Raw genomic sequence first — 72,089 nt, forward strand, 5'->3', positions numbered from 1 at the left:
TGGGTGTCTCAAACAAAGACAGCATGGGGATTAGCCTAGCTGCCCACCATAATGCCAGTGAAGTTTACATTCATTCATTAGCACCAGCCTCTCTCTCTCAATACTTAAACCCCCATCAGTCAGGGCCTTGAACATGGCCAGTTCACAATTCAACACTGATGTGTGTCTCAGCTCCTGGATCTGGAGGAACACAAGGCATTCCAAAACCCAGCGAATCCCTCAGGCATTCTCAACACAACCCCCCCCCAACCAGGCTGAAAATCCACATCAAATGCTGCAGGGACACCTGTGTCCTCTGCCTGACAGGAGGCATCTTTCAGCAGAGTCCAAGGTGCCAAGAGAACAACACCAAACCTCTGGGTGGTTGGTGTGGGTTCCAACCAACACACAATCAACCCCTCCTCTGAGCCTCCACCTGAAGTTTTGGAGCTGCACCTGGGTCCATTACAGACTCTGGCACTGTCTTCTGGACCTCTGGCGTAACAGCCACACTCTGGTATTCCTCCTCTCTCTCTCTGGCTTAGCAGCCCCCATGGCTGTATTGGCCATGGGCCGTATGCGGGTTGGGTCACATTTCCCCTCTTTCTGGAGGAAGTGCCCTTCCAAATGTCTATTTCTCCCTCAAAGACTTCCAGAGCCCTGAGGCCATCCTACCCCATACCACTCCATTAAAAACACTCAGCTCCTGAACCATCAGGCCACGACAGACTTCTTCCATTTTTGCTAGTTTCTGTTCTTACGAGGAAAATTGGGTACATATGGAACTCTTGATTTTTTATTCATTTCCCACCTCTTACTACTTCATTCATACAATAGTCTTGCTGCTTCTTTCTTTTTTTCTCTCTTTTTCACATTTCCTCATTCTTTCTTAATTTATGGACCTCACCTGTATTGTGTGTGATTTGTATGCCCTTTGATGGTTTTCAAGCCACAGTTTTTACCAAAGCCACCACAGCAACAAAGACTGATCTATGCCCCAGGGTTCCAGGAGGGATCCCCATGACAGCTTTCTTTATACCAGTTTATCAGCCTTCACTCAGCCAAACTTGCTTTAAGTCATGTCTTCCTACGAGGTGTAGAGAAGGAAAAAAAGAGGCTCAAATGGAAAGAAAAGGACAGAATTTCAGGAGACCTCTGGAGAAAAAAAGCACATGGATAAGTGCAGCGGCTCACTAAACTATCACCCTTTGACCACTTTCCAAGCACAACCCTCAGGCACTTGGTGCATATCCCAAAGCCAGGTCAGACTGGAGTTTCAAAATGACTAGATTGACCCCTGATACCACCCAACAGCAAAACAAAAACTGTAGCCCAATGGAAAAATGGGCCAAAGCCCTGAATGGACATTGCCCTCAAACCAGTTATGCAGAGGGCCACAAGCATGGGAAAAATTGATCCCCATCACTCAGGAGGAGAGAAATGCCAATCCAATCTAATCAGCAGTACCACCTCACACCTGTCTGAATGGCAATGATTAGGAAGTCTACAAGGAACAAATCCTGGAGAGGGTGTTGAGAAAATGTTGCCCTCCTACCTTGTGGGTGTTTAGGTACATTGGTACAACCACTATGGACCACATGATAGAGGTAAATCCAAATAATCTATAAAGAGCTCCTGCGTTACCCAGCAATCCCACTCTTGGGCACATATATGGAGAAATATTACTTTAAAAAAGTTAAAGGCCCCTCTATGTTCATTTCAGCACTATTCACAATAGCCAAAACATGGACATCGACAGATGAATGGATTAGGTAGATGTTGTACACAGACAACAATAGAATACTCCTCCGCCATAAAATAAGAACCCAGAGAGTGCCATTCACAGCCACAGGGATGGGACTGGACACTCACAGACTATGTGAAATAAGGGCAACAGTGAAAGGCAAACACCATAGGGTACCCCCCTCTCTGGAATCTCACAAAGTCGCAAATGAAACCTCTACAGAAAAGAAACTCATGGAATCCAAAACCGGCTGCTGATTGCCACATTTGTGGGTGGGCAGGTGTGAGGGTAGGACTGGGATTTTCACGGGAACCGATGCAAACTCTTTCACTTGGAGCAGGGAAGTGATGAGATCCTGCTCTATAGCACAGGGAAGTATATCCAGTCTCTTATTTTGGAACAAGATGGAGGAAATCGTGGGGAAAAAAACATGTACATACATAGAGGTCTGGTTCTCTTTGCTGTTAAAGAGAAATGGAGCACTCTAAATCATTACAATGTGAAAAAAATGATTAAAAAATACCCAACAACTACAGGCTCGGCATTCACCAGAGAAGGTGTCTGGCTCCAGACTCCCGAATCTCAAGAATGAAAATAGGCACAGACTCCAGTGAACCTGTCAAGGTTTCTTGGGCATGTGACATCCAACAAGATGTAATTACCAGTGGTGTATGAATTTATATCCATATTGACATCCTTAGATATTTTTTTTTCTTACCACTGGATATTTTTCTGCACCCATTTGTGGAATGAATACTCTCTGGCCAGGAACAGCATCCACGCCCTGGATGCACAACCACAGGCTCATACTTCATACCCTTAGCCACCAGAGTTATTGTGTCAGGAGAAACTTTATTATTGCCTTATCTATCACTTTCCTTAGCTGCACTGTAGAAATATATGTATGTATTTATGGATTCGTCTATCACTTTAGCTCATTCATTTCACTATCTCTTTGTATTTATAAATTAATATGTGTTCCATTGTGTATATATACCACGTCCTCCGAATCCAATCATCTTTATGTGGGCCACTTGTGACATTGGACAGTGCCACTGGCCAGGGTTTGATTTCCCAAAGCAGCACTTGCCACCACCACAGCACTGAGAGACTCTTAAGCGAGGCAGCCATGAGGGAACATTCAGAGAGCAAGCCACCCTGCTTAATTCGTCACACCTGATTTTGGTGATCCCTCCATAAATTGGGGCCATAGAGGAAAGAGAAGCTCAACTTGAAAGGCAAAAAGGAAATATCCCTGGGTGTCTTGAAGAGAGTACAGGGATTAGCCCCGCTGCCCACCATAATGCCAGAGATGTCCAAAACTCATTCATCAGCACCAGCTTCTCTTTCCACATACGTAAAACCCTGACAGTCAGGGGCTTGAAAATGGCCAGCTTACAATTCAAACCCAATGCAGTGTGGGTCTCAGCCTCTGGTTCTGGAGGAATACAGGGCATTCCAAAACCCAGGGAATCCCTCAAGCATTCTCAACAGACCACCCCCAACCAGGCTGCCAATCCTCATCACATGCTGAAGGGACACATTTGTCCTCTGCCTAACATGAGTCATCCTGCAGCACAGAGGCCCAAGTGCACAGAAAACAACCCCAAAACCCTTGGTGCTTGGTGTGGCCTCCACCCAACACACCATTAACCACACCTCAAAGCCTGCGCCTCTAGGTTTGGAGCTGCACCTGCATGCAGAAAAGATTCTGGTCATCTTGTTGACATTTGCACTGGCAGACACTCTCAGGTTTTCCTCATCTCTCTCTCTCTGGTTCAGCAGCCCCCAGGGATGCATTGGCCACGGGCCATATGCGGGTCTTGTCTCCTTCCTCCACCTTCTGGAAATACCAACATGTGCCCTTCCAAGGGGGCTTTTCTCTCTCAATGTCTTTAGGAGCCCTGAGGCCAACCTACCTTATGCCCCTCCATTACAAACACTCGGCTCCTGACCCATAAGATCATAACAGCCTTCTTCCTTTTTCACTAGCGTCTTGCACTTTTGTATTTATGATGAGATGAGTGTACATATACAATCTTGATATTTTTCTTAATTTTCTACCTGTTATTTCTTCCTTCGTACAACAAAGTCTTACTTCTCTTCTTTTTCCCTCTCTTTCTCTCACTCCCTCATTCTTTCTTACTTTATCCACCCACCTGAAGCCTGTGTGAGTCATACGACCACCAAGGTTTTTCAAACCACAGAGGTTACCAGAGCTGCCACAGTGACAAAGACAGATTTTGATGCAGGGAGCCAGGAGGGATCTCCCTGAGAGCTTTCTTTATATCGATCTCCCAGAATTTATTCAGCTGACCTGGCTTTAGATCAGGTCTTCCTACCACATGTTGAGAGGGAAAAAAGAGGCTCACATGGAAAGAAACAGACAAAGATTCAGGAGACCTCTTGAGAGAAAAGCACGGAGATAAGCATAGCTGCTCATCAAAATATTTCCCTTTGACCAATTTTCCAAGCACAACCTGCAGGCACTTGATCTGGTTCCCAAAGCCAGGTCAGGGTGGGGTTTCGAAATAACCAGCTCAACACCTGATACCCCCCAAAAGCAAAACAAAACCAGTAGCCCAATTGAAAAATTGGCAAAAGCCCTGAAGAGGCATTGCCCTAAACCACACAGTCAGAGGCAAACAAGCCCCCAAATAATTGAATACCGTCGATCACTAGGAGAGAAATTCAAATCCAAACTGTTTGGAGGTACCACTTCACACCTGTCTGAATGGCCATGATTTGGAAGTCTACAAACAACCTGTCCTGGGGAGGGTGTTGAAAAGAGGGTGCCTTCATACATTGTGGGTGTGTACGTACATTGGTACAAACACTATGGACTGCAGGATTGATGTAAATCCAAAAAAAATCAACAAAGATCCCCTTCATTACCCAGTAATCCCACTCTTGGGTATATATATCCAGGAAAATACTCCTTCCACAAAGTTAAAGGCCCTGCTCTGTTCATTTCAGCACTATTCACAATAGCCAAGACATGAAGACAAACACAATGTCCATCAACAGATGAATGGATTAGGTAGAGGCTGTACATACACACAATGGAATTCTCCTCAGCCTTAAAGTAAGAACTCAAAAAATGCCCTTTGCATACACACAGATGGAACTAGATACTCCCAGACTATGTGAAATGATGTGACAGAGAAAGACAAACACCATAGGATACCCCTTCTCTCTGGAATCTCACAAATGGCATAAATGAATGCCCCTACAGAAAAGAACCTCATGGACTGGAAAACAGGTGGCTGGTTTCCGGATTGGAGGCTAGGTTTGTGGGAAGGACTGGGATTTGGGTGGTAATTGATGCAAACCCATGAACTTGGAGTCGGTTAGTGATGAGACCCTGCTCTACAGCACAGGGAATTATGTTCAGTCTCCTCTTTTGTTCCAAAGTAGGAGATAATGTGAGAAAAATAACATGCATATACAATGAGGCCTGGTTCACTTTGCTGTTAAAGAGCAATGGAGCCCTGCATATCATTTCTAATTGAAATAAAAAAATGATAAAGGAATACCCCACAACTACCAGCTCAGTATTCACCAGAGAAGGTGTCTGGGTCCAGAATCTTGCCTCTTGAGAAAAAAGAAAAAAAAAAAAAAAGCCAGGCTGACTCCGTTGACCCTGTCAAGATTTCTTAGTCATGTGACATCTGACCGGATGTAATTACATGGGTGTATGCATTTATTTTGATAATAACCTCTTTAGTTATTCAATAATTTTTACATACCAATGGATTTTTAGTGCACCTATTTGTGGTATGCAGACACTGCCTAGCCAGGAATGGCATCCATGCAGTGGCTACATAACACAAGGAGCAAACTTCAAATAATCTTCCACCAGAAGTATTGTGTCAGGAGAACCTTTATTATTGCCTTATCTATCAATTCCCTTAGCTGCTCTGAAGGAATGTACGCATGTATTTATGGACTTCTTTACCACTAGCGCTCATTCATTTCAAAATCTCTTTTTATTTATAAATTAATTTGGGGGGCACACACAACATAGGGGTGTGGTCTGGCCAGGGTTTGCTTTCCCAAAGAAGCTCTTACCACAGCCACAGCACTGAGAGGGAGAGAGGACTCTTAAGGTGGGCAGCCATGAGGGAACACCCAGAGAGCTTTCTTGATGATTCCAACCAACCCTGCTTAATTCATCAGACCGGGTTTTGGTGTGGCCTCAATACTAGGACTGTTCTGAAAAGAGAAGCTGAACTTGAAAAGCAAGAAGGAGGAGTTCCCATCGTGGCGCAGTGGTTAACGAATCCGACTAGGAACCATGAGGTTGCGGGCTCAGTCCCTGCCCTTGCTCAGTGGGTTAACAATCCAGCGTTGCCATGAGCTGTGGTGTAGGTTGCAGACTCGGCTCGGATCCTGCATTGCTGTGGCTCTGGCGTAGGCTGGCAGCTACAGCTCCGATTCGACCCCTAGCCTGGGAATCTCCATATGCTGCAGGAGCGGCCCAAAGAAATAGCAAAAAAAAAAAAAGAAAAGCAAGAAGGAAATTTCCCTGGGTGTCTCAAACAAAGAGAGCACTGAGATTAGCCCAGCTGGCCACCATAATGCCAGCGACGTTCCTCATTCATTCATCAGCACCAGCCTCTGTGTCCACACACACAAACTCCCAGCAGTCAGGACCATGAAAAATGGCTAGCTCATGATTCGACTCTGATGCAGTGTGGTTCGTGGCTCCTGCCTCTGTAGGAACACAAGTCATTCTGAATCCCAGTGAATCCTTCCAGCATTCTCAACACACCACCCCCCAACCAGGCTGCCAATCCACATCAAATGCTGAAGGGATACATTTGTCTTCTGCCTCCTTCCTTTTTTTCTAGTGTCCTGATCTTAACTATTTATGATGAGAGGTACATACATTTGGAACTATTGCTCTTTTGTTATTAATTTTCCAACTCTGATTCCTTCACTAGTGCAGTGCTTCTTTCTCTTTTTCTCTCTTTCCGTCTTTCTTACCTTGAGTACCCCACCTGAAGCACGTGTGAGTTGTACGCTCATCAATGGTTTTCAAGTCACAGAGGTTACCAAAGCCACCAGAGCGGTAAAGACAGAACTTTGACCCAGGGCGCCAGAAGGGATCTCTGTGAGAGCTTTCTTTATATCAATCTACCAGCCTTCATTCAGCTCACCTGCCTTTACATCAGATCTTCCTACCACGTGTAGAGAGAGAACAAACGAGGCTCACATGGAAAGAAAAGGACAGCTTCAGGAGACCTCTTGAGAGAAAATGCACATGGACGAACACAGCAGCTCACCAAGATATCACCTTTTGTTCACCTTCCAAGTAAACCCCCGCAGTCACTTGACCAGATCCCAAAGCCAGGTCAGCCTGTGGTTTCAAAATGACCAGCCAACACCTGATACCCCCCAGCAGCAAAAGGAAAACACCAGCCCAAATGAAAAATGGGCAAAAGACCTGAATAGACATTGCCCTAGCCCAGACAGGGAGGGCTCTCAGCACATGAAAAATTGATCACCACCACTAATGAGGAGAGAAACGCCAATCCAAAATACTTGGAGGTACCACCTCACACCTCTCCAAATGGCCATGATTAGGAAGTCTACAAATAACCAAGCCTGGAGAGGGTGTCACATAGAAGTTGCGCTCATACGGTGTGGTTGGATATGTACATTGGTACAACCACTATGGACCATAGGATTGGGGTAAATCAGAAATGTAAATAAAGCACCACTCTATTACCCAGCAATCCCACCCTTGGAGATATGTCTGGAAAAATATTCTTTTTACAATGTTAATGGCATCGCTATATTGATTTCAGCAATATTCAAATAGCCAAGACATGGAAATATACACAAAGTCCATCAACAGATGGATTGATTAGGTATATGTTAATAGATACACAATATACTACTACTCAGCCATAAAATAAGAACCCCACAAATACCATCAGCAGCCACAGATATGGGACTGGAAACCTCCAGGCTATGAGAAAGAAGGGTGACAGAGAAAGACAAATACCATAGAATACCCCTTCTCTCTGGAATCTCAAAAATGGCACAAATGAACACCTCTATAGGAAAAAAACTCATGGAGTGGAAACAGGTGGCCGGTTTCCAGATTGGAGGGACTGTGTGTGGGAAGGATTGGGATTTGGGGTTAATCAATGCAACTGCTTGCACTTGGTGTGGGGAAGTGAGGAGATCCTGCCCTATAGCACAGGGAACTCTATCCAGAAGGGGGATATTGTGGGGAAAAGAACATGTATATATATAGAGGTCTGGTTCACTTTGCCGTCAAAGAGCAATGGAGCACTCTAAATCAGCTATAATGAAATTTTTAAAAATGGTAAACTATCCCACAATTACGGGCTCGGCATTCAGCAGAGAAGGTTTCTGGGTCCAGACTCCTGGATCACAGGGAAAGAAAAAACAAAACAGGTAGACTGCCTGGGTGAACCTGTCAAGAATTCCGACCAGATGTTATTACCTGGGGTGTATGAATTTATTTCTATATAAACAGATTTACGTATTTATTTTTACTTGCTAATGGATTATTTTTCTGCACCCATTTGTGGCATGCAGACACTCTCTGGCCAGGAAATGCATCCATGCCATGGCTGCACAACCCCAGGCTCATACTCTGAAGTCTCTGCCACCAGAGGTCTTTTGTCATGAGAACCTTTATTATTTCCTTACCTATCAATTACCTTGGCTGATCCGTAGGAATGTATGTGTGTATTTATGGACTTCTTTACCACCAGAGCTCATTTATTTCAAAATCTCTTTTTATTTATAAATTAAATTGGGGGCCACCTGTGACATTGGGTTGTGGTCTGGCCAGGGTTTGCTTTCCCAAAGAAGCTCTTGCCACAGCCACAGCACTGAGAGAGAGAGAGGACTCTTAAGGTGGGCAGCCACGAGGGAACTCTCAGAGAGTTTTCTTGATGATACCAATCAACCCTGCTTAATTCATCAGACCTTAATTCATCAGTCAGACCTCCATAACACTGGGGCCATACTGAAAAGAGAGGCTCATCTCAAAAGGTAAGAAGAAAATTTCCCCAGGTGTCTCGAGTGAAAAGAGCACTGGGATTAGCCCATCTGCCCCACATAATGCCAATGAAGCCCCTCATTCATTCTTCTGCACCACCCTCTCTCTCCTCATACATAAACCCCTGGCAGGGAGGGCTTGAAAATGGCCAGCTCACTCCTCATTCAAACCCGACCTGTTGTGGGTCTTGGCTTATGGCTCTGGAGGAACACAAGGCATTCTGAAACCCAGTGAATCCCTCAAGCATTCGCAACACACCGCTCCCCAACAAGGCTGCCAATCCACATCAAATTCTAAAGCAACAACTTGGTCCTCTGCCGGACAGGAGGCATCTTGCAGCAGAGAGTACCAGGTGCCCAGAAAACAACCAAAAACCTCTGGGTGCTTGGTGTGGGTTCTGCCCAACATACCATCAACCCCTCCTCTGAGCCTGCACCTGCAGCCTTGGAGCTGCACCTGTGTCCAGAAGGGACTCTGGATCCATCCTGTGGACATCTGCTCTAACAGCCACTCTCAGATTTTCCTTTTCTCTGGCTCAGCAGCACCCAAAGATATATTGGCCATGGGCCATATGAGGGTTGGGTCTCCTTCAACCACCTTCTGGAAATACTAATCAGGGCCCTTCCAAGTGGGTAATTTCTCTTTCAAAGGCTTTCAGAGTCCTGAGGCCAACCTACCCCATGCCACTCCATTACCAGTATTCATCTCCCAACCCATCAGGTCAAGGCAGCCTTCTTTCTGTCTTTTGGTTCTAGTGTCCTTCACATATGCATTTATGATGAGAGCTCTGTATATATGGAACTCTTGATTTTTCCTTAATTTCCTAACTCTTGGTCCTTCATTCATACAATAAAGTCTTGCTTTACTTTCTTTCTTTTTTTTCCTCTTTCTCTCAGTCCCTCTTTCTTTCTTACTTCCTGGACCCACCCTGAATCATGTGTGACTTGTGTGCCCATCAATGGTTTTCAAGCCACAGAGGTTACCAAAGCCACCCCAGTGACAATGACAGACCTTTGACCCAGGGAGCAAAGAGGGATCTCCGTGAGAGCATTCTTTATATCAATATACCATCCTTTATTCAGCCAACCTTGCTTTATATCTGATCTTCCTACCATGTATAGAGGGAGAGAGCAAAAGAGGCTCACATGGTAGGAAAAGGATGCAGGTTCAGGAGACCTCTTAAGAGAAAACGCACATGGATAATCACAGCTGCTCACAAAAGATGACCCTTTGAATACCTTCCAAGCTCAACCCACAGGCACTTGATCTGTTTGCCAAAGCCAGGTCATGCTCTGGTTTCAAAATGACCAGCCCGACACCAGATGCAACCCAAGAGCACAACAAACATGCAGCCCAATTGAAAAATGGGCAAAAGACCTGAATAGACATTGCCCTAAGCCAGATAGACAGAGGGCAACAAGCACCAGAAAAATTCATCATCATCACTCACTAGGAGAGAATTGCCAATCCAAACTATTGGAGGATCCACCTCACACCTGTCTGAATGGCCAATTCCCAAAAACAACCAGTCCTGGAGAGGGTGTCAAGAAGAGGATGTCCTCCTACAACAAGGATGGTTGTGTACATTGGTAAAACAATCATGGACAACAGGATCGAGGTAAATCCAAAAACCAAAGAACAAACGTATTACCCAGCCATCCCACTCTTGGGCATATATCCAGAAAAATACTCTTTACAAAAATTTAAAGGTCTGAATGTGTTCATTTCAGCACAATTCACAATAGCCAAGACATGGAAACAAGCACAATGTCCATTGACAGATGAATGGATGAGGTAGATGTTGTATATATATACAATGGTATAATCTTCAGCCATAAATAAAAAAAAGTAAAGGCCATACGCAGCCACAGAGATGGACCTAGAAACTCCCAGATTACATGAAATAATATGATGTAGAAAGAAAAACACCATGGGATGTGCCTTTTATCTTAAATCTCACAAAAGTCACACAAGAACCCCTCTACAGAAAAGAAACTCATGGACAGGAAAACAGGTGGCTTGTTGCCAGATTGGAGGGGGAGTGTGTGAGGGACTGGGATTTTGGGTATAATTGATGCCAACTCTTGCACTTGGAGTGGGTAAGCATGGAGATCCTCCTGTATAGCACTGGGACCTACAGCTAGTCTCTTATTTTGGAATGGGCAATTTGGATTTCCTTCTTCCTCTTTTTTGAAATACCAAGAAGTGCCTGTCCAAGTGGGCTCTTTATGATTCAAAGGCTTTCAGAGCCCTGCCACCAACCTGCCCCATGCAACTCCCATCCAACCCTCAGTTCCCAACCCATCAGCTCATTACAGCCTTCTTCCCTGTTGAGATATCACTGCACTTCTGTACAGATGAAGGTAGGTGTGTATATATATCTAGATCTCTTGATTTGTTTCTTCAGTTTCCTACTCTTCTGCCTTCATTTGCATAGTCCTGCTTTTTTCTTTATTTTTGTTTCTCTCTCTCTTAATCCCTGTTTCATGTTTACTTTATTGAGCCGGCCTGAAGCAGGCTTGCGGTGCCAGCCCACTAACACATTTCAAGCCACAGAGGTTACCAAACCGCCTGCCAGTGCAAAAACAGAACTTCTCCCGAGAGAGCCAGGTGGCATCTCCATGAGACCTTGCTTTGTATCCATCTTCTCGTCTTAATTCACCTGAATTTGGCTACACATCCAGTCTTCAGACCACGTGTATAGAGAGAAAAAAGGAGACTCCCATGGGAACGAAAGGACAGAGTTTCAGCAGACCTCTTAGAAAACCCACAGAGATGAGCACAGCTGCTCACTAAAATATCTCATTTTACCACCTTCCATGCACCACCCGAGGGCACTTGATCTGGATCCCAAAGCTGAGTCAGGCCAGGGTTTCAGAATTACCAGCTCAACAACTGACACCACCCAACAGCAAGACAAAACCAACAACCCAAGTGAAAGAAGGGAAAAAGTCCTGAATAGACATTCCCTGAAACCTTCTATACAGAGGGCAATAAGCAATGGGGGAAAAAAAAAGATCACCATCTCTCATGAGGGGAGAAATGCATATACAGACTACTCTTGGGTACCACCAGACACCTGCCCAAACGTCCATGATTTGTAAGCCAACACATAACAAATCCTCATGAGGCTTCCCTGAAGAGGGTGCCCTCCAACAGTGTTGGTGGTGGATGTAATTTGGTACCATCGCTCTGGACAACAGGATCGAGGTAAATGCAAAACGTGATAAAGAACCACTGTAGGACACAGAAATCCATCTCTTGGGCATATATCTGGACCAAAAATGCTCTTTGTCCAAAAACGAAAGGCCCCACTATGTTCATTTCAGCACTCTTCACTAGAGCTAATCAGGGATACCAACAGAATGTCCATGGACAGATGATTGCATTAGGTAGGTAGTGCACAGGTACAAAATGGAACATGACTCTGCCATAAAGGAAGAACCAAAGAAAGCCATTCCCAGCCACATAGCTGCAAATAGAAACTCCCACACGAAGTGAGATAAGTGCGATAGAGAAAGACAAAGAGCCTTTGATACCCCTTCTCTCTGGAATCGAACAAATGGCACAAATGAACCCCTCTGCAGAAAAGAAACTCATGGACTTGAAAACAGATGTGCGGTTTCCAGATGAGGTTGTGAGTGTGTGGGAAGGACTGGGACTTGAGGTGTAATTGAATCCAGTTGATTCCCTCAAGCATGATGCAGTGGATCCCGATTGAATCCAGTTGATTCCCTCATGCGTGATGCAGTGGATCCCGATTGAATCCAGTTGATTCACTAGAGGGTGATGCACTGGATCTCGATTGAATCCAGTTGATTCCCTCGAGCCTGATGCAGTGGATCCCGACGGATTCCCGTTGATTCCCTCGTGCTTGATGCAGTGGATCCCAATGGAATGCAGTTAATTCACTCGTGAGTGATGCAGTGTATCCCGATGGAATCCAGTTGATTTCTTCGTGTGTGATGCAATGGATCCTGATGAAATCCAGTTGATTCCCTCGTGCATGATGCAGTGGATCCCAATGGAATCCAGTGGATCCCCTCGTGTGTGATGCAGTGGATACCGATGGAATCCAGTGGATGCTCATGTGCGTGATGCAGTGGATCCTGAAGGAATCCAGTGGATACCCTCGTGCATGATTCAGTGGATCCCGAGGGAATTCAGTTGATCCCCTCATGCGTGATGCAGTGGATCCCGAGGGAATCCAGTGGATGCCCTCCTGCGTGATGCAGTGGATCCCTATGGAATCCAGTGGATTACAACGAGCGTGATGCCTTGGATCCCGATGGAATCAAGTGGATACACTGTGTGATGCAGTGTATCCCGAGGGAATCCAGCCAATCCCCTCGTGCAGGATTCAGTGGATCCTGATGGAATCCAGTGGATCCCCTCGTGCTTGATGCAGTGGATCCAGATGGAATCTAGTGGATTACCTCATGTGTGATGTAGTGGATCCCAAAGGAATCCAGTGGATTTCCTCATCTGTGATGAAGTGGATCCCGAAGGCATCCAGTGGATCCCCTCATGCGGGATGCAGAGGATCCCGAGTAAATATAGTGGATCCACTCATGAATGATGGAGTGGATCACGATCGAATCCAGAGGATCCCCTCGTACGTGATGCAGTGGATCACGAAGGAATCCAGTGGATCCACTCGAGCGTGATGACTTGGATCCCGATGGAATTAAGTGGATACCCTAGTGTAAATCCCGAGGGAATCCAGTCAAAGCACTCTTGCGTGATGCTGTGGATCCCGAGGGAATCCAGTGGATCCCCTCGTGTGTGATGCAGTGGATCCCGATGGGATGCAGTGGATCCCTTCGTGCGTGTCGAGGTGCATCCAGATGGAATCCTGTCGATTCGCTCATGCAGATCCTGATGGTATCCAGTAGATCCAATGATGCATGATGCAGTGGATGCCGATGGAATCCAATGGATCCCCGCTTGCGTGATGCAGGGGATCCCTTGGAATCCAGTGGATCCCGTCATGCATGATGCAGTGGATCCAGATGGAATCCAGTGGATCCCGTCCAGCGTGATGCAGTGGATCCGGATGGAATCCAGTGGATCCAATCATGTGTGATGCAGTGGATCCGGATGGAATCCAGTGGATCCCCTCGTTGGTGATGCAGTGGATCCGGATGGAATCCACTGGATCCCCTCGTTTGTGATGCAGTGGATAACAATGGAATCCAGTGGATCCCTTCGTGCATGCTGCAGTGAATACCAATGGAATCCAGTCAATCTCCTCATGCAGATCCTGATGGTATCGAGTAGTTCCACTAATGCGTGATGCAGTGGATGCTGATGGAATCCAATGGTTCCCCTCTAGCGTGATGCTGTGGATCCCAATTGAATCCAGTGGATCCCGTCATGCGTGATGCAGTGGATTCCAATGGAATCCAGTGGATCCCCCTGTGCATGATGCAGTGGATCCTGATGGAATCCAGTGGATCCAACTGTGAGTGATGCTGTGGATCCCGATAGCATCCAGTTGATCCCCTCGTGCATGATGCACTGGATCCTGATGTAATCCAGAGGATCCTCTCATGCGTGATGCAGAGGATCCACACTGAATCCAGTGGATCACCACGTCTGTGATGCAGTGGGTCCGGATGGAATACAGTGGATTCTCTCGTGCATGATGCAGTGGATCCCAATGGAATCCAGTGGATCCCCTCGTGCGTGATGAAGTGTATCCCCTCGTTGGTGATGCAGTGGATCCAAATGGAATCCAGTGGATCACCTCGTGCGTGATGCAGTGGATCCTGATGGAATCCAGTTGATCCACTCATGCGAGATGTAGTGGATCCCAATGTAATCCAGTGGATTCCCTTGTGCATGACGTAATGGTTCCCAATGGAATCCAGTGGATCACCAATGGCGTGATGCACTGGATCCAGATGGAATCCAGTTGATCCTCTGGTGCGTTATGCACTGGATCCTGATGGAATCCAGTGGATACCCTCCTGCTTGATGCAGTGGCTCCTGATGGAATCTAGTTGATCCCCTCATGTGAGATGTAGTGGGCCCCAGTGGAATCCAGTGGATGCCCTTGTGCGTGATGCAATCGTTCCCAATGTAATCCTGTAGATCCTCATGCGTGATGCAGTGGACCTCAATGGAATCCAGTGGATCCCCAGTTGCGTGATGCAGTGGACCCCGATGGAATCCAGTGGATCCCCAGGTGCGTGATGCAGTGGATCCTGATGGAAACCAGTGGATCCCCTCGTTTGTGATGCAGTGGATCCTGATGGAATCCAGTGGATGCCTTCGTGTGTGTCGCAGTGCATCCCGATGGAATCCAGTCGATCCCCTCATGCAGATCCTGATGGTATGCAGTGATCCACTGATGCGTGATGCAATGGATTCCAATGGAATCTAATGGATCCCTCTTGCGTGATGCAGTGGATGCCGATGGAAACCAGTGGATCCCCTCGTGCATGATGCAGTGGATCCCGATGGATTCCAGTGGATCCACTTGTGCATGATGCAGTGGATCCGGATGGAATCCACTGGAACCACTCGTGTGTGATGCAGTGGATCCCTAGGAATCCAGTGGATTCCCTCGTGCGTGATGCCGTGGATCCCAATGGAATCCAGTGGATTCCCTTGTGTGTGATGTAGTGGATCCCAATGGAATCTACTGGAACCCTCATGCAGGTCAGTCATGTTGGTATCCAGTAGATCCACTCAGGCATGATGGAGTGGATCCCAATGGAATCCAGTGGATCCCCTAGTGTGTGATGAAATGGATCCCAATTGAATCCAGTGGATCCCCTCCTGCGTGATGCAGTGGATCCCGATGGAATCTAGTGGATCCCCTCCTGCGTGATGCAGTGGATCCCGATGGAATCTAGTGGATCCCCTCCTGCGTTCTGCAGTGGATCCCGATGGAATCCACTGGATCCCAACCTACTTAATGCAGTGGATCCCGATGGAATCCACTAGAACCCCTTGAGCATGATGCAGTGGATCCCGAGTAGATCCAGTGGATCCCCTCATGCGTGATGAGGTGGATTCCAATGGAAAACAGTGGGTCACATGTTTGGTGATGCAGTAGATCCCGATGGAACCAAGTGCATCCCATTGTGCGTGATGCAGTGGATCCCGATGGAATCCAGGGAATCCCCTCGGGCATGATGCAGTGGAGCCCATTGGAATCCAGTGGATCCCCTGCTCCTTGATGAAATTGATCCCGATGGAATCCAGTGGATCCCCCCTGTGCGTTATGCACTGGATTCCGATGGAATCCAGTGGATCCCCTGTGCCTGATGCAGAGGCTCCCGAAGGAACCCAGAGGATCCTCATGCGTGATGCGGTGGATCTCAATGGAATCCGTGGATCCCCAGGTGCGTGATGCAGTGGATCCCGATGGAATACAGTGGATCCCTTCGTGTGTGATGCAGTGGATCCTGATGGAATCCACTGGATCAACTCGTTTGTGATGCAGTGGATCCCGATGGAATCCAGTGGATCCCCTCGATGGTGATGCAGTGGATCCCGATGGAATCTACTGGAACCCCTCGTGCAGGCCATGATGGTATCCGGTAGATTCACTCAGGCATGATGCAGTGGATCCGAATGGAATCCAGTGGAAACCCTCATGCGTGATGCGGTGGAACTCAATGGAATTCAGTGGATCCGCAGGTGTGTGATGCAGTGGATCCTGATGATATCCAGTGGATCCCCTAGTGCGTGATGGAGTGGATCCTGTTGGAATCCAGTTGATCCCTTCGAGCGAGATGTACTGGATCCAGATGGAATCAATTGGATTCCGCAGAGCGTGATGCAGAGGATCCGGATGGTATAGAGTGTATCCCCTCATGTGTGATGCTTTGGATTCCGATGGAATCCAGTAGATCCCAGCGTGAATTATGAAGTGGATCTCAATGGAATCCAGGGGATCCCCTCGTTGGTGATGCACTGGATCCTGATGGACTCCAGTGGATATCCTCAATTGTGATGCAGTGGATCCTGATGGAATTCAGTTGACCATTTAATCGGGATGTTTTGGGCCATGCTGCATAAAATCCACTGCATTCAATCGGGATGCATTGGGCCTCGCTGCATGGACTCCACTGCATACAATCGGGATCCATTGCGCCACAATGCATGGAATCCTCTGCATTCAATCACGCTGCATGGAATCCACTGCATTCAATCGGGATGCTTTGGGCCATGCTGCATAAAATCCACTGCATTCAATCATGCTGCATGGAATCCACTGCATTCAATCATGCTGCATAAAATTCACTGCATTCAATAGGGTTTCATTTTTTCATGCTGCATGGAATCCACTGCATTCAATCATGCTGCATGGAATCCAATGCATTCCATCGGGATGCATTTTACCAGGCTGCATGGAATTCACTGCATTCAATCAACATGCACGGAATCCACTGCATTCAATCGGGATGCATTTTACTAGGCTGCATGGAATCCTCTGCATTCAATGATGCTGCATGGAATCCACTGCATTCAATCGGGATGTATTTTAACACGCTGCGTGGTATCCACCGCAATGAATAACGCTGCATGGAATCCAATGCATTCAATCGGGATGAATTTTAAAAGGCCGCATGGAATCCAGTGCATTCAATCAGGAACCATTGCGCCTTGATGCATGGAATTAGTGCATTCAATGAGAATCAATTGCACCACACTGCATGAAAACCACTGACTCAATCGGGATGTTTTGGGCCATGCTGCATAAAATCCACTGCATTCAACGGGATGCATTGGGCCTCGCTGAATGGACTCCACTGCATACAATCGGGATCCATTGCGCCAAAATGCAAGGAATCCTCTGCATTCAATGACGCTGCATGGAATCCACTGCATTCAATCGGGATGCATTTTACCACGCTGCATGGATTACACTGCATTCAATCACAATGCATGGACTCCACCGCATAAAATCGGGATCCATTGCGCCACAATGCATGGAATCCTCTGCATTCAATGACGCTGCATGGAATCCACTGCATTCAAAAGGGATGGTTTGGGCCATGCTGCATAAAATCCACTGCATTCAATCGGGATGCATTGGGCCTCTCTGCATGGACTCCACAGCATTACATCTGGCTGCATGGACTCCACTGCATTATATCTCGCTGCATGGAATCCTCTGCATTCAATGACGCTGCATGGAATCCACTGCATTCAATCGGGATGCATTTTACCAGGCTGCATGGAATCCACTGCATTCAATCGGGATGCATTGGGCCTCACTGCATGGACTCCACTGCATTCAATCGGGATCCATTGCACCACAATGAATGGAATCCTCTGCATTGAATGACGCTACATGTAATCCACTGCATTCCATTGGGATCCATTGCGCCACAATGCATGGAATCCTCTGCATTCAATGAAGCTGCATGGAATCCACTGCATTCAATCGGGATGCTTTGGGCCAGGCTGAATAAAATACACCACATTCAATCGGGATGCATGGGCCTCGCTGCATGGACTCCACTGCATTAAATCTCGCTGCATGGAATCGTCTGCATTCAATAACGCTACATGGAATCCACTGCGCTCAATCAGGATGCATTTTACAACGCTGCATGTATTACAATGCATTCAATCACAATGCATGGAATCCACTGCATTCAATCGGGATGCTTTCAGCCATGCTGCATAAAATCCACTACATTCAATTGGGATGCATTGGGTCTCACTGCATGGACTCCACCGCATAAAATCGGGATCCATTGCGCAACAATGCATGGAATCCTCTGCATTCAATGACGCTGCATTGAATCCACTGCATTCAATCGGGATGCTTTGGGCCATTCTGCATAAACTCCACTGCATTCAATAGGGTTCCCTTTCTTCATGCTGCATGGAATACACTGATATCAATCACGCTGCATGGAATCCACTGCATTCAATCAGGAGGCATTTTACCAAGCTGCATGGAATCCACTGCATTTAATCACGCTGCATGGAATCCACTGCATTCAATCAGGATGCATTTTTCCAGGGTGCATGGAATCCACTGCATTCAATAATGCTGCAGGAAACCACTGCATTCTATCATGCTGCATGGAATCCACTGCATTAAATAGGGTTCCATTTCTTCACCCTGCATGGAATCCACTGCATTCAATCACGCTGCATGTAAACCACTGCATTCAATCGGGATGCATTTAACCAGGCTGCATGGAATCCATGCATTCATCACGCTGCATGGACTCCACTGCACACAATCGGGATCCATTGCGCCACAAGGCATGGAATACTCTGCATTCAATCGGGATGCTTTGGGCCATGCTGCATAAAATCTACTGCATTCAATCATGCTGCATGAAATCCACTGCATTGAATGACGCTGCATAAAATCCACTGCATTCAATAGGGTTCCATTTCTTCACACTTCATGGAATACTGCATTCAATCACGCTGAATGGAATCCACTGCATTCAATCGGGATGAATTTTACAACCCTGAATGGAGTACACTGCATTCAATCACGCTGCATGGAATCCACTGCATTCAATCGGGATGCTTTGGGCCATGCTGCATAAAATCCACTGAATTCAATCGGGATGCATTGGGCCTCGCTCTATGGATTCCACTGCATACAATCAGGATCCATTGCGCCACAATGCATGGAATCCTCGCATTCATTGACGCTGCATGTAATCCACTGTATTCAATCGGGATGCTTTGGGCCATGCTGCATAAAATCCACTGCATTCAATCATGCTTCATGGAATCCAATGCACTCAATCATGCTGCATAAAATCCACTGCATACAATAGGGTTCCATAACTTCACACTGTATGGAATAAACTTCATTCCATCACACTGCATGGAATCCACTGCATTCAATCGGGATGCATTTAACCACACTGCATGGATTACACTGCATTCAATCGCAATGCATAGAATCCACTGCATTCAATTGGAATGCATTTTACCATATTGCATGGAGTTCACTGCATTCAATCATGCTACACGTAATCCACTGCATTCAATCAGGATGCTTTGGGCCATGCTGCATAAAATCCACTGCATTCAATCATGCTGCACGTAATCCACTGCATTCAATCGGGATGCATTTTACCAGGCTGCCTGGAATCCATGCATTCATCACACTGCATGGACTCCACTGCATACAATCGGGATCCATTGCGCCACAATGCATGGAATACTCTGCATTCAATGATGCTCCATGGACTCCACTGCATTCAATCAGGATGCTTTGGGCCATGCTGCATAAAATCCACTGCATTCAATCATGCTGCATGGAATCCACTGCATTCAATGATGCTGCATAATATCCACTGCATTCAAAATGTTCCATTTCTTCACGCTGCATGGAATCCACTGCATTCAATCGGGATGCATTTTACCTCGCTGCATGGAGTACACTGCATTCAATCTCAATGCATGGAATCCACTGCATTCAATCGGGATGCTTTGGGCCATGCTGCAAAAAATCCACTGCAATCAATCAGGATGCATTGGGCCTCGCTGCATGGACTCCACTGCATACAATCGGGATCCATTGCGCCACAATGCATGGAATCCTCTGCATTCAATGACGCTGCATGGAATCCACTGCATTCAATCGGTATGCTTTGGGCCATGCTGTATAAAATCCACTGCATCAATCATGCTGCATGGAATCTACTGCATTCAATCATTCTGCATAATATTCACTGCATTCAATAGTGTACCTTTTCTTCACACTGCATGGAATACACTGCATTCAATCACGCTGTATGGAATAAACTGCATTCAATCGGGATGCATTTAACCACGCTGCATGGATTACACTGCATTCAATGACGCTGCATGGAATCCACTGCATTCAATCGGGATGCTTTGGGGCATGCTTCATGAAATCCACTGCATTCAATCATGCTGCATGGAATCCACTGCATTCAATAGGGTTCCATTTCTTCACGCTGAATGGAATACAGTGCATGCAATCACGCTCCATGGACTCCACTGCATACAATCTGGATCCATTGAGCCACAATGAATGGAATCCTCTGTATTCAATGACGCTGCATGGAATCAACTGTGGTGAATCAGGATGCTTTGGGCCATGCCGCATATAATCTACTGCATTCAATTGGGAAGCATTTGGCCTCGCTGCATTGACTCCACTTGATAAAATCGGGATCCATTGCGCCACAATGCATGGAATCCTCTGAATTCAATGACGCTGCATGGAATCCACTGCAATCAATCGGGATGCTTTGGGCCATGCTGCATAAAATCCACTGCATGCAATCATGCTGCATGGAATCCACTGCATTCAATAGGGTTCCATTGCTTCATGGTGCATGGAATCCACTGCATTCAATCACGCTGCATGGAATCCACTGCATTCAATCGGGATGCATTTTACCACGCTGAATGGAGTACACTGCATTCAATCACAATGCATGGAATACTCTGCATTCAATCGGGATGCTTTGGGCCATGCTGCATAAAATCTACTGCATTCAATCATGCTGCATGAAATCCACTGCATTGAATGACGCTGCATAAAATCCACTGCATTCAATAGGGTTCCATTTCTTCACACTTCATGGAATACTGCATTCAATCACGCTTCATGGAATCCACTGCATTCAATCGGGATGAATTTTACAACCCTGAATGGAGTACACTGCATTCAATCACAATGCATGGAATCCACTGCATTCCATCGGGATGCTTTGGGCCATGCCTCATAAAATCCACTGAATTCAATCGGGATGCCTTGGGCCTCGCTGCATGGACTCCACTGCATACAATCAGGATCCATTGCGCCACAATGCATGGAATCCTCGCATTCATTGACGCTGCATGTAATCCAATGTATTCAATCGGGATGCTTTGGGCCATGCTGCATAAAATCCACTACATTCAATCATGCTTCATGGAATCCACTGCACTCAATCATGCTGCATAAAATCCACTGCATACAATAGGGTTCCATAACTTCACACTGTATGGAATACACTTCATTCCATCACGCTGCATGGAATCCACTGCATTTAATCGGGATGCATTTTACCACGCTGCATGGAGTACACTGCATTCAATCATGCTGCAGGGAATCCACTGTATTCAATCGGGATGTTTTGAGCCATGCTGCTTAAAATCCACTGCATTCAATCAGGATGCATTTGGCCTCGCTGCATGGACTCCACTGCATAAAATCTGGATCCATTGCGCAACAATGCATGGAATCCTCTGCATTCAATGACGCTGCATGGAATCCACTGCATTCAATCGGGATGTTTTGGGCCATGCTGCATATAATCCACTGCATTCAATCGGGATGCCTTGGGCCTCACTGCATGGACTCCACTGCATACAATCGGGATCCATTGCGCCACAATGCATGGAATCCTCTGCATTCAATGACGCTGCATGGAATCCACTGCATTCAATCGGGATGCTTTGGGCCATGCTGTATAAAATCCACTGCATCAATCATGCTGCATAATATTCACTGCATTCAATAGTGTACCTTTTCTTCACACTGCATGAAATACACTGCATTCAATCACGCTGTATGGAATAAACTGCATTCAATCGGGATGCATTTAACCACGCTGCATGGATTACACTGCATTCAATGACGCTGCATGGAATCCACTGCATTCAATCGGGATGCTTTGGGGCATGCTTCATGAAATCCACTGCATTCAATCATGCTGCATGGAATCCACTGCATTCAATAGGGTTCCATTTCTTCACGCTGAATGGAATACAGTGCATGCAATCACGCTGCATTGACTCCACTTGATAAAATCGGGATCCATTGCGCCACAATGCATGGAATCCTCTGAATTCAATGACGCTGCATGGAATCCACTGCAATCAATCGGGATGCTTTGGGCCATGGTGCATAAAATCCACTGCATGCAATCATGCTGCATGGAATCCACTGCATTCAATAGGGTTCCATTGCTTCACGCTTCATGGAATCCACTGCATTCAATCACGCTGCATGGAATCCACTGCATTCAATCGGGATGCATTTTACCACGCTGCATGGAGTACACTGCATTCAATCACAATGCATGTAATCCACTGCATTCAATCTGGATGCATTGGGCCATGCTGCATAAAATCCACTGCATTCAATCGTGCTGCATAAAATCCACTGCATTCAATTGGGTTCCATTTCGTAACACTACATGGAATACACTGCATTCAATCACGCTGTATGGAATAAACTGCATTCAATCGGGATACATTTAACCACGCTGCATGGATTACACTTCATTCAATCACAATGCATGGAATCCACTGCATTCTATCAGGATGCTTTGGGCCATGCTGCATAAAATCCACTGCATTCAATAGGGTTCCATTTCTTCACGCTGCATGGAATCCACTGCATTCAATAGGGTTCCATTCCTTCACGCTGCATGGAATCCACCTCATTCAATAGGGATGCATTTTACCACGCTGCATGGATTACACTGCATTCAATCGCAATGCATAGAATCCACTGCATTCAATCGGGGTGCATTTTACACCGCTGAATGAAATCCACTGCATTTAATCACGCTGCATGTAATCCATGGAATTTAATCGGGATTCATTTTACTAAGCTGTATGGAATCGACTGTATTTAATCACGCTGCATGGAATCAACTGCATTCAATCGGGATTCATTTTACAAGGCTGCATGGAGTTCACTGCATTCAATCACAATGCATGGAATCCACTGCATTCAATCAGGATAATTTGGGCCATGCTGCATGGAATCCACTGCATTCAATCATGCTGCATGGAATCCACTGCATTCGACCATGCTGAATAAAATCCCATGCATTAAATATAGTTCAATTTCTTCACGCTGCATGGAATCCACTGCATTCAATCAGAATCCATTTTACAACGCTGCATGTATTACACTGTTTCAATCACGCTGCATGGAATCCACTGCATTCAATCGGGATGCTTTCGGCCATGCTACATAAAATACACTGCATTCAATCATGCTGCATAATATCCGCTCCATAGTATCCCCTGCAGTCATTCATGCTGTAAAAAAACCACTGCATTCAATAAGGTTCCATTTCTTCACGATGCATGTTATACACTGCATTCAATCATGCTGCATTTAATTCACTGCATTCAATCGGGATGCATTTTACCACGCTGCATGGATTAAACCGCATTCAATCACAATGCATGGAATCCACTGCATTCAATCGGGGTGATTTTGGCCATGCTGCATAAAATCCACTGCATTAGTTCGGGATGCATTGGGCCTCACTGCATGGACTCCACTGCATACAATCGGGATCCATTGCGCCAAAATGCATTGAATCTTCTGCATTCAATGACGCTGCATGGAATCCACTGCATTCAATCGGGATGCTTTGGGCCATGCTGCATAAAATCCACTGCATTCAATCATGCTGCATGGAATCCACTGCATTCAATCATGCTGCATAAAATTCACTGCATTCAATAGGGTTTCATTTTTTCATGCTGCATGGAATCCACTGCATTCAATCATGCTGCATGGAATCCAATGCATTCCATCGGGATGCATTTTACCAGGCTGCATGGAATTCACTGCATTCAATCAACATGCACGGAATCCACTGCATTCAATCGGGATGCATTTTACTAGGCTGCATGGAATCCTCTGCATTCAATGATGCTGCATGGAATCCACTGCATTCAATCGGGATGTATTTTAACACGCTGCGTGGTATCCACCGCAATGAATAACGCTGCATGGAATCCAATGCATTCAATCGGGATGTATTTTAACACGCTGCGTGGTATCCACCGCAATGAATAACGCTGCATGGAATCCAATGCATTCATCGGGATGAATTTTAAAAGGCCGCATGGAATCCAGTGCATTCAATCAGGAACCATTGCGCCTTGATGCATGGAATTAGTGCATTCAATGAGAATCAATTGCACCACACTGCATGAAATCCACTGACTCAATCGGGATGTTTTGGGCCATGCTGCATAAAATCCACTGCATTCAACGGGATGCATTGGGCCTCGCTGAATGGACTCCACTGCATACAATCGGGATCCATTGCGCCAAAATGCAAGGAATCCTCTGCATTCAATGACGCTGCATGGAATCCACTGCATTCCATCGGGATGCATTTTACCACGCTGCATGGATTACACTGCATTCAATCACAATGCATGGACTCCACCGCATAAAATCGGGATCCATTGCGCCACAATGCATGGAATCCTCTGCATTCAATGACGCTGCATGGAATCCACTGCATTCAAAAGGGATGGTTTGGGCCATGCTGCATAAAATCCACTGCATTCAATCGGGATGCATTGGGCCTCTCTGCATGGACTCCACAGCATTACATCTGGCTGCATGGACTCCACTGCATTATATCTCGCTGCATGGAATCCTCTGCATTCAATGACGCTGCATGGAATCCACTGCATTCAATCGGTATGCTTTGGGCCATGCTGTATAAAATCCACTGCATCAATCATGCTGCATGGAATCTACTGCATTCAATCATTCTGCATAATATTCACTGCATTCAATAGTGTACCTTTTCTTCACACTGCATGGAATACACTGCATTCAATCACGCTGTATGGAATAAACTGCATTCAATCGGGATGCATTTAACCACGCTGCATGGATTACACTGCATTCAATGACGCTGCATGGAATCCACTGCATTCAATCGGGATGCTTTGGGGCATGCTTCATGAAATCCACTGCATTCAATCATGCTGCATGGAATCCACTGCATTCAATAGGGTTCCATTTCTTCACGCTGAATGGAATACAGTGCATGCAATCACGCTCCATGGACTCCACTGCATACAATCTGGATCCATTGAGCCACAATGAATGGAATCCTCTGTATTCAATGACGCTGCATGGAATCAACTGCGGTGAATCAGGATGCTTTGGGCCATGCCGCATATAATCTACTGCATTCAATTGGGAAGCATTTGGCCTCGCTGCATTGACTCCACTTGATAAAATCGGGATCCATTGCGCCACAATGCATGGAATCCTCTGAATTCAATGACGCTGCATGGAATCCACTGCAATCAATCGGGATGCTTTGGGCCATGCTGCATAAAATCCACTGCATGCAATCATGCTGCATGGAATCCACTGCATTCAATAGGGTTCCATTGCTTCATGCTGCATGGAATCCACTGCATTCAATCACGCTGCATGGAATCCACTGCATTCAATCGGGATGCATTTTACCACGCTGAATGGAGTACACTGCATTCAATCACAATGCATGGAATACTCTGCATTCAATCGGGATGCTTTGGGCCATGCTGCATAAAATCTACTGCATTCAATCATGCTGCATGAAATCCACTGCATTGAATGACGCTGCATAAAATCCACTGCATTCAATAGGGTTCCATTTCTTCACACTTCATGGAATACTGCATTCAATCACGCTTCATGGAATCCACTGCATTCAATCGGGATGAATTTTACAACCCTGAATGGAGTACACTGCATTCAATCACAATGCATGGAATCCACTGCATTCCATCGGGATGCTTTGGGCCATGCCTCATAAAATCCACTGAATTCAATCGGGATGCCTTGGGCCTCGCTGCATGGACTCCACTGCATACAATCAGGATCCATTGCGCCACAATGCATGGAATCCTCGCATTCATTGACGCTGCATGTAATCCAATGTATTCAATCGGGATGCTTTGGGCCATGCTGCATAAAATCCACTACATTCAATCATGCTTCATGGAATCCACTGCACTCAATCATGCTGCATAAAATCCACTGCATACAATAGGGTTCCATAACTTCACACTGTATGGAATACACTTCATTCCATCACGCTGCATGGAATCCACTGCATTTAATCGGGATGCATTTTACCACGCTGCATGGAGTACACTGCATTCAATCATGCTGCAGGGAATCCACTGTATTCAATCGGGATGTTTTGAGCCATGCTGCTTAAAATCCACTGCATTCAATCAGGATGCATTTGGCCTCGCTGCATGGACTCCACTGCATAAAATCTGGATCCATTGCGCAACAATGCATGGAATCCTCTGCATTCAATGACGCTGCATGGAATCCACTGCATTCAATCGGGATGTTTTGGGCCATGCTGCATATAATCCACTGCATTCAATCGGGATGCCTTGGGCCTCACTGCATGGACTCCACTGCATGCAATCGGGATCCATTGCGCCACAATGCATGGAATCCTCTGCATTCAATGACGCTGCATGGAATCCACTGCATTCAATCGGGATGCTTTGGGCCATGCTGTATAAAATCCACTGCATCAATCATGCTGCATAATATTCACTGCATTCAATAGTGTACCTTTTCTTCACACTGCATGAAATACACTGCATTCAATCACGCTGTATGGAATAAACTGCATTCAATCGGGATGCATTTAACCACGCTGCATGGATTACACTGCATTCAATGACGCTGCATGGAATCCACTGCATTCAATCGGGATGCTTTGGGGCATGCTTCATGAAATCCACTGCATTCAATCATGCTGCATGGAATCCACTGCATTCAATAGGGTTCCATTTCTTCACGCTGAATGGAATACAGTGCATGCAATCACGCTGCATTGACTCCACTTGATAAAATCGGGATCCATTGCGCCACAATGCATGGAATCCTCTGAATTCAATGACGCTGCATGGAATCCACTGCAATCAATCGGGATGCTTTGGGCCATGGTGCATAAAATCCACTGCATGCAATCATGCTGCATGGAATCCACTGCATTCAATAGGGTTCCATTGCTTCACGCTGCATGGAATCCACTGCATTCAATCACGCTGCATGGAATCCACTGCATTCAATCACGCTGCATGGAATCCACTGCATTCAATCGGGATGCATTTTACCACGCTGCATGGAGTACACTGCATTCAATCACAATGCATGTAATCCACTGCATTCAATCTGGATGCATTGGGCCATGCTGCATAAAATCCACTGCATTCAATCGTGCTGCATAAAATCCACTGCATTCAATTGGGTTCCATTTCGTAACACTACATGGAATACACTGCATTCAATCACGCTGTATGGAATAAACTGCATTCAATCGGGATACATTTAACCACGCTGCATGTATCACAATGCATGGAATCCACTGCATTCTATCAGGATGCTTTGGGCCATGCTGCATAAAATCCACTGCATTCAATAGGGTTCCATTTCTTCACGCTGCATGGAATCCACTGCATTCAATAGGGTTCCATTCCTTCACGCTGCATGGAATCCACCTCATTCAATCGGGATGCATTTTACCACGCTGCATGGATTACACTGCATTCAATCGCAATGCATAGAATCCACTGCATTCAATCGGGGTGCATTTTACACCGCTGAATGAAATCCACTGCATTTAATCACGCTGCATGTAATCCATGGAATTTAATCGGGATTCATTTTACTAAGCTGTATGGAATCGACTGTATTTAATCACGCTGCATGGAATCAACTGCATTCAATCGGGATTCATTTTACAAGGCTGCATGGAGTTCACTGCATTCAATCACAATGCATGGAATCCACTGCATTCAATCAGGATAATTTGGGCCATGCTGCATGGAATCCACTGCATTCAATCATGCTGCATGGAATCCACTGCATTCGACCATGCTGAATAAAATCCCATGCATTAAATATAGTTCAATTTCTTCACGCTGCATGGAATCCACTGCATTCAATCAGAATCCATTTTACAACGCTGCATGTATTACACTGTTTCAATCACGCTGCATGGAATCCACTGCATTCAATCGGGATGCTTTCGGCCATGCTACATAAAATACACTGCATTCAATCATGCTGCATAATATCCGCTCCATAGTATCCCCTGCATTCATTCATGCTGTAAAAAAACCACTGCATTCAATAAGGTTCCATTTCTTCACGATGCATGTTATACACTGCATTCAATCATGCTGCATTTAATTCACTGCATTCAATCGGGATGCATTTTACCACGCTGCATGGATTAAACCGCATTCAATCACAATGCATGGAATCCACTGCATTCAATCGGGGTGATTTTGGCCATGCTGCATAAAATCCACTGCATTAGTTCGGGATGCATTGGGCCTCACTGCATGGACTCCACTGCATACAATCGGGATCCATTGCGCCAAAATGCATTGAATCTTCTGCATTCAATGACGCTGCATGGAATCCACTGCATTCAATCGGGATGCTTTGGGCCATGCTGCATAAAATCCACTGCATTCAATCATGCTGCATGGAATCCACTGCATTCAATCATGCTGCATAAAATTCACTGCATTCAATAGGGTTTCATTTTTTCATGCTGCATGGAATCCACTGCATTCAATCATGCTGCATGGAATCCAATGCATTCCATCGGGATGCATTTTACCAGGCTGCATGGAATTCACTGCATTCAATCAACATGCACGGAATCCACTGCATTCAATCGGGATGCATTTTACTAGGCTGCATGGAATCCTCTGCATTCAATCATGCTGCATGGAATCCACTGCATTCAATCGGGATGTATTTTAACACGCTGCGTGGTATCCACCGCAATGAATAACGCTGCATGGAATCCAATGCATTCAATCGGGATGAATTTTAAAAGGCCGCATGGAATCCAGTGCATTCAATCAGGAACCATTGCGCCTTGATGCATGGAATTAGTGCATTCAATGAGAATCAATTGCACCACACTGCATGAAATCCACTGACTCAATCGGGATGTTTTGGGCCATGCTGCATAAAATCCACTGCATTCAACGGGATGCATTGGGCCTCGCTGAATGGACTCCACTGCATACAATCGGGATCCATTGCGCCAAAATGCAAGGAATCCTCTGCATTCAATGACGCTGCATGGAATCCACTGCATTCCATCAGGATGCATTTTACCACGCTGCATGGATTACACTGCATTCAATCACAATGCATGGACTCCACCGCATAAAATCGGGATCCATTGCGCCACAATGCATGGAATCCTCTGCATTCAATGACGCTGCATGGAATCCACTGCATTCAAAAGGGATGGTTTGGGCCATGCTGCATAAAATCCACTGCATTCAATCGGGATGCATTGGGCCTCTCTGCATGGACTCCACAGCATTACATCTGGCTGCATGGACTCCACTGCATTATATCTCGCTGCATGGAGTCCTCTGCATTCAATGACGCTGCATGGAATCCACTGCATTCAATCGGGATGGATTTTACCAGGCTGCATGGAATCCACTGCATTCAATCGGGATGCATTGGGCCTCACTGCATGGACTCCACTGCATTCAATCGGGATCCATTGCACCACAATGAATGGAATCCTCTGCATTCAATGACGCTACATGTAATCCACTGCTACCAATCGGGATGCATTTTACCAGGCTTCATGGAATGCACTGCATTCAATCACGCTGCATGGAATCCACTGCTTTCAATCGGAATTCATTTTACCACGCTGCATGGATTACACTGCATTCAATCACAATGCATGGAATCCACTGCATTCAATGAAGCTGCATGGAATCCACTGCATTCAATCGGGATGCTTTGGGCCAGGCTGAATAAAATCCACTGCATTCACTCGGGATGCATGGGCCTCGCTGCATGGACTCCACTGCATTAAATCTCGCTGCATGGAATCCTCTGCATTCAATGACGCTACATGGAATCCACTGCGCTCAATCAGGATGCATTTTACAACGCTGCATGTATTACAATGCATTCAATCACAATGCATGGAATCCACTGCATTCAATCGGGATGCTTTCAGCCATGCTGCATAAAATCCACTACATTCAATTGGGATGCATTGGGTCTCACTGCATGGACTCCACCGCATAAAATCGGGATCCATTGCACAACAATGCATGGAATCCTCTGCATTCAATGACGCTGCATTGAATCCACTGCATTCAATCGGGATGCTTTGGGCCATTCTGCATAAACTACACTGCAATCAATAGGGTTCCCTTTCTTCATGCTGCATGGAATACACTGATATCAATCACGCTGCATGGAATCCACTGCATTCAAACAGGAGGCATTTTACCAAGCTGCATGGAATCCACTGCATTTAATCACGCTGCATGGAATCCACTGCATTCAATCAGGATGCATTTTTCCAGGGTGCATGGAATCCACTGCATTCAATAATGCTGCAGGAAACCACTGCATTCTATCATGCTGCATGGAATCCACTGCATTAAATAGGGTTCCATTTCTTCACCCTGCATGGAATCCACTGCATTCAATCACGCTGCATGTAAACCACTGCATTCAATCGGGATGCATTTAACCAGGCTGCATGGAATCCATGCATTCATCACGCTGCATGGACTCCACTGCATACAATCGGGATCCATTGCGCCACAAGGCATGGAATACTCTGCATTCAATCGGGATGCTTTGGGCCATGCTGCATAAAATCTACTGCATTCAATCATGCTGCATGAAATCCACTGCATTGAATGACGCTGCATAAAATCCACTGCATTCAATAGGGTTCCATTTCTTCACACTTCATGGAATACTGCATTCAATCACGCTTCATGGAATCCACTGCATTCAATCGGGATGAATTTTACAACCCTGAATGGAGTACACTGCATTCAAACACGCTGCATGGAATCCACTGCATTCCATCGGGATGCTTTGGGCCATGCTGCATAAAATACACTGCATTCAATCGGGATGCATTGGGCCTCGCTGCATGGACTCCACTGCATACAATCGGGATCCATTGCGCCACAATGCATGGAATCCTCTGCATTCAATCACGCTGCATGGAATCCACTGCATTCAATCGGGATGCTTTGGGCCATGCTGCATAAAATCCACTGCATTCAATCATGCTGCATGGAATCCACTGCATTCAATCATGCTGCATAAAATTCACTGCATTCAATAGGGTTTCATTTTTTCATGCTGCATGGAATCCACTGCATTCAATCATGCTGCATGGAATCCAATGCATTCCATCGGGATGCATTTTACCAGGCTGCATGGAATTCACTGCATTCAATCAACATGCACGGAATCCACTGCATTCAATCGGGATGCATTTTACTAGGCTGCATGGAATCCTCTGCATTCAATGATGCTGCATGGAATCCACTGCATTCAATCGGGATGTATTTTAACACGCTGCGTGGTATCCACCGCAATGAATAACGCTGCATGGAATCCAATGCATTCAATCGGGATGAATTTTAAAAGGCCGCATGGAATCCAGTGCATTCAATCAGGAACCATTGCGCCTTGATGCATGGAATTAGTGCATTCAATGAGAATCAATTGCACCACACTGCATGAAATCCACTGACTCAATCGGGATGTTTTGGGCCATGCTGCATAAAATCCACTGCATTCAACGGGATGCATTGGGCCTCGCTGAATGGACTCCACTGCATACAATCGGGATCCATTGCGCCAAAATGCAAGGAATCCTCTGCATTCAATGACGCTGCATGGAATCCACTGCATTCCATCGGGATGCATTTTACCACGCTGCATGGATTACACTGCATTCAATCACAATGCATGGACTCCACCGCATAAAATCGGGATCCATTGCGCCACAATGCATGGAATCCTCTGCATTCAATGACGCTGCATGGAATCCACTGCATTCAAAAGGGATGGTTTGGGCCATGCTGCATAAAATCCACTGCATTCAATCGGGATGCATTGGGCCTCTCTGCATGGACTCCACAGCATTACATCTGGCTGCATGGACTCCACTGCATTATATCTCGCTGCATGGAGTCCTCTGCATTCAATGACGCTGCATGGAATCCACTGCATTCAATCGGGATGGATTTTACCAGGCTGCATGGAATCCACTGCATTCAATCGGGATGCATTGGGCCTCACTGCATGGACTCCACTGCATTCAATCGGGATCCATTGCACCACAATGAATGGAATCCTCTGCATTCAATGACGCTACATGTAATCCACTGCTACCAATCGGGATGCATTTTACCAGGCTTCATGGAATGCACTGCATTCAATCACGCTGCATGGAATCCACTGCTTTCAATCGGAATTCATTTTACCACGCTGCATGGATTACACTGCATTCAATCACAATGCATGGAATCCACTGCATTCAATGAAGCTGCATGGAATCCACTGCATTCAATCGGGATGCTTTGGGCCAGGCTGAATAAAATCCACTGCATTCACTCGGGATGCATGGGCCTCGCTGCATGGACTCCACTGCATTAAATCTCGCTGCATGGAATCCTCTGCATTCAATGACGCTACATGGAATCCACTGCGCTCAATCAGGATGCATTTTACAACGCTGCATGTATTACAATGCATTCAATCACAATGCATGGAATCCACTGCATTCAATCGGGATGCTTTCAGCCATGCTGCATAAAATCCACTACATTCAATTGGGATGCATTGGGTCTCACTGCATGGACTCCACCGCATAAAATCGGGATCCATTGCACAACAATGCATGGAATCCTCTGCATTCAATGACGCTGCATTGAATCCACTGCATTCAATCGGGATGCTTTGGGCCATTCTGCATAAACTACACTGCAATCAATAGGGTTCCCTTTCTTCATGCTGCATGGAATACACTGATATCAATCACGCTGCATGGAATCCACTGCATTCAAACAGGAGGCATTTTACCAAGCTGCATGGAATCCACTGCATTTAATCACGCTGCATGGAATCCACTGCATTCAATCAGGATGCATTTTTCCAGGGTGCATGGAATCCACTGCATTCAATAATGCTGCAGGAAACCACTGCATTCTATCATGCTGCATGGAATCCACTGCATTAAATAGGGTTCCATTTCTTCACCCTGCATGGAATCCACTGCATTCAATCACGCTGCATGTAAACCACTGCATTCAATCGGGATGCATTTAACCAGGCTGCATGGAATCCATGCATTCATCACGCTGCATGGACTCCACTGCATACAATCGGGATCCATTGCGCCACAAGGCATGGAATACTCTGCATTCAATCGGGATGCTTTGGGCCATGCTGCATAAAATCTACTGCATTCAATCATGCTGCATGAAATCCACTGCATTGAATGACGCTGCATAAAATCCACTGCATTCAATAGGGTTCCATTTCTTCACACTTCATGGAATACTGCATTCAATCACGCTTCATGGAATCCACTGCATTCAATCGGGATGAATTTTACAACCCTGAATGGAGTACACTGCATTCAAACACGCTGCATGGAATCCACTGCATTCCATCGGGATGCTTTGGGCCATGCTGCATAAAATACACTGCATTCAATCGGGATGCATTGGGCCTCGCTGCATGGACTCCACTGCATACAATCGGGATCCATTGCGCCACAATGCATGGAATCCTCTGCATTCAATCACGCTGCATGGAATCCACTGCATTCAATCGGGATGCTATGGGCCATGCTGCATAAAATCCACTGCATTCAATCATGCTGCATGGAATCCACTGCATTCAATCATGCTGCATAAAATTCACTGCATTCAATAGGGTTTCATTTTTTCATGCTGCATGGAATCCACTGCATTCAATCATGCTGCATGGAATCCAATGCATTCCATCGGGATGCATTTTACCAGGCTGCATGGAATTCACTGCATTCAATCAACATGCACGGAATCCACTGCATTCAATCGGGATGCATTTTACTAGGCTGCATGGAATCCTCTGCATTCAATCATGCTGCATGGAATCCACTGCATTCAATCGGGATGTATTTTAACACGCTGCGTGGTATCCACCGCAATGAATAACGCTGCATGGAATCCAATGCATTCAATCGGGATGAATTTTAAAAGGCCGCATGGAATCCAGTGCATTCAATCAGGAACCATTGCGCCTTGATGCATGGAATTAGTGCATTCAATGAGAATCAATTGCACCACACTGCATGAAATCCACTGACTCAATCGGGATGTTTTGGGCCATGCTGCATAAAATCCACTGCATTCAACGGGATGCATTGGGCCTCGCTGAATGGACTCCACTGCATACAATCGGGATCCATTGCGCCAAAATGCAAGGAATCCTCTGCATTCAATGACGCTGCATGGAATCCACTGCATTCCATCGGGATGCATTTTACCACGCTGCATGGATTACACTGCATTCAATCACAATGCATGGACTCCACCGCATAAAATCGGGATCCATTGCGCCACAATGCATGGAATCCTCTGCATTCAATGACGCTGCATGGAATCCACTGCATTCAAAAGGGATGGTTTGGGCCATGCTGCATAAAATCCACTGCATTCAATCGGGATGCATTGGGCCTCTCTGCATGGACTCCACAGCATTACATCTGGCTGCATGGACTCCACTGCATTATATCTCGCTGCATGGAGTCCTCTGCATTCAATGACGCTGCATGGAATCCACTGCATTCAATCGGGATGGATTTTACCAGGCTGCATGGAATCCACTGCATTCAATCGGGATGCATTGGGCCTCACTGCATGGACTCCACTGCATTCAATCGGGATCCATTGCACCACAATGAATGGAATCCTCTGCATTCAATGACGCTACATGTAATCCACTGCTACCAATCGGGATGCATTTTACCAGGCTTCATGGAATGCACTGCATTCAATCACGCTGCATGGAATGCACTGCATTCAATCGGAATTCATTTTACCACGCTGCATGGATTACACTGCATTCAATCACAATGCATGGAATCCACTGCATTCAATGAAGCTGCATGGAATCCACTGCATTCAATCGGGATGCTTTGGGCCAGGCTGAATAAAATCCACTGCATTCACTCGGGATGCATGGGCCTCGCTGCATGGACTCCACTGCATTAAATCTCGCTGCATGGAATCCTCTGCATTCAATGACGCTACATGGAATCCACTGCGCTCAATCAGGATGCATTTTACAACGCTGCATGTATTACAATGCATTCAATCACAATGCATGGAATCCACTGCATTCAATCGGGATGCTTTCAGCCATGCTGCATAAAATCCACTACATTCAATTGGGATGCATTGGGTCTCACTGCATGGACTCCACCGCATAAAATCGGGATCCATTGCACAACAATGCATGGAATCCTCTGCATTCAATGACGCTGCATTGAATCCACTGCATTCAATCGGGATGCTTTGGGCCATTCTGCATAAACTCCACTGCATTCAATAGGGTTCCCTTTCTTCATGCTGCATGGAATACACTGATATCAATCACGCTGCATGGAATCCACTGCATTCAAGCAGGAGGCATTTTACCAAGCTGCATGGAATCCACTGCATTTAATCACGCTGCATGGAATCCACTGCATTCAATCAGGATGCATTTTTCCAGGGTGCATGGAATCCACTGCATTCAATAATGCTGCAGGAAACCACTGCATTCTATCATGCTGCATGGAATCCACTGCATTAAATAGGGTTCCATTTCTTCACCCTGCATGGAATCCACTGCATTCAATCACGCTGCATGTAAACCACTGCATTCAATCGGGATGCATTTAACCAGGCTGCATGGAATCCATGCATTCATCACGCTGCATGGACTCCACTGCATACAATCGGGATCCATTGCGCCACAAGGCATGGAATACTCTGCATTCAATCGGGATGCTTTGGGCCATGCTGCATAAAATCTACTGCATTCAATCATGCTGCATGAAATCCACTGCATTGAATGACGCTGCATAAAATCCACTGCATTCAATAGGGTTCCATTTCTTCACACTTCATGGAATACTGCATTCAATCACGCTTCATGGAATCCACTGCATTCAATCGGGATGAATTTTACAACCCTGAATGGAGTACACTGCATTCAAACACGCTGCATGGAATCCACTGCATTCCATCGGGATGCTTTGGGCCATGCTGCATAAAATACACTGCATTCAATCGGGATGCATTGGGCCTCGCTGCATGGACTCCACTGCATACAATCGGGATCCATTGCGCCACAATGCATGGAATCCTCTGCATTCAATCACGCTGCATGGAATCCACTGCATTCAATCGGGATGCTTTGGGCCATGCTGCATAAAATCCACTGCATTCAATCATGCTGCATGGAATCCACTGCACTCAATCATGTTGCATAAAATTCACTGCATTCAATAGGGTTTCATTTTTTCATGCTGCATGGAATCCACTGCATTCAATCATGCTGCATGGAATCCACTGCATTCGACCATGCTGAATAAAATCCCATGCATTAAATATAGTTCAATTTCTTCACGCTGCATGGAATCCACTGCATTCAATCAGAATCCATTTTACAACGCTGCATGTATTACACTGTTTCAATCACGCTGCATGGAATCCACTGCATTCAATCGGGATGCTTTCGGCCATGCTACATAAAATACACTGCATTCAATCATGCTGCATAATATCCGCTCCATAGTATCCCCTGCATTCATTCATGCTGTAAAAAAACCACTGCATTCAATAAGGTTCCATTTCTTCACGATGCATGTTATACACTGCATTCAATCATGCTGCATTTAATTCACTGCATTCAATCGGGATGCATTTTACCACGCTGCATGGATTAAACCGCATTCAATCACAATGCATGGAATCCACTGCATTCAATCGGGGTGATTTTGGCCATGCTGCATAAAATCCACTGCATTAGTTCGGGATGCATTGGGCCTCACTGCATGGACTCCACTGCATACAATCGGGATCCATTGCGCCAAAATGCATTGAATCTTCTGCATTCAATGACGCTGCATGGAATCCACTGCATTCAATCGGGATGCTTTGGGCCATGCTGCATAAAATCCACTGCATTCAATCATGCTGCATGGAATCCACTGCATTCAATCATGCTGCATAAAATTCACTGCATTCAATAGGGTTTCATTTTTTCATGCTGCATGGAATCCACTGCATTCAATCATGCTGCATGGAATCCAATGCATTCCATCGGGATGCATTTTACCAGGCTGCATGGAATTCACTGCATTCAATCAACATGCACGGAATCCACTGCATTCAATCGGGGTGATTTTGGCCATGCTGCATAAAATCCACTGCATTAGTTCGGGATGCATTGGGCCTCACTGCATGGACTCCACTGCATACAATCGGGATCCATTGCGCCAAAATGCATTGAATCTTCTGCATTCAATGACGCTGCATGGAATCCACTGCATTCAATCGGGATGCTTTGGGCCATGCTGCATAAAATCCACTGCATTCAATCATGCTGCATGGAATCCACTGCATTCAATCATGCTGCATAAAATTCACTGCATTCAATAGGGTTTCATTTTTTCATGCTGCATGGAATCCACTGCATTCAATCATGCTGCATGGAATCCAATGCATTCCATCGGGATGCATTTTACCAGGCTGCATGGAATTCACTGCATTCAATCAACATGCACGGAATCCACTGCATTCAATCGGGATGCATTTTACTAGGCTGCATGGAATCCTCTGCATTCAATCATGCTGCATGGAATCCACTGCATTCAATCGGGATGTATTTTAACACGCTGCGTGGTATCCACCGCAATGAATAACGCTGCATGGAATCCAATGCATTCAATCGGGATGAATTTTAAAGGCCGCATGGAATCCAGTGCATTCAATCAGGAACCATTGCGCCTTGATGCATGGAATTAGTGCATTCAATGAGAATCAATTGCACCACACTGCATGAAAACCACTGACTCAATCGGGATGTTTTGGGCCATGCTGCATAAAATCCACTGCATTCAACGGGATGCATTGGGCCTCGCTGAATGGACTCCACTGCATACAATCGGGATCCATTGCGCCAAAATGCAAGGAATCCTCTGCATTCAATGACGCTGCATGGAATCCACTGCATTCAATCGGGATGCATTTTACCACGCTGCATGGATTACACTGCATTCAATCACAATGCATGGACTCCACCGCATAAAATCGGGATCCATTGCGCCACAATGCATGGAATCCTCTGCATTCAATGACGCTGCATGGAATCCACTGCATTCAAAAGGGATGGTTTGGGCCATGCTGCATAAAATCCACTGCATTCAATCGGGATGCATTGGGCCTCTCTGCATGGACTCCACAGCATTACATCTGGCTGCATGGACTCCACTGCATTATATCTCGCTGCATGGAATCCTCTGCATTCAATGACGCTGCATGGAATCCACTGCATTCAATCGGGATGCATTGGGCCTCACTGCATGGACTCCACTGCATTCAATCGGGATCCATTGCACCACAATGAATGGAATCCTCTGCATTCAATGACGCTACATGTAATCCACTGCTACCAATCGGGATGCATTTTACCAGGCTTCATGGAATGCACTGCATTCAATCACGCTGCATGGAATCCACTGCTTTCAATCGGAATTCATTTTACCACGCTGCATGGATTACACTGCATTCAATCACAATGCATGGAATCCACTGCATTCAATGAAGCTGCATGGAATCCACTGCATTCAATCGGGATGCTTTGGGCCAGGCTGAATAAAATCCACTGCATTCACTCGGGATGCATGGGCCTCGCTGCATGGACTCCACTGCATTAAATCTCGCTGCATGGAATCCTCTGCATTCAATGACGCTACATGGAATCCACTGCGCTCAATCAGGATGCATTTTACAACGCTGCATGTATTACAATGCATTCAATCACAATGCATGGAATCCACTGCATTCAATCGGGATGCTTTCAGCCATGCTGCATAAAATCCACTACATTCAATTGGGATGCATTGGGTCTCACTGCATGGACTCCACCGCATAAAATCGGGATCCATTGCACAACAATGCATGGAATCCTCTGCATTCAATGACGCTGCATTGAATCCACTGCATTCAATCGGGATGCTTTGGGCCATTCTGCATAAACTCCACTGCATTCAATAGGGTTCCCTTTCTTCATGCTGCATGGAATACACTGATATCAATCACGCTGCATGGAATCCACTGCATTCAAGCAGGAGGCATTTTACCAAGCTGCATGGAATCCACTGCATTTAATCACGCTGCATGGAATCCACTGCATTCAATCAGGATGCATTTTTCCAGGGTGCATGGAATCCACTGCATTCAATAATGCTGCAGGAAACCACTGCATTCTATCATGCTGCATGGAATCCACTGCATTAAATAGGGTTCCATTTCTTCACCCTGCATGGAATCCACTGCATTCAATCACGCTGCATGTAAACCACTGCATTCAATCGGGATGCATTTAACCAGGCTGCATGGAATCCATGCATTCATCACGCTGCATGGACTCCACTGCATACAATCGGGATCCATTGCGCCACAAGGCATGGAATACTCTGCATTCAATCGGGATGCTTTGGGCCATGCTGCATAAAATCTACTGCATTCAATCATGCTGCATGAAATCCACTGCATTGAATGACGCTGCATAAAATCCACTGCATTCAATAGGGTTCCATTTCTTCACACTTCATGGAATACTGCATTCAATCACGCTTCATGGAATCCACTGCATTCAATCGGGATGAATTTTACAACCCTGAATGGAGTACACTGCATTCAAACACGCTGCATGGAATCCACTGCATTCCATCGGGATGCTTTGGGCCATGCTGCATAAAATACACTGCATTCAATCGGGATGCATTGGGCCTCGCTGCATGGACTCCACTGCATACAATCGGGATCCATTGCGCCACAATGCATGGAATCCTCTGCATTCAATCACGCTGCATGGAATCCACTGCATTCAATCGGGATGCTTTGGGCCATGCTGCATAAAATCCACTGCATTCAATCATGCTGCATGGAATCCACTGCATTCAATCATGCTGCATAAAATTCACTGCATTCAATAGGGTTTCATTTTTTCATGCTGCATGGAATCCACTGCATTCAATCATGCTGCATGGAATCCAATGCATTCCATCGGGATGCATTTTACCAGGCTGCATGGAATTCACTGCATTCAATCAACATGCACGGAATCCACTGCATTCAATCGGGGTGATTTTGGCCATGCTGCATAAAATCCACTGCATTAGTTCGGGATGCATTGGGCCTCACTGCATGGACTCCACTGCATACAATCGGGATCCATTGCGCCAAAATGCATTGAATCTTCTGCATTCAATGACGCTGCATGGAATCCACTGCATTCAATCGGGATGCTTTGGGCCATGCTGCAAAAAATCCACTGCATTCAATCATGCTGCATGGAATCCACTGCATTCAATCATGCTGCATAAAATTCACTGCATTCAATAGGGTTTCATTTTTTCATGCTGCATGGAATCCACTGCATTCAATCATGCTGCATGGAATCCAATGCATTCCATCGGGATGCATTTTACCAGGCTGCATGGAATTCACTGCATTCAATCAACATGCACGGAATCCACTGCATTCAATCGGGATGCATTTTACTAGGCTGCATGGAATCCTCTGCATTCAATCATGCTGCATGGAATCCACTGCATTCAATCGGGATGTATTTTAACACGCTGCGTGGTATCCACCGCAATGAATAACGCTGCATGGAATCCAATGCATTCAATCGGGATGAATTTTAAAGGCCGCATGGAATCCAGTGCATTCAATCAGGAACCATTGCGCCTTGATGCATGGAATTAGTGCATTCAATGAGAATCAATTGCACCACACTGCATGAAAACCACTGACTCAATCGGGATGTTTTGGGCCATGCTGCATAAAATCCACTGCATTCAACGGGATGCATTGGGCGTCGCTGAATGGACTCCACTGCATACAATCGGGATCCATTGCGCCAAAATGCAAGGAATCCTCTGCATTCAATGACGCTGCATGGAATCCACTGCATTCAATCGGGATGCATTTTACCACGCTGCATGGATTACACTGCATTCAATCACAATGCATGGACTCCACCGCATAAAATCGGGATCCATTGCGCCACAATGCATGGAATCCTCTGCATTCAATGACGCTGCATGGAATCCACTGCATTCAAAAGGGATGGTTTGGGCCATGCTGCATAAAATCCACTGCATTCAATCGGGATGCATTGGGCCTCTCTGCATGGACTCCACAGCATTACATCTGGCTGCATGGACTCCACTGCATTATATCTCGCTGCATGGAATCCTCTGCATTCAATGACGCTGCATGGAATCCACTGCATTCAATCGGGATGCATTGGGCCTCACTGCATGGACTCCACTGCATTCAATCGGGATCCATTGCACCACAATGAATGGAATCCTCTGCATTCAATGACGCTACATGTAATCCACTGCTACCAATCGGGATGCATTTTACCAGGCTTCATGGAATGCACTGCATTCAATCACGCTGCATGGAATCCACTGCTTTCAATCGGAATTCATTTTACCACGCTGCATGGATTACACTGCATTCAATCACAATGCATGGAATCCACTGCATTCAATGAAGCTGCATGGAATCCACTGCATTCAATCGGGATGCTTTGGGCCAGGCTGAATAAAATCCACTGCATTCACTCGGGATGCATGGGCCTCGCTGCATGGACTCCACTGCATTAAATCTCGCTGCATGGAATCCTCTGCATTCAATGACGCTACATGGAATCCACTGCGCTCAATCAGGATGCATTTTACAACGCTGCATGTATTACAATGCATTCAATCACAATGCATGGAATCCACTGCATTCAATCGGGATGCTTTCAGCCATGCTGCATAAAATCCACTACATTCAATTGGGATGCATTGGGTCTCACTGCATGGACTCCACCGCATAAAATCGGGATCCATTGCACAACAATGCATGGAATCCTCTGCATTCAATGACGCTGCATTGAATCCACTGCATTCAATCGGGATGCTTTGGGCCATTCTGCATAAACTCCACTGCATTCAATAGGGTTCCCTTTCTTCATGCTGCATGGAATACACTGATATCAATCACGCTGCATGGAATCCACTGCATTCAAGCAGGAGGCATTTTACCAAGCTGCATGGAATCCACTGCATTTAATCACGCTGCATGGAATCCACTGCATTCAATCAGGATGCATTTTTCCAGGGTGCATGGAATCCACTGCATTCAATAATGCTGCAGGAAACCACTGCATTCTATCATGCTGCATGGAATCCACTGCATTAAATAGGGTTCCATTTCTTCACCCTGCATGGAATCCACTGCATTCAATCACGCTGCATGTAAACCACTGCATTCAATCGGGATGCATTTAACCAGGCTGCATGGAATCCATGCATTCATCACGCTGCATGGACTCCACTGCATACAATCGGGATCCATTGCGCCACAAGGCATGGAATACTCTGCATTCAATCGGGATGCTTTGGGCCATGCTGCATAAAATCTACTGCATTCAATCATGCTGCATGAAATCCACTGCATTGAATGACGCTGCATAAAATCCACTGCATTCAATAGGGTTCCATTTCTTCACACTTCATGGAATACTGCATTCAATCACGCTTCATGGAATCCACTGCATTCAATCGGGATGAATTTTACAACCCTGAATGGAGTACACTGCATTCAAACACGCTGCATGGAATCCACTGCATTCCATCGGGATGCTTTGGGCCATGCTGCATAAAATACACTGCATTCAATCGGGATGCATTGGGCCTCGCTGCATGGACTCCACTGCATACAATCGGGATCCATTGCGCCACAATGCATGGAATCCTCTGCATTCAATCACGCTGCATGGAATCCACTGCATTCAATCGGGATGCTTTGGGCCATGCTGCATAAAATCCACTGCATTCAATCATGCTGCATGGAATCCACTGCACTCAATCATGTTGCATAAAATTCACTGCATTCAATAGGGTTTCATTTTTTCATGCTGCATGGAATCCACTGCATTCAATCATGCTGCATGGAATCCACTGCATTCGACCATGCTGAATAAAATCCCATGCATTAAATATAGTTCAATTTCTTCACGCTGCATGGAATCCACTGCATTCAATCAGAATCCATTTTACAACGCTGCATGTATTACACTGTTTCAATCACGCTGCATGGAATCCACTGCATTCAATCGGGATGCTTTCGGCCATGCTACATAAAATACACTGCATTCAATCATGCTGCATAATATCCGCTCCATAGTATCCCCTGCATTCATTCATGCTGTAAAAAAACCACTGCATTCAATAAGGTTCCATTTCTTCACGATGCATGTTATACACTGCATTCAATCATGCTGCATTTAATTCACTGCATTCAATCGGGATGCATTTTACCACGCTGCATGGATTAAACCGCATTCAATCACAATGCATGGAATCCACTGCATTCAATCGGGGTGATTTTGGCCATGCTGCATAAAATCCACTGCATTAGTTCGGGATGCATTGGGCCTCACTGCATGGACTCCACTGCATACAATCGGGATCCATTGCGCCAAAATGCATTGAATCTTCTGCATTCAATGACGCTGCATGGAATCCACTGCATTCAATCGGGATGCTTTGGGCCATGCTGCATAAAATCCACTGCATTCAATCATGCTGCATGGAATCCACTGCATTCAATCATGCTGCATAAAATTCACTGCATTCAATAGGGTTTCATTTTTTCATGCTGCATGGAATCCACTGCATTCAATCATGCTGCATGGAATCCAATGCATTCCATCGGGATGCATTTTACCAGGCTGCATGGAATTCACTGCATTCAATCAACATGCACGGAATCCACTGCATTCAATCGGGATGCATTTTACTAGGCTGCATGGAATCCTCTGCATTCAATCATGCTGCATGGAATCCACTGCATTCAATCGGGATGTATTTTAACACGCTGCGTGGTATCCACCGCAATGAATAACGCTGCATGGAATCCAATGCATTCAATCGGGATGAATTTTAAAAGGCCGCATGGAATCCAGTGCATTCAATCAGGAACCATTGCGCCTTGATGCATGGAATTAGTGCATTCAATGAGAATCAATTGCACCACACTGCATGAAATCCACTGACTCAATCGGGATGTTTTGGGCCATGCTGCATAAAATCCACTGCATTCAACGGGATGCATTGGGCCTCGCTGAATGGACTCCACTGCATACAATCGGGATCCATTGCGCCAAAATGCAAGGAATCCTCTGCATTCAATGACGCTGCATGGAATCCACTGCATTCCATCGGGATGCATTTTACCACGCTGCATGGATTACACTGCATTCAATCACAATGCATGGACTCCACCGCATAAAATCGGGATCCATTGCGCCACAATGCATGGAATCCTCTGCATTCAATGACGCTGCATGGAATCCACTGCATTCAAAAGGGATGGTTTGGGCCATGCTGCATAAAATCCACTGCATTCAATCGGGATGCATTGGGCCTCTCTGCATGGACTCCACAGCATTACATCTGGCTGCATGGACTCCACTGCATTATATCTCGCTGCATGGAGTCCTCTGCATTCAATGACGCTGCATGGAATCCACTGCATTCAATCGGGATGGATTTTACCAGGCTGCATGGAATCCACTGCATTCAATCGGGATGCATTGGGCCTCACTGCATGGACTCCACTGCATTCAATCGGGATCCATTGCACCACAATGAATGGAATCCTCTGCATTCAATGACGCTACATGTAATCCACTGCTACCAATCGGGATGCATTTTACCAGGCTTCATGGAATGCACTGCATTCAATCACGCTGCATGGAATCCACTGCTTTCAATCGGAATTCATTTTACCACGCTGCATGGATTACACTGCATTCAATCACAATGCATGGAATCCACTGCATTCAATGAAGCTGCATGGAATCCACTGCATTCAATCGGGATGCTTTGGGCCAGGCTGAATAAAATCCACTGCATTCACTCGGGATGCATGGGCCTCGCTGCATGGACTCCACTGCATTAAATCTCGCTGCATGGAATCCTCTGCATTCAATGACGCTACATGGAATCCACTGCGCTCAATCAGGATGCATTTTACAACGCTGCATGTATTACAATGCATTCAATCACAATGCATGGAATCCACTGCATTCAATCGGGATGCTTTCAGCCATGCTGCATAAAATCCACTACATTCAATTGGGATGCATTGGGTCTCACTGCATGGATTCCACCGCATAAAATCGGGATCCATTGCGCAACAATGCATGGAATCCTCTGCATTCAATGACGCTGCATTGAATCCACTGCATTCAATCGGGATGCTTTGGGCCATTCTGCATAAACTACACTGCAATCAATAGGGTTCCCTTTCTTCATGCTGCATGGAATACACTGATATCAATCACGCTGCATGGAATCCACTGCATTCAAGCAGGAGGCATTTTACCAAGCTGCATGGAATCCACTGCATTTAATCACGCTGCATGGAATCCACTGCATTCAATCAGGATGCATTTTTCCAGGGTGCATGGAATCCACTGCATTCAATAATGCTGCAGGAAACCACTGCATTCTATCATGCTGCATGGAATCCACTGCATTAAATAGGGTTCCATTTCTTCACCCTGCATGGAATCCACTGCATTCAATCACGCTGCATGTAAACCACTGCATTCAATCGGGATGCATTTAACCAGGCTGCATGGAATCCATGCATTCATCACGCTGCATGGACTCCACTGCATACAATCGGGATCCATTGCGCCACAAGGCATGGAATACTCTGCATTCAATCGGGATGCTTTGGGCCATGCTGCATAAAATCTACTGCATTCAATCATGCTGCATGAAATCCACTGCATTGAATGACGCTGCATAAAATCCACTGCATTCAATAGGGTTCCATTTCTTCACACTTCATGGAATACTGCATTCAATCACGCTTCATGGAATCCACTGCATTCAATCGGGATGTATTTTACAACCCTGAATGGAGTACACTGCATTCAATCACAATGCATGGAATCCACTGCATTCCATCGGGATGCTTTGGGCCATGCCTCATAAAATCCACTGAATTCAATCGGGATGCCTTGGGCCTCGCTGCATGGACTCCACTGCATACAATCAGGATCCATTGCGCCACAATGCATGGAATCCTCGCATTCATTGACGCTGCATGTAATCCAATGTATTCAATCGGGATGCTTTGGGCCATGCTGCATAAAATCCACTACATTCAATCATGCTTCATGGAATCCACTGCACTCAATCATGCTGCATAAAATCCACTGCATAAATAGGGTTCCATAACTTCACACTGTATGGAATACACTTCATTCCATCACGCTGCATGGAATCCACTGCATTTAATCGGGATGCATTTTACCACGCTGCATGGAGTACACTGCATTCAATCATGCTGCAGGGAATCCACTGTATTCAATCGGGATGTTTTGAGCCATGCTGCTTAAAATCCACTGCATTCAATCAGGATGCATTTGGCCTCGCTGCATGGACTCCACTGCATAAAATCTGGATCCATTGCGCAACAATGCATGGAATCCTCTGCATTCAATGACGCTGCATGGAATCCAGTGCATTCAATCGGGATGTTTTGGGCCATGCTGCATATAATCCACTGCATTCAATCGGGATGCCTTGGGCCTCACTGCATGGACTCCACTGCATGCAATCGGGATCCATTGCGCCACAATGCATGGAATCCTCTGCATTCAATGACGCTGCATGGAATCCACTGCATTCAATCGGGATGCTTTGGGCCATGCTGTATAAAATCCACTGCATCAATCATGCTGCATGGAATCCACTGCATTCAATCATGCTGCATAATATTCACTGCATTCAATAGTGTACCTTTTCTTCACACTGCATGAAATACACTGCATTCAATCACGCTGTATGGAATAAACTGCATTCAATCGGGATGCATTTAACCACGCTGCATGGATTACACTGCATTCAATGACGCTGCATGGAATCCACTGCATTCAATCGGGATGCTTTGGGGCATGCTTCATGAAATCCACTGCATTCAATCATGCTGCATGGAATCCACTGCATTCAATAGGGTTCCATTTCTTCATGCTGAATGGAATACAGTGCATGCAATCACGCTGCATTGACTCCACTTGATAAAATCGGGATCCATTGCGCCACAATGCATGGAATCCTCTGAATTCAATGACGCTGCATGGAATCCACTGCAATCAATCGGGATGCTTTGGGCCATGGTGCATAAAATCCACTGCATGCAATCATGCTGCATGGAATCCACTGCATTCAATAGGGTTCCATTGCTTCACGCTGCATGGAATCCACTGCATTCAATCACGCTGCATGGAATCCACTGCATTCAATCGGGATGCATTTTACCACGCTGCATGGAGTACACTGCATTCAATCACAATGCATGTAATCCACTGCATTCAATCTGGATGCATTGGGCCATGCTGCATAAAATCCACTGCATTCAATCGTGCTGCATAAAATCCACTGCATTCAATTGGGTTCCATTTCGTAACACTACATGGAATACACTGCATTCAATCACGCTGTATGGAATAAACTGCATTCAATCGGGATGCATTTAACCACGCTGCATGGATTACACTTCATTCAATCACAATGCATGGAATCCACTGCATTCTATCAGGATGCTTTGGGCCATGCTGCATAAAATCCACTGCATTCAATAGGGTTCCATTTCTTCACGCTGCATGGAATCCACTGCATTCAATAGGGTTCCATTCCTTCACGCTGCATGGAATCCACCTCATTCAATAGGGATGCATTTTACCACGCTGCATGGATTACACTGCATTCAATCGCAATGCATAGAATCCACTGCATTCAATCGGGGTGCATTTTACACCGCTGAATGAAATCCACTGCATTTAATCACGCTGCATGTAATCCATGGAATTTAATCGGGATTCATTTTACTAAGCTGTATGGAATCGACTGTATTTAATCACGCTGCATGGAATCAACTGCATTCAATCGGGATTCATTTTACAAGGCTGCATGGAGTTCACTGCATTCAATCACAATGCATGGAATCCACTGCATTCAATCGGGATAATTTGGGCCATGCTGCATAAAATCCACTGCATTCAATCATGCTGCATGGAATCCACTGCATTCGACCATGCTGAATAAAATCCCATGCATTAAATATAGTTCAATTTCTTCACGCTGCATGGAATCCACTGCATTCAATCAGAATCCATTTTACAACGCTGCATGTATTACACTGTTTCAATCACGCTGCATGGAATCCACTGCATTCAATCGGGATGCTTTCGGCCATGCTACATAAAATACACTGCATTCAATCATGCTGCATAATATCCGCTCCATAGTATCCCCTGCATTCATTCATGCTGTAAAAAAACCACTGCATTCAATAAGGTTCCATTTCTTCACGATGCATGTTATACACTGCATTCAATCATGCTGCATTTAATTCACTGCATTCAATCGGGATGCATTTTACCACGCTGCATGGATTAAACCGCATTCAATCACAATGCATGGAATCCACTGCATTCAATCGGGGTGATTTTGGCCATGCTGCATAAAATCCACTGCATTAGTTCGGGATGCATTGGGCCTCACTGCATGGACTCCACTGCATACAATCGGGATCCATTGCGCCAAAATGCATTGAATCTTCTGCATTCAATGACGCTGCATGGAATCCACTGCATTCAATCGGGATGCTTTGGGCCATGCTGCATAAAATCCACTGCATTCAATCATGCTGCATGGAATCCACTGCATTCAATCATGCTGCATAAAATTCACTGCATTCAATAGGGTTTCATTTTTTCATGCTGCATGGAATCCACTGCATTCAATCATGCTGCATGGAATCCAATGCATTCCATCGGGATGCATTTTACCAGGCTGCATGGAATTCACTGCATTCAATCAACATGCACGGAATCCACTGCATTCAATCGGGATGCATTTTACTAGGCTGCATGGAATCCTCTGCATTCAATCATGCTGCATGGAATCCACTGCATTCAATCGGGATGTATTTTAACACGCTGCGTGGTATCCACCGCAATGAATAATGCTGCATGGAATCCAATGCATTCAATCGGGATGAATTTTAAAAGGCCGCATGGAATCCAGTGCATTCAATCAGGAACCATTGCGCCTTGATGCATGGAATTAGTGCATTCAATGAGAATCAATTGCACCACACTGCATGAAAACCACTGACTCAATCGGGATGTTTTGGGCCATGCTGCATAAAATCCACTGCATTCAACGGGATGCATTGGGCCTCGCTGAATGGACTCCACTGCATACAATCGGGATCCATTGCGCCAAAATGCAAGGAATCCTCTGCATTCAATGACGCTGCATGGAATCCACTGCATTCAATCGGGATGCATTTTACCACGCTGCATGGATTACACTGCATTCAATCACAATGCATGGACTCCACCGCATAAAATCGGGATCCATTGCGCCACAATGCATGGAATCCTCTGCATTCAATGACGCTGCATGGAATCCACTGCATTCAAAAGGGATGGTTTGGGCCATGCTGCATAAAATCCACTGCATTCAATCGGGATGCATTGGGCCTCTCTGCATGGACTCCACAGCATTACATCTGGCTGCATGGACTCCACTGCATTATATCTCGCTGCATGGAATCCTCTGCATTCAATGACGCTGCATGGAATCCACTGCATTCAATCGGGATGCATTTTACCAGGCTGCATGTAATCCACTGCATTCAATCGGGATGCATTGGGCCTCACTGCATGGACTCCACTGCATTCAATCGGGATCCATTGCACCACAATGAATGGAATCCTCTGCATTCAATGACGCTACATGTAATCCACTGCTACCAATCGGGATGCATTTTACCAGGCTTCATGGAATGCACTGCATTCAATCACGCTGCATGGAATCCACTGCTTTCAATCGGAATTCATTTTACCACGCTGCATGGATTACACTGCATTCAATCACAATGCATGGAATCCACTGCATTCAATGAAGCTGCATGGAATCCACTGCATTCAATCGGGATGCTTTGGGCCAGGCTGAATAAAATCCACTGCATTCACTCGGGATGCATGGGCCTCGCTGCATGGACTCCACTGCATTAAATCTCGCTGCATGGAATCCTCTGCATTCAATGACGCTACATGGAATCCACTGCGCTCAATCAGGATGCATTTTACAACGCTGCATATATTACAATGCATTCAATCACAATGCATTGAATCCACTGCATTCAATCGGGATGCTTTCAGCCATGCTGCATAAAATCCACTACATTCAATTGGGATGCATTGGGTCTCACAGCATGGACTCCACCGCATAAAATCGGGATCCATTGCGCAACAATGCATGGAATCCTCTGCATTCAATGACGCTGCATTGAATCCACTGCATTCAATCGGGATGCTTTGGGCCATTCTGCATAAACTACACTGCAATCAATAGGGTTCCCTTTCTTCATGCTGCATGGAATACACTGATATCAATCACGCTGCATGGAATCCACTGCATTCAAACAGGAGGCATTTTACCAAGCTGCATGGAATCCACTGCATTTAATCACGCTGCATGGAATCCACTGCATTCAATCAGGATGCATTTTTCCAGGGTGCATGGAATCCACTGCATTCAATAATGCTGCAGGAAACCACTGCATTCTATCATGCTGCATGGAATCCACTGCATTAAATAGGGTTCCATTTCTTCACCCTGCATGGAATCCACTGCATTCAATCACGCTGCATGTAAACCACTGCATTCAATCGGGATGCATTTAACCAGGCTGCATGGAATCCATGCATTCATCACGCTGCATGGACTCCACTGCATACAATCGGGATCCATTGCGCCACAAGGCATGGAATACTCTGCATTCAATCGGGATGCTTTGGGCCATGCTGCATAAAATCTACTGCATTCAATCATGCTGCATGAAATCCACTGCATTGAATGACGCTGCATAAAATCCACTGCATTCAATAGGGTTCCATTTCTTCACACTTCATGGAATACTGCATTCAATCACGCTTCATGGAATCCACTGCATTCAATCGGGATGTATTTTACAACCCTGAATGGAGTACACTGCATTCAATCACAATGCATGGAATCCACTGCATTCCATCGGGATGCTTTGGGCCATGCCTCATAAAATCCACTGAATTCAATCGGGATGCCTTGGGCCTCGCTGCATGGACTCCACTGCATACAATCAGGATCCATTGCGCCACAATGCATGGAATCCTCGCATTCATTGACGCTGCATGTAATCCAATGTATTCAATCGGGATGCTTTGGGCCATGCTGCATAAAATCCACTACATTCAATCATGCTTCATGGAATCCACTGCACTCAATCATGCTGCATAAAATCCACTGCATAAATAGGGTTCCATAACTTCACACTGTATGGAATACACTTCATTCCATCACGCTGCATGGAATCCACTGCATTTAATCGGGATGCATTTTACCACGCTGCATGGAGTACACTGCATTCAATCATGCTGCAGGGAATCCACTGTATTCAATCGGGATGTTTTGAGCCATGCTGCTTAAAATCCACTGCATTCAATCAGGATGCATTTGGCCTCGCTGCATGGACTCCACTGCATAAAATCTGGATGCATTGCACCACAATGCATGGAATCCTCTGCATTCAATGACGCTACATGCAATCCACTGCTACCAATCGGGATGCATTTTACCAGGCTTCATGGAATGCACTGCATTCAATCACGCTGCATGGAATCCACTGCTTTCAATCGGAATTCATTTTACCACGCTGCATGGATTACACTGCATTCAATCACAATGCATGGAATCCACTGCATTCAATGAAGCTGCATGGAATCCACTGCATTCAATCGGGATGCTTTGGGCCAGGCTGAATAAAATCCACTGCATTCACTCGGGATGCATGGGCCTCGCTGCATGGACTCCACTGCATTAAATCTCGCTGCATGGAATCCTCTGCATTCAATGACGCTACATGGAATCCACTGCGCTCAATCAGGATGCATTTTACAACGCTGCATGTATTACAATGCATTCAATCACAATGCATTGAATCCACTGCATTCAATCGGGATGCTTTCAGCCATGCTGCATAAAATCCACTACATTCAATTGGGATGCATTGGGTCTCACAGCATGGACTCCACCGCATAAAATCGGGATCCATTGCGCAACAATGCATGGAATCCTCTGCATTCAATGACGCTGCATTGAATCCACTGCATTCAATCGGGATGCTTTGGGCCATTCTGCATAAACTACACTGCAATCAATAGGGTTCCCTTTCTTCATGCTGCATGGAATACACTGATATCAATCACGCTGCATGGAATCCACTGCATTCAAGCAGGAGGCATTTTACCAAGCTGCATGGAATCCACTGCATTTAATCACGCTGCATGGAATCCACTGCATTCAATCAGGATGCATTTTTCCAGGGTGCATGGAATCCACTGCATTCAATAATGCTGCAGGAAACCACTGCATTCTATCATGCTGCATGGAATCCACTGCATTAAATAGGGTTCCATTTCTTCACCCTGCATGGAATCCACTGCATTCAATCACGCTGCATGTAAACCACTGCATTCAATCGGGATGCATTTAACCAGGCTGCATGGAATCCATGCATTCATCACGCTGCATGGACTCCACTGCATACAATCGGGATCCATTGCGCCACAAGGCATGGAATACTCTGCATTCAATCGGGATGCTTTGGGCCATGCTGCATAAAATCTACTGCATTCAATCATGCTGCATGAAATCCACTGCATTGAATGACGCTGCATAAAATCCACTGCATTCAATAGGGTTCCATTTCTTCACACTTCATGGAATACTGCATTCAATCACGCTTCATGGAATCCACTGCATTCAATCGGGATGTATTTTACAACCCTGAATGGAGTACACTGCATTCAATCACAATGCATGGAATCCACTGCATTCCATCGGGATGCTTTGGGCCATGCCTCATAAAATCCACTGAATTCAATCGGGATGCCTTGGGCCTCGCTGCATGGACTCCACTGCATACAATCAGGATCCATTGCGCCACAATGCATGGAATCCTCGCATTCATTGACGCTGCATGTAATCCAATGTATTCAATCGGGATGCTTTGGGCCATGCTGCATAAAATCCACTACATTCAATCATGCTTCATGGAATCCACTGCACTCAATCATGCTGCATAAAATCCACTGCATAAATAGGGTTCCATAACTTCACACTGTATGGAATACACTTCATTCCATCACGCTGCATGGAATCCACTGCATTTAATCGGGATGCATTTTACCACGCTGCATGGAGTACACTGCATTCAATCATGCTGCAGGGAATCCACTGTATTCAATCGGGATGTTTTGAGCCATGCTGCTTAAAATCCACTGCATTCAATCAGGATGCATTTGGCCTCGCTGCATGGACTCCACTGCATAAAATCTGGATCCATTGCACCACAATGAATGGAATCCTCTGCATTCAATGACGCTACATGTAATCCACTGCTACCAATCGGGATGCATTTTACCAGGCTTCATGGAATGCACTGCATTCAATCACGCTGCATGGAATCCACTGCTTTCAATCGGAATTCATTTTACCACGCTGCATGGATTACACTGCATTCAATCACAATGCATGGAATCCACTGCATTCAATGAAGCTGCATGGAATCCACTGCATTCAATCGGGATGCTTTGGGCCAGGCTGAATAAAATCCACTGCATTCACTCGGGATGCATGGGCCTCGCTGCATGGACTCCACTGCATTAAATCTCGCTGCATGGAATCCTCTGCATTCAATGACGCTACATGGAATCCACTGCGCTCAATCAGGATGCATTTTACAACGCTGCATGTATTACAATGCATTCAATCACAATGCATTGAATCCACTGCATTCAATCGGGATGCTTTCAGCCATGCTGCATAAAATCCACTACATTCAATTGGGATGCATTGGGTCTCACAGCATGGACTCCACCGCATAAAATCGGGATCCATTGCGCAACAATGCATGGAATCCTCTGCATTCAATGACGCTGCATTGAATCCACTGCATTCAATCGGGATGCTTTGGGCCATTCTGCATAAACTACACTGCAATCAATAGGGTTCCCTTTCTTCATGCTGCATGGAATACACTGATATCAATCACGCTGCATGGAATCCACTGCATTCAAGCAGGAGGCATTTTACCAAGCTGCATGGAATCCACTGCATTTAATCACGCTGCATGGAATCCACTGCATTCAATCAGGATGCATTTTTCCAGGGTGCATGGAATCCACTGCATTCAATAATGCTGCAGGAAACCACTGCATTCTATCATGCTGCATGGAATCCACTGCATTAAATAGGGTTCCATTTCTTCACCCTGCATGGAATCCACTGCATTCAATCACGCTGCATGTAAACCACTGCATTCAATCGGGATGCATTTAACCAGGCTGCATGGAATCCATGCATTCATCACGCTGCATGGACTCCACTGCATACAATCGGGATCCATTGCGCCACAAGGCATGGAATACTCTGCATTCAATCGGGATGCTTTGGGCCATGCTGCATAAAATCTACTGCATTCAATCATGCTGCATGAAATCCACTGCATTGAATGACGCTGCATAAAATCCACTGCATTCAATAGGGTTCCATTTCTTCACACTTCATGGAATACTGCATTCAATCACGCTTCATGGAATCCACTGCATTCAATCGGGATGTATTTTACAACCCTGAATGGAGTACACTGCATTCAATCACAATGCATGGAATCCACTGCATTCCATCGGGATGCTTTGGGCCATGCCTCATAAAATCCACTGAATTCAATCGGGATGCCTTGGGCCTCGCTGCATGGACTCCACTGCATACAATCAGGATCCATTGCGCCACAATGCATGGAATCCTCGCATTCATTGACGCTGCATGTAATCCAATGTATTCAATCGGGATGCTTTGGGCCATGCTGCATAAAATCCACTACATTCAATCATGCTTCATGGAATCCACTGCACTCAATCATGCTGCATAAAATCCACTGCATAAATAGGGTTCCATAACTTCACACTGTATGGAATACACTTCATTCCATCACGCTGCATGGAATCCACTGCATTTAATCGGGATGCATTTTACCACGCTGCATGGAGTACACTGCATTCAATCATGCTGCAGGGAATCCACTGTATTCAATCGGGATGTTTTGAGCCATGCTGCTTAAAATCCACTGCATTCAATCAGGATGCATTTGGCCTCGCTGCATGGACTCCACTGCATAAAATCTGGATCCATTGCACCACAATGAATGGAATCCTCTGCATTCAATGACGCTACATGTAATCCACTGCTACCAATCGGGATGCATTTTACCAGGCTTCATGGAATGCACTGCATTCAATCACGCTGCATGGAATCCACTGCTTTCAATCGGAATTCATTTTACCACGCTGCATGGATTACACTGCATTCAATCACAATGCATGGAATCCACTGCATTCAATGAAGCTGCATGGAATCCACTGCATTCAATCGGGATGCTTTGGGCCAGGCTGAATAAAATCCACTGCATTCACTCGGGATGCATGGGCCTCGCTGCATGGACTCCACTGCATTAAATCTCGCTGCATGGAATCCTCTGCATTCAATGACGCTACATGGAATCCACTGCGCTCAATCAGGATGCATTTTACAACGCTGCATGTATTACAATGCATTCAATCACAATGCATTGAATCCACTGCATTCAATCGGGATGCTTTCAGCCATGCTGCATAAAATCCACTACATTCAATTGGGATGCATTGGGTCTCACAGCATGGACTCCACCGCATAAAATCGGGATCCATTGCGCAACAATGCATGGAATCCTCTGCATTCAATGACGCTGCATTGAATCCACTGCATTCAATCGGGATGCTTTGGGCCATTCTGCATAAACTACACTGCAATCAATAGGGTTCCCTTTCTTCATGCTGCATGGAATACACTGATATCAATCACGCTGCATGGAATCCACTGCATTCAAGCAGGAGGCATTTTACCAAGCTGCATGGAATCCACTGCATTTAATCACGCTGCATGGAATCCACTGCATTCAATCAGGATGCATTTTTCCAGGGTGCATGGAATCCACTGCATTCAATAATGCTGCAGGAAACCACTGCATTCTATCATGCTGCATGGAATCCACTGCATTAAATAGGGTTCCATTTCTTCACCCTGCATGGAATCCACTGCATTCAATCACGCTGCATGTAAACCACTGCATTCAATCGGGATGCATTTAACCAGGCTGCATGGAATCCATGCATTCATCACGCTGCATGGACTCCACTGCATACAATCGGGATCCATTGCGCCACAAGGCATGGAATACTCTGCATTCAATCGGGATGCTTTGGGCCATGCTGCATAAAATCTACTGCATTCAATCATGCTGCATGAAATCCACTGCATTGAATGACGCTGCATAAAATCCACTGCATTCAATAGGGTTCCATTTCTTCACACTTCATGGAATACTGCATTCAATCACGCTTCATGGAATCCACTGCATTCAATCGGGATGTATTTTACAACCCTGAATGGAGTACACTGCATTCAATCACAATGCATGGAATCCACTGCATTCCATCGGGATGCTTTGGGCCATGCCTCATAAAATCCACTGAATTCAATCGGGATGCCTTGGGCCTCGCTGCATGGACTCCACTGCATACAATCAGGATCCATTGCGCCACAATGCATGGAATCCTCGCATTCATTGACGCTGCATGTAATCCAATGTATTCAATCGGGATGCTTTGGGCCATGCTGCATAAAATCCACTACATTCAATCATGCTTCATGGAATCCACTGCACTCAATCATGCTGCATAAAATCCACTGCATAAATAGGGTTCCATAACTTCACACTGTATGGAATACACTTCATTCCATCACGCTGCATGGAATCCACTGCATTTAATCGGGATGCATTTTACCACGCTGCATGGAGTACACTGCATTCAATCATGCTGCAGGGAATCCACTGTATTCAATCGGGATGTTTTGAGCCATGCTGCTTAAAATCCACTGCATTCAATCAGGATGCATTTGGCCTCGCTGCATGGACTCCACTGCATAAAATCTGGATCCATTGCGCAACAATGCATGGAATCCTCTGCATTCAATGACGCTGCATGGAATCCAGTGCATTCAATCGGGATGTTTTGGGCCATGCTGCATATAATCCACTGCATTCAATCGGGATGCCTTGGGCCTCACTGCATGGACTCCACTGCATGCAATCGGGATCCATTGCGCCACAATGCATGGAATCCTCTGCATTCAATGACGCTGCATGGAATCCACTGCATTCAATCGGGATGCTTTGGGCCATGCTGTATAAAATCCACTGCATCAATCATGCTGCATGGAATCCACTGCATTCAATCATGCTGCATAATATTCACTGCATTCAATAGTGTACCTTTTCTTCACACTGCATGAAATACACTGCATTCAATCACGCTGTATGGAATAAACTGCATTCAATCGGGATGCATTTAACCACGCTGCATGGATTACACTGCATTCAATGACGCTGCATGGAATCCACTGCATTCAATCGGGATGCTTTGGGGCATGCTTCATGAAATCCACTGCATTCAATCATGCTGCATGGACTCCACTGCATTAAATCTCGCTGCATGGAATCCTCTGCATTCAATGACGCTACATGGAATCCACTGCGCTCAATCAGGATGCATTTTACAACGCTGCATGTATTACAATGCATTCAATCACAATGCATTGAATCCACTGCATTCAATCGGGATGCTTTCAGCCATGCTGCATAAAATCCACTACATTCAATTGGGATGCATTGGGTCTCACAGCATGGACTCCACCGCATAAAATCGGGATCCATTGCGCAACAATGCATGGAATCCTCTGCATTCAATGACGCTGCATTGAATCCACTGCATTCAATCGGGATGCTTTGGGCCATTCTGCATAAACTACACTGCAATCAATAGGGTTCCCTTTCTTCATGCTGCATGGAATACACTGATATCAATCACGCTGCATGGAATCCACTGCATTCAAGCAGGAGGCATTTTACCAAGCTGCATGGAATCCACTGCATTTAATCACGCTGCATGGAATCCACTGCATTCAATCAGGATGCATTTTTCCAGGGTGCATGGAATCCACTGCATTCAATAATGCTGCAGGAAACCACTGCATTCTATCATGCTGCATGGAATCCACTGCATTAAATAGGGTTCCATTTCTTCACCCTGCATGGAATCCACTGCATTCAATCACGCTGCATGTAAACCACTGCATTCAATCGGGATGCATTTAACCAGGCTGCATGGAATCCATGCATTCATCACGCTGCATGGACTCCACTGCATACAATCGGGATCCATTGCGCCACAAGGCATGGAATACTCTGCATTCAATCGGGATGCTTTGGGCCATGCTGCATAAAATCTACTGCATTCAATCATGCTGCATGAAATCCACTGCATTGAATGACGCTGCATAAAATCCACTGCATTCAATAGGGTTCCATTTCTTCACACTTCATGGAATACTGCATTCAATCACGCTTCATGGAATCCACTGCATTCAATCGGGATGTATTTTACAACCCTGAATGGAGTACACTGCATTCAATCACAATGCATGGAATCCACTGCATTCCATCGGGATGCTTTGGGCCATGCCTCATAAAATCCACTGAATTCAATCGGGATGCCTTGGGCCTCGCTGCATGGACTCCACTGCATACAATCAGGATCCATTGCGCCACAATGCATGGAATCCTCGCATTCATTGACGCTGCATGTAATCCAATGTATTCAATCGGGATGCTTTGGGCCATGCTGCATAAAATCCACTACATTCAATCATGCTTCATGGAATCCACTGCACTCAATCATGCTGCATAAAATCCACTGCATAAATAGGGTTCCATAACTTCACACTGTATGGAATACACTTCATTCCATCACGCTGCATGGAATCCACTGCATTTAATCGGGATGCATTTTACCACGCTGCATGGAGTACACTGCATTCAATCATGCTGCAGGGAATCCACTGTATTCAATCGGGATGTTTTGAGCCATGCTGCTTAAAATCCACTGCATTCAATCAGGATGCATTTGGCCTCGCTGCATGGACTCCACTGCATAAAATCTGGATCCATTGCACCACAATGAATGGAATCCTCTGCATTCAATGACGCTACATGTAATCCACTGCTACCAATCGGGATGCATTTTACCAGGCTTCATGGAATGCACTGCATTCAATCACGCTGCATGGAATCCACTGCTTTCAATCGGAATTCATTTTACCACGCTGCATGGATTACACTGCATTCAATCACAATGCATGGAATCCACTGCATTCAATGAAGCTGCATGGAATCCACTGCATTCAATCGGGATGCTTTGGGCCAGGCTGAATAAAATCCACTGCATTCACTCGGGATGCATGGGCCTCGCTGCATGGACTCCACTGCATTAAATCTCGCTGCATGGAATCCTCTGCATTCAATGACGCTACATGGAATCCACTGCGCTCAATCAGGATGCATTTTACAACGCTGCATGTATTACAATGCATTCAATCACAATGCATTGAATCCACTGCATTCAATCGGGATGCTTTCAGCCATGCTGCATAAAATCCACTACATTCAATTGGGATGCATTGGGTCTCACAGCATGGACTCCACCGCATAAAATCGGGATCCATTGCGCAACAATGCATGGAATCCTCTGCATTCAATGACGCTGCATTGAATCCACTGCATTCAATCGGGATGCTTTGGGCCATTCTGCATAAACTACACTGCAATCAATAGGGTTCCCTTTCTTCATGCTGCATGGAATACACTGATATCAATCACGCTGCATGGAATCCACTGCATTCAAGCAGGAGGCATTTTACCAAGCTGCATGGAATCCACTGCATTTAATCACGCTGCATGGAATCCACTGCATTCAATCAGGATGCATTTTTCCAGGGTGCATGGAATCCACTGCATTCAATAATGCTGCAGGAAACCACTGCATTCTATCATGCTGCATGGAATCCACTGCATTAAATAGGGTTCCATTTCTTCACCCTGCATGGAATCCACTGCATTCAATCACGCTGCATGTAAACCACTGCATTCAATCGGGATGCATTTAACCAGGCTGCATGGAATCCATGCATTCATCACGCTGCATGGACTCCACTGCATACAATCGGGATCCATTGCGCCACAAGGCATGGAATACTCTGCATTCAATCGGGATGCTTTGGGCCATGCTGCATAAAATCTACTGCATTCAATCATGCTGCATGAAATCCACTGCATTGAATGACGCTGCATAAAATCCACTGCATTCAATAGGGTTCCATTTCTTCACACTTCATGGAATACTGCATTCAATCACGCTTCATGGAATCCACTGCATTCAATCGGGATGTATTTTACAACCCTGAATGGAGTACACTGCATTCAATCACAATGCATGGAATCCACTGCATTCCATCGGGATGCTTTGGGCCATGCCTCATAAAATCCACTGAATTCAATCGGGATGCCTTGGGCCTCGCTGCATGGACTCCACTGCATACAATCAGGATCCATTGCGCCACAATGCATGGAATCCTCGCATTCATTGACGCTGCATGTAATCCAATGTATTCAATCGGGATGCTTTGGGCCATGCTGCATAAAATCCACTACATTCAATCATGCTTCATGGAATCCACTGCACTCAATCATGCTGCATAAAATCCACTGCATAAATAGGGTTCCATAACTTCACACTGTATGGAATACACTTCATTCCATCACGCTGCATGGAATCCACTGCATTTAATCGGGATGCATTTTACCACGCTGCATGGAGTACACTGCATTCAATCATGCTGCAGGGAATCCACTGTATTCAATCGGGATGTTTTGAGCCATGCTGCTTAAAATCCACTGCATTCAATCAGGATGCATTTGGCCTCGCTGCATGGACTCCACTGCATAAAATCTGGATCCATTGCGCAACAATGCATGGAATCCTCTGCATTCAATGACGCTGCATGGAATCCAGTGCATTCAATCGGGATGTTTTGGGCCATGCTGCATATAATCCACTGCATTCAATCGGGATGCCTTGGGCCTCACTGCATGGACTCCACTGCATGCAATCGGGATCCATTGCGCCACAATGCATGGAATCCTCTGCATTCAATGACGCTGCATGGAATCCACTGCATTCAATCGGGATGCTTTGGGCCATGCTGTATAAAATCCACTGCATCAATCATGCTGCATGGAATCCACTGCATTCAATCATGCTGCATAATATTCACTGCATTCAATAGTGTACCTTTTCTTCACACTGCATGAAATACACTGCATTCAATCACGCTGTATGGAATAAACTGCATTCAATCGGGATGCATTTAACCACGCTGCATGGATTACACTGCATTCAATGACGCTGCATGGAATCCACTGCATTCAATCGGGATGCTTTGGGGCATGCTTCATGAAATCCACTGCATTCAATCATGCTGCATGGAATCCACTGCATTCAATAGGGTTCCATTTCTTCATGCTGAATGGAATACAGTGCATGCAATCACGCTGCATTGACTCCACTTGATAAAATCGGGATCCATTGCGCCACAATGCATGGAATCCTCTGAATTCAATGACGCTGCATGGAATCCACTGCAATCAATCGGGATGCTTTGGGCCATGGTGCATAAAATCCACTGCATGCAATCATGCTGCATGGAATCCACTGCATTCAATAGGGTTCCATTGCTTCACGCTGCATGGAATCCACTGCATTCAATCACGCTGCATGGAATCCACTGCATTCAATCGGGATGCATTTTACCACGCTGCATGGAGTACACTGCATTCAATCACAATGCATGTAATCCACTGCATTCAATCTGGATGCATTGGGCCATGCTGCATAAAATCCACTGCATTCAATCGTGCTGCATAAAATCCACTGCATTCAATTGGGTTCCATTTCGTAACACTACATGGAATACACTGCATTCAATCACGCTGTATGGAATAAACTGCATTCAATCGGGATGCATTTAACCACGCTGCATGGATTACACTTCATTCAATCACAATGCATGGAATCCACTGCATTCTATCAGGATGCTTTGGGCCATGCTGCATAAAATCCACTGCATTCAATAGGGTTCCATTTCTTCACGCTGCATGGAATCCACTGCATTCAATAGGGTTCCATTCCTTCACGCTGCATGGAATCCACCTCATTCAATCGGGATGCATTTTACCACGCTGCATGGATTACACTGCATTCAATCGCAATGCATAGAATCCACTGCATTCAATCGGGGTGCATTTTACACCGCTGAATGAAATCCACTGCATTTAATCACGCTGCATGTAATCCATGGAATTTAATCGGGATTCATTTTACTAAGCTGTATGGAATCGACTGTATTTAATCACGCTGCATGGAATCAACTGCATTCAATCGGGATTCATTTTACAAGGCTGCATGGAGTTCACTGCATTCAATCACAATGCATGGAATCCACTGCATTCAATCGGGATAATTTGGGCCATGCTGCATAAAATCCACTGCATTCAATCATGCTGCATGGAATCCACTGCATTCAATCATGCTGCATAAAATTCACTGCATTCAATAGGGTTTCATTTTTTCATGCTGCATGGAATCCACTGCATTCAATCATGCTGCATGGAATCCAATGCATTCCATCGGGATGCATTTTACCAGGCTGCATGGAATTCACTGCATTCAATCAACATGCACGGAATCCACTGCATTCAATCGGGATGCATTTTACTAGGCTGCATGGAATCCTCTGCATTCAATCATGCTGCATGGAATCCACTGCATTCAATCGGGATGTATTTTAACACGCTGCGTGGTATCCACCGCAATGAATAACGCTGCATGGAATCCAATGCATTCAATCGGGATGAATTTTAAAAGGCCGCATGGAATCCAGTGCATTCAATCAGGAACCATTGCGCCTTGATGCATGGAATTAGTGCATTCAATGAGAATCAATTGCACCACACTGCATGAAAACCACTGACTCAATCGGGATGTTTTGGGCCATGCTGCATAAAATCCACTGCATTCAACGGGATGCATTGGGCCTCGCTGAATGGACTCCACTGCATACAATCGGGATCCATTGCGCCAAAATGCAAGGAATCCTCTGCATTCAATGACGCTGCATGGAATCCACTGCATTCAATCGGGATGCATTTTACCACGCTGCATGGATTACACTGCATTCAATCACAATGCATGGACTCCACCGCATAAAATCGGGATCCATTGCGCCACAATGCATGGAATCCTCTGCATTCAATGACGCTGCATGGAATCCACTGCATTCAAAAGGGATGGTTTGGGCCATGCTGCATAAAATCCACTGCATTCAATCGGGATGCATTGGGCCTCTCTGCATGGACTCCACAGCATTACATCTGCCTGCATGGACTCCACTGCATTATATCTCGCTGCATGGAATCCTCTGCATTCAATGACGCTGCATGGAATCCACTGCATTCAATCGGGATGCATTTTACCAGGCTGCATGGAATCCACTGCATTCAATCGGGATGCATTGGGCCTCACTGCATGGACTCCACTGCATTCAATCGGGATCCATTGCACCACAATGAATGGAATCCTCTGCATTCAATGACGCTACATGTAATCCACTGCTACCAATCGGGATGCATTTTACCAGGCTTCATGGAATGCACTGCATTCAATCACGCTGCATGGAATCCACTGCTTTCAATCGGAATTCATTTTACCACGCTGCATGGATTACACTGCATTCAATCACAATGCATGGAATCCACTGCATTCAATGAAGCTGCATGGAATCCACTGCATTCAATCGGGATGCTTTGGGCCAGGCTGAATAAAATCCACTGCATTCACTCGGGATGCATGGGCCTCGCTGCATGGACTCCACTGCATTAAATCTCGCTGCATGGAATCCTCTGCATTCAATGACGCTACATGGAATCCACTGCGCTCAATCAGGATGCATTTTACAACGCTGCATGTATTACAATGCATTCAATCACAATGCATTGAATCCACTGCATTCAATCGGGATGCTTTCAGCCATGCTGCATAAAATCCACTACATTCAATTGGGATGCATTGGGTCTCACTGCATGGACTCCACCGCATAAAATCGGGATCCATTGCGCAACAATGCATGGAATCCTCTGCATTCAATGACGCTGCATTGAATCCACTGCATTCAATCGGGATGCTTTGGGCCATTCTGCATAAACTACACTGCAATCAATAGGGTTCCCTTTCTTCATGCTGCATGGAATACACTGATATCAATCACGCTGCATGGAATCCACTGCATTCAAGCAGGAGGCATTTTACCAAGCTGCATGGAATCCACTGCATTTAATCACGCTGCATGGAATCCACTGCATTCAATCAGGATGCATTTTTCCAGGGTGCATGGAATCCACTGCATTCAATAATGCTGCAGGAAACCACTGCATTCTATCATGCTGCATGGAATCCACTGCATTAAATAGGGTTCCATTTCTTCACCCTGCATGGAATCCACTGCATTCAATCACGCTGCATGTAAACCACTGCATTCAATCGGGATGCATTTAACCAGGCTGCATGGAATCCATGCATTCATCACGCTGCATGGACTCCACTGCATACAATCGGGATCCATTGCGCCACAAGGCATGGAATACTCTGCATTCAATCGGGATGCTTTGGGCCATGCTGCATAAAATCTACTGCATTCAATCATGCTGCATGAAATCCACTGCATTGAATGACGCTGCATAAAATCCACTGCATTCAATAGGGTTCCATTTCTTCACACTTCATGGAATACTGCATTCAATCACGCTTCATGGAATCCACTGCATTCAATCGGGATGTATTTTACAACCCTGAATGGAGTACACTGCATTCAATCACAATGCATGGAATCCACTGCATTCCATCGGGATGCTTTGGGCCATGCCTCATAAAATCCACTGAATTCAATCGGGATGCCTTGGGCCTCGCTGCATGGACTCCACTGCATACAATCAGGATCCATTGCGCCACAATGCATGGAATCCTCGCATTCATTGACGCTGCATGTAATCCAATGTATTCAATCGGGATGCTTTGGGCCATGCTGCATAAAATCCACTACATTCAATCATGCTTCATGGAATCCACTGCACTCAATCATGCTGCATAAAATCCACTGCATAAATAGGGTTCCATAACTTCACACTGTATGGAATACACTTCATTCCATCACGCTGCATGGAATCCACTGCATTTAATCGGGATGCATTTTACCACGCTGCATGGAGTACACTGCATTCAATCATGCTGCAGGGAATCCACTGTATTCAATCGGGATGTTTTGAGCCATGCTGCTTAAAATCCACTGCATTCAATCAGGATGCATTTGGCCTCGCTGCATGGACTCCACTGCATAAAATCTGGATGCATTGCACCACAATGCATGGAATCCTCTGCATTCAATGACGCTACATGTAATCCACTGCTACCAATCGGGATGCATTTTACCAGGCTTCATGGAATGCACTGCATTCAATCACGCTGCATGGAATCCACTGCTTTCAATCGGAATTCATTTTACCACGCTGCATGGATTACACTGCATTCAATCACAATGCATGGAATCCACTGCATTCAATGAAGCTGCATGGAATCCACTGCATTCAATCGGGATGCTTTGGGCCAGGCTGAATAAAATCCACTGCATTCACTCGGGATGCATGGGCCTCGCTGCATGGACTCCACTGCATTAAATCTCGCTGCATGGAATCCTCTGCATTCAATGACGCTACATGGAATCCACTGCGCTCAATCAGGATGCATTTTACAACGCTGCATGTATTACAATGCATTCAATCACAATGCATGGAATCCACTGCATTCAATCGGGATGCTTTCAGCCATGCTGCATAAAATCCACTACATTCAATTGGGATGCATTGGGTCTCACAGCATGGACTCCACCGCATAAAATCGGGATCCATTGCGCAACAATGCATGGAATCCTCTGCATTCAATGACGCTGCATTGAATCCACTGCATTCAATCGGGATGCTTTGGGCCATTCTGCATAAACTACACTGCAATCAATAGGGTTCCCTTTCTTCATGCTGCATGGAATACACTGATATCAATCACGCTGCATGGAATCCACTGCATTCAAGCAGGAGGCATTTTACCAAGCTGCATGGAATCCACTGCATTTAATCACGCTGCATGGAATCCACTGCATTCAATCAGGATGCATTTTTCCAGGGTGCATGGAATCCACTGCATTCAATAATGCTGCAGGAAACCACTGCATTCTATCATGCTGCATGGAATCCACTGCATTAAATAGGGTTCCATTTCTTCACCCTGCATGGAATCCACTGCATTCAATCACGCTGCATGTAAACCACTGCATTCAATCGGGATGCATTTAACCAGGCTGCATGGAATCCATGCATTCATCACGCTGCATGGACTCCACTGCATACAATCGGGATCCATTGCGCCACAAGGCATGGAATACTCTGCATTCAATCGGGATGCTTTGGGCCATGCTGCATAAAATCTACTGCATTCAATCATGCTGCATGAAATCCACTGCATTGAATGACGCTGCATAAAATCCACTGCATTCAATAGGGTTCCATTTCTTCACACTTCATGGAATACTGCATTCAATCACGCTTCATGGAATCCACTGCATTCAATCGGGATGTATTTTACAACCCTGAATGGAGTACACTGCATTCAATCACAATGCATGGAATCCACTGCATTCCATCGGGATGCTTTGGGCCATGCCTCATAAAATCCACTGAATTCAATCGGGATGCCTTGGGCCTCGCTGCATGGACTCCACTGCATACAATCAGGATCCATTGCGCCACAATGCATGGAATCCTCGCATTCATTGACGCTGCATGTAATCCAATGTATTCAATCGGGATGCTTTGGGCCATGCTGCATAAAATCCACTACATTCAATCATGCTTCATGGAATCCACTGCACTCAATCATGCTGCATAAAATCCACTGCATAAATAGGGTTCCATAACTTCACACTGTATGGAATACACTTCATTCCATCACGCTGCATGGAATCCACTGCATTTAATCGGGATGCATTTTACCACGCTGCATGGAGTACACTGCATTCAATCATGCTGCAGGGAATCCACTGTATTCAATCGGGATGTTTTGAGCCATGCTGCTTAAAATCCACTGCATTCAATCAGGATGCATTTGGCCTCGCTGCATGGACTCCACTGCATAAAATCTGGATCCATTGCACCACAATGAATGGAATCCTCTGCATTCAATGACGCTACATGTAATCCACTGCTACCAATCGGGATGCATTTTACCAGGCTTCATGGAATGCACTGCATTCAATCACGCTGCATGGAATCCACTGCTTTCAATCGGAATTCATTTTACCACGCTGCATGGATTACACTGCATTCAATCACAATGCATGGAATCCACTGCATTCAATGAAGCTGCATGGAATCCACTGCATTCAATCGGGATGCTTTGGGCCAGGCTGAATAAAATCCACTGCATTCACTCGGGATGCATGGGCCTCGCTGCATGGACTCCACTGCATTAAATCTCGCTGCATGGAATCCTCTGCATTCAATGACGCTACATGGAATCCACTGCGCTCAATCAGGATGCATTTTACAACGCTGCATGTATTACAATGCATTCAATCACAATGCATTGAATCCACTGCATTCAATCGGGATGCTTTCAGCCATGCTGCATAAAATCCACTACATTCAATTGGGATGCATTGGGTCTCACAGCATGGACTCCACCGCATAAAATCGGGATCCATTGCGCAACAATGCATGGAATCCTCTGCATTCAATGACGCTGCATTGAATCCACTGCATTCAATCGGGATGCTTTGGGCCATTCTGCATAAACTACACTGCAATCAATAGGGTTCCCTTTCTTCATGCTGCATGGAATACACTGATATCAATCACGCTGCATGGAATCCACTGCATTCAAGCAGGAGGCATTTTACCAAGCTGCATGGAATCCACTGCATTTAATCACGCTGCATGGAATCCACTGCATTCAATCAGGATGCATTTTTCCAGGGTGCATGGAATCCACTGCATTCAATAATGCTGCAGGAAACCACTGCATTCTATCATGCTGCATGGAATCCACTGCATTAAATAGGGTTCCATTTCTTCACCCTGCATGGAATCCACTGCATTCAATCACGCTGCATGTAAACCACTGCATTCAATCGGGATGCATTTAACCAGGCTGCATGGAATCCATGCATTCATCACGCTGCATGGACTCCACTGCATACAATCGGGATCCATTGCGCCACAAGGCATGGAATACTCTGCATTCAATCGGGATGCTTTGGGCCATGCTGCATAAAATCTACTGCATTCAATCATGCTGCATGAAATCCACTGCATTGAATGACGCTGCATAAAATCCACTGCATTCAATAGGGTTCCATTTCTTCACACTTCATGGAATACTGCATTCAATCACGCTTCATGGAATCCACTGCATTCAATCGGGATGTATTTTACAACCCTGAATGGAGTACACTGCATTCAATCACAATGCATGGAATCCACTGCATTCCATCGGGATGCTTTGGGCCATGCCTCATAAAATCCACTGAATTCAATCGGGATGCCTTGGGCCTCGCTGCATGGACTCCACTGCATACAATCAGGATCCATTGCGCCACAATGCATGGAATCCTCGCATTCATTGACGCTGCATGTAATCCAATGTATTCAATCGGGATGCTTTGGGCCATGCTGCATAAAATCCACTACATTCAATCATGCTTCATGGAATCCACTGCACTCAATCATGCTGCATAAAATCCACTGCATAAATAGGGTTCCATAACTTCACACTGTATGGAATACACTTCATTCCATCACGCTGCATGGAATCCACTGCATTTAATCGGGATGCATTTTACCACGCTGCATGGAGTACACTGCATTCAATCATGCTGCAGGGAATCCACTGTATTCAATCGGGATGTTTTGAGCCATGCTGCTTAAAATCCACTGCATTCAATCAGGATGCATTTGGCCTCGCTGCATGGACTCCACTGCATAAAATCTGGATCCATTGCACCACAATGAATGGAATCCTCTGCATTCAATGACGCTACATGTAATCCACTGCTACCAATCGGGATGCATTTTACCAGGCTTCATGGAATGCACTGCATTCAATCACGCTGCATGGAATCCACTGCTTTCAATCGGAATTCATTTTACCACGCTGCATGGATTACACTGCATTCAATCACAATGCATGGAATCCACTGCATTCAATGAAGCTGCATGGAATCCACTGCATTCAATCGGGATGCTTTGGGCCAGGCTGAATAAAATCCACTGCATTCACTCGGGATGCATGGGCCTCGCTGCATGGACTCCACTGCATTAAATCTCGCTGCATGGAATCCTCTGCATTCAATGACGCTACATGGAATCCACTGCGCTCAATCAGGATGCATTTTACAACGCTGCATGTATTACAATGCATTCAATCACAATGCATTGAATCCACTGCATTCAATCGGGATGCTTTCAGCCATGCTGCATAAAATCCACTACATTCAATTGGGATGCATTGGGTCTCACAGCATGGACTCCACCGCATAAAATCGGGATCCATTGCGCAACAATGCATGGAATCCTCTGCATTCAATGACGCTGCATTGAATCCACTGCATTCAATCGGGATGCTTTGGGCCATTCTGCATAAACTACACTGCAATCAATAGGGTTCCCTTTCTTCATGCTGCATGGAATACACTGATATCAATCACGCTGCATGGAATCCACTGCATTCAAGCAGGAGGCATTTTACCAAGCTGCATGGAATCCACTGCATTTAATCACGCTGCATGGAATCCACTGCATTCAATCAGGATGCATTTTTCCAGGGTGCATGGAATCCACTGCATTCAATAATGCTGCAGGAAACCACTGCATTCTATCATGCTGCATGGAATCCACTGCATTAAATAGGGTTCCATTTCTTCACCCTGCATGGAATCCACTGCATTCAATCACGCTGCATGTAAACCACTGCATTCAATCGGGATGCATTTAACCAGGCTGCATGGAATCCATGCATTCATCACGCTGCATGGACTCCACTGCATACAATCGGGATCCATTGCGCCACAAGGCATGGAATACTCTGCATTCAATCGGGATGCTTTGGGCCATGCTGCATAAAATCTACTGCATTCAATCATGCTGCATGAAATCCACTGCATTGAATGACGCTGCATAAAATCCACTGCATTCAATAGGGTTCCATTTCTTCACACTTCATGGAATACTGCATTCAATCACGCTTCATGGAATCCACTGCATTCAATCGGGATGTATTTTACAACCCTGAATGGAGTACACTGCATTCAATCACAATGCATGGAATCCACTGCATTCCATCGGGATGCTTTGGGCCATGCCTCATAAAATCCACTGAATTCAATCGGGATGCCTTGGGCCTCGCTGCATGGACTCCACTGCATACAATCAGGATCCATTGCGCCACAATGCATGGAATCCTCGCATTCATTGACGCTGCATGTAATCCAATGTATTCAATCGGGATGCTTTGGGCCATGCTGCATAAAATCCACTACATTCAATCATGCTTCATGGAATCCACTGCACTCAATCATGCTGCATATGCACTCAATCCACTGCATAAATAGGGTTCCATAACTTCACACTGTATGGAATACACTTCATTCCATCACGCTGCATGGAATCCACTGCATTTAATCGGGATGCATTTTACCACGCTGCATGGAGTACACTGCATTCAATCATGCTGCAGGGAATCCACTGTATTCAATCGGGATGTTTTGAGCCATGCTGCTTAAAATCCACTGCATTCAATCAGGATGCATTTGGCCTCGCTGCATGGACTCCACTGCATAAAATCTGGATCCATTGCGCAACAATGCATGGAATCCTCTGCATTCAATGACGCTGCATGGAATCCAGTGCATTCAATCGGGATGTTTTGGGCCATGCTGCATATAATCCACTGCATTCAATCGGGATGCCTTGGGCCTCACTGCATGGACTCCACTGCATGCAATCGGGATCCATTGCGCCACAATGCATGGAATCCTCTGCATTCAATGACGCTGCATGGAATCCACTGCATTCAATCGGGATGCTTTGGGCCATGCTGTATAAAATCCACTGCATCAATCATGCTGCATG

Source organism: Sus scrofa, chromosome 17, assembly GCF_054392235.1.
Source record: "Sus scrofa isolate SSC_HxYL_T2T_F1_AM1 chromosome 17, Sscrofa_HxYL_maternal_Yorkshire_Landrace_v2.0, whole genome shotgun sequence".
Taxonomy (NCBI): Eukaryota; Metazoa; Chordata; class Mammalia; order Artiodactyla; family Suidae; genus Sus; species Sus scrofa.